Raw genomic sequence first — 71,508 nt, 5'->3', positions numbered from 1 at the left:
CCAATTACTTGAAAACCTACACACATATCTATGCCTCAGGCGTAGGGTTTCAAGTGCCTATGGCCTTACTACTAAAATGGCTATCTAAAAATTTTGATTGGGTGACTTTGAGAAAAAAATGAGCGTGGGAGGGGGCCTAGTTGCCCTCCATTTTTTGTTCACTTAAAAAGAGCACTAGAACTTTTAATTTCCGTTCCAATGAGCCCTCTTACGATATTCTAGGACCACTGGGTCAATACGATTACCCCTGGGGAAAAAAACCAAACAAACATATAAACACGCACCCGTGATCTTTCTCCTGGCAAAAAATGCAAAATTCCTCATTTTTGTAGATAGGAGTGTAAAACCTCTACAGTAGGGTTCTCTGATCCGCTGAATATGATGGTGTGAATTTCATTAAGGTTCTATAGCTTTTAGGGGGTCTTTCCCCCTTTTTTCGAAAATCAGCAAAATTTTCTCAGGCGCGTAACTTTTGATGGGTAAAATTAAACTTGATGAAACTTATATATTTGAAATCAAAATTAAAATCTGATTCTGTTGATGTATCTATTGGTACAAAAATTCTGTTTTTTAGAGTTTCGGTTACCATTGAGCCGGGTCGCTCCTTACCTACAGTTCGTTACCACGAACTGTTTGATATTTGAAAAATATTATTAATAACTGGGAATATCTACACTTAATTGGCGAATAACAATTTAATCCCTTGTAAACAAATCTTGACAGGTGAAATAAATCTCCGAAAATTGAAATTACAAAGGTTAAGGCGAGGCAAAAAAGTAAACTCAACAAACACTTTAATATTCTACTGATGGATTAGCTGGACTAAAATTTAATGAGGGTCCATACCCTTGGACACAAACCCAAAATTAACACTACGAAATAATTTTATAATCTTTGACACGAATGATTATCTCCAAGTCCACTAAACCCACTCAAACAATAATCCAAACTTTCACTTTCTCTTATCTGTTCCTATACCCGTAACCTCAATTTACACCTAAATTCATTTCTCCCATTAGTTCAATTTTTTTTTTTTCGATATCCAGTCATGCAATTTGTCAGATTTTGTGAATTTTCAACGCTTCACTTAATCGTATGTATTTCGCAAGCTCTGTAGTGTATCGTGAAATTTTAACAACCAATTCTTAAACAAGGCACAGACCATCAAATTTTTCATAATGTATTATTGAAGTATATTGTGGCGCAGCCACACCCAACAACAAAAGTTAATTTTAATTTGTGGGTTATATAGGTTATTTCATATAGGCTAAAACTAGCCCAAGTCTTCGGAAAACGTGGGTTCGACTCACTATCGGTGTTCGGATAATGCCGTAAGTGTATCGCTGCCCCCAGTATGTGTAGGGGTGCCACGAGTGTACGTGGTGCAGCACCGCCAGCACCAGCACTAATGCCGCTAATATAAACATCGTATCCCGCGGTCTTTCGTGGACTATTTGGCCAAAAGTGTCACAGGTCTATGCCATCAATAAACCATTTGATATCCATTTTTCAAAGCCATACCTAACAACTCTCACCTATCTAGCTTCTAGTATCTTAAGATTCTTAGTCCTAAGTCTTATTTTCCTCTTCTTCAGTTTTTTTTTTTACAATTAAAGGAATGCTTGGCATAAGCAAGAAATAGACATGTCCTATCAATTACCTGACAGTGTCACTAAGTTTCAATAGAATCTGCTGCACCGCATATTCTAGAAGGCGTTTCGTGTCCATCACACTGTCAGCCGTGTCTAATAAAACTTGCTCCACATTGGTTAATCCTCTTATCTCTGCTGAAATATTTTGATAGCCATGCTCCACTTTTTCTGATAAAGACTCAGCCATATCTTCTGCCTCAGTGACCTGCAATTGATGCTGTATTAAATATCTGAAACCATTCAAGAAAATTTTATATCAGTCTTAATTTTGGTAAGTATTCGACATTCAATTACATCGTGGAACTTGAATATCTACACTGGCTGTAGAAGATTCAGATAAAAAAAAAGACCCTAAAGCATTACAGGATATGAAAACATAGGCGGAAGCACGAATATACAGGGGGTGCAAATATTTTTTAATGAAGAAACAAAAGAGGGATTTTTCTAAATCTTGGGGGTAATTTTGTTTCTTTCGATTTTTCGTCCAATCGACATACCACAAAAAGTACGTTTCAAAATCTAGAGGGGATGACTCTGTTTGCCTACCCCTCTTACTTGGAACCCCCTGATTATTAAGTGCATTTTTGGGAGCATTAAAATAAGTTCTAGTTGTCTATTTAATCAATTTTTTCTAATTAAAGTCTTTAGAAGCAGCAAAACCAAAATTAAGAAAAAAATCCTTAAAAAATACTAAAATGTTTTTATCATATAAAATATTTCACCAAGTGAATTAAAAATTTACAAGGCCCCAAAGCTTCAGTATCGATATTGGAAACGATGTTAGTATCTCATTCTCTTCTAATACTAAAGACCAAATCATGTGCGTTTTACAAAAGGGACAAGTGAAATGAATCGGGATTCCAATAATGCGTAGATTTCTTCTTTTTCTTATTGAAACAAAAAAGCAATTTTGGAACCAATTGTCAATTTTTATGCAAGATAGCTTAATCGACAGTTACTAGACATAAGATAAGATAAAAAAAATACTGGTAAGCAACTGTCACAAACTAAACTAAAAACAGCCAATTCACGTTTAAAGTCAAAAGATATTGGAATAAAGACAAGAATCATAAGCGTAACGGCAGTCAAAAATCAGTAAGAATAAGAAAAACGATGACAAACTATCAACGGCCAGAAAAAAAGGCCGAGGTCAAAAACAAAAATAAAAAATGGAACTCAAAACTTGAACAAAACAAAAACAAAAAGTAAAACTGCGTAATAAAAAACATAGAAAAATGACAATTTAATAGCAGACAATAGCTGATGTGTCAACCCGTGACACCATTAAACATCTGTTCATATTCGTAACAAACGGTTTGTTTATTAACAAAGATTTCATGCCAATGAAATCTTATCAAAAAAGTGCGGCAGCCAGACATATCAGTTATTTGTTGTTTTTGTTTTTTCAGAAAGTTTACGGCTCCAGGCCATTGGTTCATCTCCCAATCAACAGTATTAAAAGTTTTAACCAGCACTTCTGTTTGGAACAAGTTAGGTACAACAAACACTAAAACCAGATTGCATCTCCCACTGTAATTATTCTTTTTTTTTAACTTTAAGGCTAAACAAAATTGAGGTTCCAGGTTCCATATATGTCCCCAGGGCATAACTTACAACGTCTTCTCCCGGGCCCTGGGGGGTTTTGTTGACCGTGGAGTTTTTGTCATATGATCTTCGAACTATTTATTACAAAAATATTATCTCAAAATTTTTATCGGATGTATTTGGGTAAAAAACAGTGTGGGGGGCTATTTTCCCACTGATCTCTTTTGACTCTTAAAAAGTGAACTAGAACTTTCAATTTCCAATCAAATGAGCCCTCTCTGAAGTTTATGCTATAAGAACCATATATGCCATCGGGGCATAACTTACAACACTTGCCCCTGGGTCCTGGGGGTTTTGTCGACCCCGGAGTTTTTATTATCTGATTTTTGAATTATTTTTAACAAATTGGCTATATCAAATTTTTTATGGGATGGTTTTGGGGAAAAAGGGCGGGGGCGGGGCTAGCTGCCCTCTGATCTCTTTTTACTCTTAAAAAGTGAACTAGAACTTTCAATTTCCAATCAAATGGCCCATAAGTTAGCATATAGGCTATATTAACATACGTGCAAATATAGTCTATATTGTAAATTGCATTCAATAGTTACTACTCAGTATTAAAAATTGATACAAATTGTTCATTTATCCAGGATACAGAGTGTATTTACCATTTGGCAGCTTTAAGGGGCCTCCCCGAGGCCACTCAGCGTATCTCCAGGTGGCGATAGGGGAACGCCCTGCAGATATGTAGGGTATCTCTATAGGAGGCACGGACCAAAGGCTGCCTTGTCCCTGGGTGTCCACAATAGAAACTGGGGCACCCTCGCCTGGGGGCATAAATACAGGCGGAGGAGGAAGAAGGCCCCTCAAATGTGCACTCAATAGGACACAACGGTGTGTCCACACGTCCCATGAGTTACAAACCTTCTCCCAGTAATAGATTAAGTGGCACGGTGATACAGAACACCATCGCGCGGGAGGATCCTCTATAGGAGGACAACTGCGGCAGGGCGTAAGATCCAGATCTATTGACAACGGCCTCTGCAAAGGGCTGTTTCGGCCCTTTCGGGGTACATGCAAGACTGGGGACCTTCCGGTCAACTCTATTCCCGCTTGAGGAGTGGCACCCCTCGAGGAAATTATAGCCTAGTAAAGGACACAGCATTCGCACAGGATTCTGATTTATGGACAATTCTTATTGGCTTGGTCTCTTTTGACGGGCGTTTTCGGGCTGAAAAACCTCTTCTTAGCTAATTTATCTACTATGAGCTGCCTTCCCATAGTACAATAATATTTGTAGGCATGAATATGTAATGAGTTGGAGGTAATGGGCTTGAGATTGTCTCTGCAGGATTTCAGCTCTTGTTGATAGAAGAGCATCGCCAAGTGCTGGAAACCATTTTGTGACCAAGATGAGCCCAGGATTGCACAAAGCCTCTGTTCGTACTGGAGGTCCCGGGGACCTCCTGCAGTCTGGTTCTAAGCCAACTTAAGCACTTCGTTTAGATTTGAGAAGATATCTGATCCCCGTCCTGCACTGGTATCCGGGGTCAGTGCTTTTCCTGAGGCCAAAATAATTTCAAAGATTAAAGAACAGGAAAATTGGAACTTGGAATGTTACGACGTTAAAAAATGACTATCATATCGGTATTTTGACTGACGGATTCAGAGGATTTGAACTGGACTTATTAGGAGCTTCAGAAATTCATATCCCAGGGGTAGGAATTATGAAATTAGGTGATATAGAATTTGTTTACTCAGGCAGGAAGGATGGGGTACATAGACAGGGAGTAGGACTCATGATTAATAAGAAACCTTCTAAGTCTTGTTTAGGCTGGAAAGGTATTAATAATAGAATACTAACTGCTCACTTTATGACTAAAAACTTCAGGGTATCAGTTAAGTATATGCCCCTGTAGAACCGACTGATGGAGATACTAGTGACTCAGATGAATTTTACTTACAGTTACAGGAGAAAATAGACAGGGTCCCAGATAGAAATATTTTTTTTTTACTAGGAGATTTTATGAAATATGGATAGATGGTATCCTAGCCTAGGTAAATTTGGTGTAGGAAAAGAAAACAGTAATGGATACAGACTTTTGCAATTTTTTGTGTATAACAATCTAGTTATAACCAATACGGTGTTTGGTCATAAAATGGCTCATAAGTTAACATGGTATTCACGTGATGGTAAGACAGAAAACCTTATTGATTATGTTACAGTAGACTGAAGACTGGCAGGATCAATACAAGATACTAGGGTATATAGGAGTGTTGTTATTACTTAGTGCTCTTACTCTAGTTAAAGAAGTATTTTATTCAAAACTTTAAATTCAAATTTTAGCTTTACCAACTTGCAGCTTCCTTGGATCCACTTGCCTAAGAATGACTTTGGTGTAGATAGTGAGGGCCAGTCACAAGATTACTTAGCAGCTCATGTGTAGTCGCTCCCTTAGGTAAGAATAAAAATATGAAAAAACCAGAGTCGGAGTAAAGTTGATGACTACTTTTCTTGATTTTTAAACAAAAGATGACAAATACCCTCTGTCCAAAGATCAAATACTACAGTAGGTCGGAATACGGAAAACATAGTAAAAGCCTATGAAGAGAGACTTCTCGCCTATGTTGCTCAGTGCAGACGAAATGGCCAGTCGATAATTAACTTTTTTTTGTATTTAGCTAGATCTTGTAACTAATGCTTTGTCAGCTAAGAAATAGCTCCAGTTTAGCTCCTAGACATCCTTCGGAGATTGAGAGCCTGGAGCTCAATATTCACTTTAGAGGAGGTCTGAAACAGAGCAAGAAGCTTGCAGTATCGTTAACTTGGATATTGGAACAAAATAAGTAAGGTCGGGGAGTTTGCAAAGATGTGGAAAGAGGCTCATAATACAAGTCAGTAGAAAAGGTGGCTCTAGTGACTTATCAGTGCCCACATTCAATGAATTTTAGACGCCATGGATGCAGCAGTAGCTGCAACCTAGTAAAGTGCGAATCTCGGCCCATAGTAACCGAAAATAAAAAAAATATATTTTTAGGAAAACTATACTATGCAAAAAAATATTTGATGCTGATTCAGGAATGCTAACTATTACCCACGTTAAACTTCAATGTATATATGTTGAATACGAAAACAAATTTCCCTTATTTTCGAGAGAAAGCCCGGAACCTCTCTAAATTGGCGTTGGACCGAAATAAAAAGTACACCATTGATATCGCAAAAGTGAAAAACACGTAATCGGAGGAATACCGTCGCCCACCTTATAAACTAAAAGAAGATAGTATTTTTAGCATGAACAGCACGATGTTCTCCTTTATCTTTATTTTCTGCTTCTTGTTTTTTCCCCCACAAACTCCTGCAGGTCACTGAATGGTCGTGGAGAGACGTTCGAGTGCTCTTACGAAAAATTGAGTTTACAGTTAGTGCTCTTTTTGTAGATTGAGAGTTTTTCATTCAATAGCACCAGTTAGCACCAAGTGTTTTTTCGTCCTTCCGGTGTGCCACTTACCAGACTCATTAGGGCTCATTAGAAGAAATACCAAGTGCCTTAACGGGTTTCGAGGCTTTACTTTCTTTACCCGGCAAAGTGGAGCCTCTACCATAAGATCTATATGGTATCCCTATGTCAGGTAAAACTTGTGAAATACATGCATACTAGTAAAGCTATTAAAAATTACATACAAAAAGTGTTTCATTGTTTCCTTAATAAAATACCAGAGGTCACTGAACAAAGACTATTCCGGAACAAATGAAGACTGGTCCAGATGTGTCTTTTATTGGTATCCGGAACCAATTACAGATTTAAAGATCCTCAAGCTTGTTTGAAAACAGTCTTCAAATTCAAAATTCCAAAAAACAAAAGCGATAGAGAAATTAGATTAAAATATCATTCAGTATTTCTTTATAATTTTTTGTATATTTACCTAAAAATTCATGATGCATAACACCAAATTTTTTAAATTGCCAACTAATTTTTTTGGCAGATAAACATCTTAAGATCAGTTTTTTGCTCAGCTTTTTACATCTATTTTTAAAATCTGTGTAATTACTGCAAATTTTTGTACACCTAAATAATTGGGAATAATAAGCTGAATAAGTAGTATTTGAATGTATATTACTTTCAAAAAATGGAAAATTAATTAATTCAAAATTAAAATCGTCCGTTTTATTATATATTTAAAATCTGATTTATTATTATCTGATATATTAATATTTAAATCTAACAAATGGTCAGAGTGTCCTATCCCACAGCTAGGCTCCAGAAATTAACTCTTGTGGATAAATATTTTTTGAAATCTCAATAAACTCTGCACAATTTATTACTAAGAGATCGTCCAGATATCTTTTATTATTTGAAAGGTTATATTTTACATTACTTGGGCTATTTTTATTTATCATAAATTCGTATTCTAATTGACTTAAAAACAGGTCCGCTATGAATGGACTCGCATTCCCACCCATAGGAATTCCAACAGTTTATTTATATAAATTCCCATTAAATATTATAAAAGTATTAAATAGAACAAATTCCAATAAATCACATACCATATCCAAGCTATAACAACTTGAATTAATTGTACTTCAAAAAAAATTCGTCTATCGGGCTTTTTTATTAAAAGTATCAATTTTCCAAAATCCGATATTAGAAAAAAGAAAAGATTTATTTATGACAATTTTCAATTTTTCTTACACTGAATTAAGTGACAAATTTGTTTACAGGGTAGTAAAATCAAATGAATCGACTCTTTTAGCTGAAACATTCGCCAAAGAATCTATCACTTGTAACGAGTTATTAACACTCCAATATGGGTTAAAGTTAGAAAAGTTTTTAATTCCGGAGCAATATGCTTTAAATATAAACGAGCAATAATTGTGTATGTATGTATGTGTGTATGTGCGTATTTTTTTTCTGAATCGCCTCTATATTTTGTTGGTAGAATTTAAATCCTGGGAAATTTTAGCCTAAGAAATTATCTAGATAGGTCAGAAATTTGAGAAAATTCGTTAAGAGCCTAAATTTTAGCAAAAAATATCATGTAAGTGACGTCATTTTTATATACATCAGTTTGACAATGACGTTGTCACAGTTGTCAGACTTACGTGGAAAAATTAAAGATTTTCATATATTGAGAAGTTTATATTAAATTGCTTGAAGAGCAAAAACTGGTAATTTCAAAAAAATTGGCATATATTTTGACAAGGGATTACAATAATCCAAAAACCATATTAAAGAAAACAAAAAGTCTGAAGCTTAGTAGAAATCGTTGTTAGAAATCGGACTTGCTGTAATAATCAAATATCTTTGAATAGACCTTGTATGAAAAGATATTAAATTGCGTAAAGAGCACAAAACTAGTAATTGCAAAAATATTTGCACATAGCCTATTTTAAAAAGCGATTTAAACAATTCAAAAACCTTAAAAATGAAAACCAAAAGTTTGAAGCTCAGTAGAAATCGTATTTAGAAAAACATCACTACCGAATTTCTTTTCTTATAAGCATAAGCAATGTATTTTTAATACATGAAAAAAAGTTGAAAAAATATTTAAACTCAGTTCGAAATCTAAATTTTTAAGTTTTAGTTTAGAATCTCATTGTATATATATATATATATATATATATATATATATATATATATATATATATATATATATATATATATATATATATATATATATATATATATATATATATATATATATATATATATATATATATATATATATATATATATATATATATATATATATATATAGATATATATATATATATATATATATATAGATATATATATATATATATATATATATATATATATATATATATATATATATATATATAAAAGAGAGAGAATATATATATATATATATATATAAGAGAGAGAGATATATATATATATATATATATATATATATATATATATATATATATATATATATATATATATATATATATATATATATATATATATATATATATATATATATATATATATATATATATATATATATATATATATATAAACGGGAGCACGGCGGCTTCGCTGCCGGGCACTGGCACTCGGCTCTTGGCAGGTTCCTGTGTATGGATTCTCATTGTCACTAGTCTTCCATTCGCATACAATTTGTTGTCTAGCTGAGGACGGCCCTTGGACATAGGGCCGAAATGTTCATTCAAATTATCTTCACTATCTTACGAAAAGAATTCCCTACTGTTCTTCTTGTTTTGTTGTTTGTCTACAGCATCTCTCAGTCTAAGAAGTAGCATATTACTAAGTAATTTGCTACCTACAGAGACCAAACTACTGCCTTGATAATTACCACACTCATTCTAATCAGCTTTCTTATACAGTGGTTCGATATAGGTTTTTTTAAATCGCTAGGTACTTCCCCTTTTTCAAAAATCGTATTAGTAATCTTCAGTAACTTATTTCTAACCTCAGAGCGACAGTATTTGAGAAATCTATTTACCACATTTTCAGCCTTATTATCTTTTAATCTTTCCAATACTGTGGCTAATTTTTTGCAAAAAAAAAAATATTCCTTCACGTCTAAGGTATACATATGTGGGTAGTTATTTGGAATTTACAGGGAATGCCGAGGGATAGTTGAGTGTTAAACTAAATCTAAACATACCACATGCTTTCTTTGTTGCCAAAAAGACATATTCACGCTTTTCACAAGCTCACACAATTAGTTAATTCTGCTGTACTGCCTAAAGCTATATCTTAATGAATTAGGGGGGTGAAGCTGAGGCAAAAATAACCTCAACCACCACTAAGGAAGTTGCTATTGCGTTTGGAAAGAGTATAAATTGAGGAATCCAGTTGTTAATTTCTGTTTTTGTGTTTAATTTTTGTTGTTTGGGCCAAAATATCCAGGATATTTTACCATGTACCCTGTAATTTAATAACTTACAGATATTTTGAATAAGATGATTTTTTGAGACAAAAATAACATTTCTTGAGTAATTCAGTCAATTCAGTAAAATTGTTTCTTATATATAATTCGTCTTTTACTAGTTTTCGTACATGGCTTGCTTATTAGTACTCGTGAGCTTTATAGAATACAAATGACTAAAACTATGGCCAAAGTTGATATGTCTGTTAGATTTATGAATTGAATTATATCGGAAACGTTTGCAAACTATGAAGAAGTTGAAGATAAAATTAAGAAAAATATGTATCTTACCTTACATGTAATTTTGACTATTTTTCCTGGGCTTATTAGAATACAAATTACTAGAAATGAAGTCAAAGTCAAATTTGTAGCCCAGTTTCTAAATTTGGCTAACTTTTGGTCTGATATAGGATCATTATATGCTGCACATGTGGACAAACCAAACAATTGGACGGACGAAAATTAGTGTTTTTCACAGTAATCAATCAAAAATTAGAATTAAAGTTTAACTCTCTCTAGAAGATGATCATTTTTGTATAGAAAGAGGAATATTAAAGATATAGGGATGAGAGAAAATTAGCTTTGAAATGTATAAAAGATAAGGCAATTCGAATGCAATATAATGCGAATGTGACGTCTTTATTACATGGGTGCAAGGGCCAAATGGCCGGACTCTTTACCCTAGTTCACTAGCTAAACCAGGTTTATTTGAGTTGAAGGATATATTTAAGTGAGCTGAAAAGTAAAAATAAAAGAATTGCCAACCCCAAGGTCCGTGAAGCAGGTGCCTTGGATAGCATTGTTTATTTATATGACCTTTTTCTTTTCCAGTTGAACAATTAGTTTTATAAACAATAAGAGTTTTTTTCTTTATAAGATTTTTTAATGACATACACTTTATCTAGCCAAAGAACATATTTTTTTCTGTAAAAGGACATGTAAAATTGGTGACTTTGGACTTGCAAAAGAGATGATCAAAGGAGATGATACGGCGCAAGTTGGTACTCTGACGTATATGAGCCCAGGACAGGTAATTATTGTTAATTATTAATTATAGAACCAGCATACAACTGAAAGCCAATATCAAATAAACAACCCTTTGCAAGAATTTACACTGGATAGACATGTGAAACCCAAATACTATTAAAAATTTCTTATTAAATGTGGTTTTAGACACCAATATAGTAATACTGCTGCTTCTTTTTTATATTCTGTAAAAATCTAAGGTTAAGAAGTTTGAGAGTAGTCACGTACATTCTAAGCAAGTTTGCATTATTAAAAGTCGAATTGCAATATTAATAATTATTAGTGTTAAATAATTTGAAGCAAAAACCTCAAAATAATTCCTTGCCAATCTTATCTAAAATTTTGTTCCTTCAGCCATCTAAGTGACGCATTTGAAACAAAATCCAATCTTCAATATTGTGTAAAAGTCTGTTATTGGAGCAGTGTGTGTAAATTATTTTGTAGAAAACCTATTTTTTCATATCATTTTCAAATTTATAGTCATGAAGGTTAAGAGAGAAGAACAAACTTTAATGTCACTCCATCGGAGACCAAACCAGGACATCCTTGATTGGTGGTTGTGCTGTTCAAAAATAATTCAGGAAATTTCCCACAATGATTTGCCTGGTTTCAACCAGACTGGTTTGTAAGTAAGGATAAGTGTTCCAGCAACGTTTGTGGGTAGTATACGTCACGTTTAACCTTTAAAAGAAGATGAATTCAATTTTTTGTAAAAGCATGGTTTGAAAAAATTCCAAAATTTTAGAAATAAAATCTACCCAGGAGTGTGTTTTCAAGACATGGATAGGCAAAGTAATAATTACGTATATTTGAGCTGTATAATCAAACTAAAATGATTTTCTATTGCAAGTAAAAAACAAGCTTGTAAATTAAGATCTTACGAAGAGAACCTTTCGTAACATGACGGCTTTCTTGAACATCCCTATTATTTCCGTTTGTGTCCTATTGGGGCTTCTCAAAAGGTCTTTTTGATTTCAGTATTTAAACGCATTTTGAGTTCCATTAATTTATTATTACTTTTTTTTGTTTTTGAAGAATTTATGCTCTTGATGTTATCTTTGAAAGATTTTCCTGCATAAAATCTAAAGCCGACATCAATTGTTCAACCTTATGTGAGAAATCATAATGAATTGAGATGTGAAAACCCAAAGACTATTGAAAATAGCTTATAAAATGTTGGTTTTAAACTTGAATATTGTAATACTGCTGGATCTTTTTATATTATTTAAGAATCCCTAAGTCATAAGTTTAAAGAGTAGTCACGTACTTCTTATGAAAAAAATATCAGTAAGTTTGGATTAATACACATTTTCTATAATTCACATTTTTGGGCTTTAGCAACTGGCTTAAAGTTTTTTCTAAACTGTTGGAAAGCTCATCATTTTAATTAAGCAGTCCCTGTTTTTCAGGAGTCGTTCCTAAGAATGGACATAAAGTCGAATTCAATCGTAAAGAGCGAGGTATTGAGGAGGGGAAACCCCCCGCATATATGTAATAGTTTCTGTTTATTTTAAATTTTGAAATTGCTCCTACTTTCAGTTGGAATAACTTTCTCTGTATGTACTTTCTCGTAATTTTGGATCGTTTTAAATAATGCCAGGACATCCGGCTTTCCTTCAATAGGAAATTCCTTCTCTCCATTGAAACTCCCTTAATGTAAAGTTCTTCCAAAGTTAAATATCCCCCATCCCTCCCAAAAAGAAAATTTATCCCGCAGAAAGATCCATTCTAGCTGAAAATTCCCCAGGGAAAACTTCATGCGGACGGTTCCGGGTGAATAACTTTTCTTAGCGCACATTCGTTTGAAAAGACTTCAATTATTGTTGGTTTTTAAAATCATACCGTACATCCCTCCTCTGTGGAAATCTTCCTCTTTTTGTGAGTAATTCTCGTTAATATCTTCACATGTAAAATTGAGTCGGCAAAGAGAATGTAAGGCAACAAAAAAGAATTTCGTATAAGAATTATAGCAAATTCCCCCAGCGTAAAATTTCCCCTGGAAAATTCATCCCCCAGAAACGTCCCTCTCCAAAGAAAATTCTCTCCGTAGCAAATCCCCCTAGTTGAATATACCCCCCCCCCCTCCAAAAAAAAAATCTAGTATACTGCCCAATGACAAAAGCAATAATACGTAGACAATTCCAAATTTTTATGACTCACGGACCTCCCCCAAGGGCTTTGGGGGGTCATGTTAACCCTAAAGGTATAGCAAATGGCCTCTTCACCTACTTTGAACAAAATGGCTATCTCAATTTTGATCGGGCTACTTTGAGCAGAAAAAAAAACACACACCTTGGATCTTTCTTCTAGCAAAAAAATAGTAGAAAACTACGTATTTCTGAAGATGGGAGATTGAAACATCTACAGAAGAGGTTTCGGATACTCTGAATCTGATGGTGTGATTTTCGTTAATTATACCTGACTTTTTAGGGGCGTTTTTCCCATTTTTATAAAATCAGGCAAATTCTCTAAGGCTTGCAGATTTTTATGGGTATCACTAAACTTAGTGAATCTTATATTTGGAATCAGCATTATGAGATAATTTTTTAAATACGTCTATTGATATCAAAATTCTTTGTATTAGATTTCGGTTACTATCTTGTCACGTCACTCACTACTTCTAATCCTATTCTTGATATAGATTTAAATTTTATATCTTCTGGTAGTTATACTACCTCCTCTACACCCAATCATTCAAGAATGTATTATTTTTCTTGTTTATTTTTTCACCATCCCTTCGTTCAAATTATACAAGTCTTAAGTAAATTATATTTACGATTTTTTACACTCTTACACTATATCACTCCTACTATACACTCTTACCATATTTGCACTCTTACACATACGACTTTTATGTTACATATATAAAATCATTTTGAAAAATATATAAGAAATCTTATTTGGCATAATTCACGCATATTAAAATGTTGTCGGACAAGTGAAGATTTCTCGTGCAAGAATTACGTCATTTATAGAGAAATATAGAATATTTTAAAAAGCGTTGGAAAATATTATATGACAAAATATTAAAGCTAATAAAAAATATGCTCTGTTTAAAAACAAAATATTTCTTGTATATTTCGTCGATTTAATTCTATTCATTGCTACTCGAAGTATGTAGGAGAAAAACTGTACTGAATATAACTTAAGTAAATAGCCATGGATCCCTTTTACTATTTATTTTCTCCTACGACTTCTATTTTCCTTTCAACACTAATTTAAAATAATAATTACAGCATATCCTAGAAAAGAACCCTAACAGAAATGAGAAAATTTCATCTTCAGATTCTAATTTTTTCCTTATTTTAAAATTAGTTATATCTAGTCCTCTCATAATCCCTAATATACCCAACCAACCCCATTTTCTTTAACTACCTCATATGACAAATTCCATCTCTTTTTGCTATTAATTTTAACCATTTGAAATATCTTTCCTCTTATAAATTTAACACAACTAACCAGATCTCACCCCCAAATCCCTTATCAACTCTTTTGCTTTAAATTTTGTTTTATATATTAAGGACAAAAATATTATACCATAAACCCTGACATACACACTAATAACCACTCCTGCTACACCCTCATCATCTTTTATAATTTGAACATTTTTGAATGTAAATTCTTAATGCTAACCACCCACCATCATTTCGAGAACGTTAATACATCAAATCCCAGTTTAATACATCACATCCGTTCACAAACTATCTTTCACCTCGTATAATATTTATCTTTTTCTTTAAGTCTAGTTTACATATTAATGATAATCTGCCTTTTCACTAAGCTTAGCATACATAGAAAAAGTTTTAAGAGACGAACAGTGCAGTTTTAGAAAAGGTAGAGGATTTGTTGACCTAATTCTCACTCTTTGGTTAATAATTGGGAGGTGCCTGAGTTTTCAAACACCTTTTCAAACACCACGTCCTTGTATGGTATACCAGACAAATACATTAAAGTGATTAGTGCTATGTACGAGAATAACACTGTTGCGGTTCAGGTAGGAAATGAGCTGAGCAGCTGGTTTTGTCTTGAATCAGGAGTTAAGCAGGGTTTTGTTCTATCCCCCTTTAAATGGTTTATTTTGAGGGACTTTGTCTTAAGGAGCACAGGAAAGGCAATAGGAGACGTCGGAATCAAACGGGGAGGAAAAAGTCTCCTGGACTTAGATTATGCTGATGATTTAAGCATCCTAAATGAAAGTGTTGCAAACTGAGATTAGAATATTAGAAGCTACAATGATGACAGTGGTCAAATATTGCTCTGAAGCATGGGCGCTCCGAAAAGGGGATAAAGATTTGCTAGATATTTTCCAGATAAGTTGCTTAAGGAATGTTTTGGGTACCCGGATGACTGACCGTATTTCAAACAACAGGCTATACGAAAAATGTGGTTCAATACCGCTCTCTAGGGCTATAATGAAAGAAAGGTTGAGGTGGATAGGACAAGTTGTGCAGATAAAGGATGACAGATTGCCGAAGATTGTTCGTTTCGGCCAACCTCCTAGGGCTAAACGGAAAGCAGATCATCCTCGTCTGGGGTGGGATGACGTCATAAAGAAAGATTTAAAGAAAATGGGAACTTCATGGCGTAATAAGGAAGGCTTTGAATAGATTGGGATGAAGGAGGAGCGTGCGTAGGTGTCTTGGCCTCAGGCAGCTTGGTCTTGTGGTGAGTTGTTATTAGTAGTATTAATACTCTAAACTAAAACTCTAAAGTCCAAACTAAAGCTTTTAACTAAAACTAAACTACAATTCTAAACTAAAACTCTTAAATAGAACTAAATTAATTTATAACTCTAAGCAAAGACACTAAACAAAAACTCTAAACTCTAAAATAAAACTCTTAAATAAAACTAAACTAAAACTCTTAAGTAAAACTAAACTAAACTATAATTCTAACTAAAACTCTAAGCTAAGACTCTAAACTAAAACTAAACTAAAATATAACTCTAACTAAAACTCTAAGCTAAGATTCTAAACTAAAACTCTAAATTAAAACTCTTAATCAAAACTAAACTACAATTCTAAAGTAAAACTCTTATCTAAAACAAAACTAAACTATAACTCTAACTAAAACTCTAAGCTAAGACTCTAAACAAAAACTCAAAACTCTAAACTAAACCTAAACTACAACTATAACTCTAACTAAAACTCTAAGCTAAGACTCTAAACTATAACTCTAAACTCTAAACTAAAGCTCTCAACTAAAACTAAACTACAATTGTATACTAGAGCTCTTAACTAAAACTAAACTAAACTATAACAGTAACTAAAACTCTAAGCTAAGACTCCAAACTATAACTCCAAACTAAAACTCTCACTTAAAACTAAACTATAACTCTTACTAAAATTCTAACTAAGACTCTAAACTAAAACTTTTAACTAAAACTAAACTACAATTCTAAACTAAAACTCTAAACTAAAACTTTAAACTCTAAACTAAGACTCTTAATTAAAACTAAACTACAACTCTAAACTAAAACTCTTAATTAAAACTAAACTAAACTATAACTCTAACTAAAACTCTAAGCAAAGACTCTAAACTATAACCCTAAATTCTAAACTAAAACTCTTAACTAAAACTAAACTAAACTAGAAAAAGTATTACGTGACAGTGTTGCACATTAATTACGTAAGGTGTGTGCTGTCGTTACGTTACCAGTGGGGATTCAAGAGGTTTGTCAAGTGACGTCTGATGGTTCCGCTAGAAACAGTTGACCTTATTCTACATGTGTGAGGAGCTCCCCCTATTAAGTGAACTTGTGTATTATCCCGACCACATTCCAGGTAATTGAAACTGAGAATTTCACACAGAAAATTCGGCATGCGCTTGGAACCTTGTCAACTAGAAACAGGGATTTGCCCGGTAGAGGGGTGTTTACCGTGACGTCAGAGGGCTCAGGTAGAAATACTATGAACTTATGGCTGTCGTGAAGTCAGAGAGAATGGGCTAGGAATCTCGCCATCTAGAAACAGGGGTGAGGGGTTAGGAGCTCCCCATATTACTAAAACTTGTGTTTTATCCCGACCACACTCCAAGTATTTAAAAGATCTCTGGACTCTTGCGAAAGATGGGCATCCTGCCAGCCAGGAACAGGTGTGAGGAGCTAGAAACTTAACTTGTTAATTTCCCTGTGTTAATTTCCCTACCTTTCTGCTTGAAGCTGGAACCCCCTCACTACTGGGTAAGCCATCATATTTCAAAATTATCAATATTTAATTATTCCAAGGCTCTTAATTTTTGAAATTTTACAAGTTGAAGTCTTCAACTTTCAAGAATTTGAAGTTTCTTCAATATTCCTCAGTTCTTACATCTTATGGTTTTAAATTAAACAAAAATGGAACATTTTCAGAATGCTATCTTTTTAAAAATTCGACATTTCTTATGAATAGCTTTTTACAGTTCAAACATAGTTTTGGCATTAAAAGAATCTCAGCTTTTTTCACAATTTCAAAATTTTTACGGATTACATTCTTACAACTAGAAAAGTCTAGTTGTTCTCTAGAATGTGCAAATTTATCCTTCTGTTTGAATCGTTAAGACTAATAAATGTCACTATTTTCCTTACTCTCTTTCGAGTTTTGACTCCTTTTTGAATACTTTCCTAGGGGAATATTTGACAAGGACACATTTTTCAAGCCTTAAGGTGAGGGTCTGGGATTATTTATATTAACTTGTAACAATGTTGCAACCTGACCCTAATTTTAAATCTGCCAATATCGTCTAATAGGCTTCAAAAACATAACAAATTTAATTGAATTTTACGTCTTTTTGTCATTTTCATATATCGTTGCTTTTTTCTCTGCTTTGTCAAATCTCTATGCTTTTGCAGTTAGCTGGATCCGAATACTTCTTTGAGGATGATATTTATTCTTTGGGAATTATTCTCTTTGAGCTTCTTATTCCATTTTCTACGGCCATGGAACGCGATTCAACAATTGGAAAATTGAAGCAGATGGAGTTTCCCAGTAATTTCTCAGAAAACTATCCTAGAGAGGTAGGACTTTTATCCTTCAATACTTGAGAAAAAAACTGTTTCGTTACCTAACTGTCTAATATTATAATATAACAAACGCAAATTTAATAAAACTTAACAGTTTACTTATGTAAATACAAGCCATCTTGTAACGTTATGTTGTGTAAATTTGTGACTTTATTTCAGGCCGACGCTTTAAATTTGTCTGTAGAAGAAGAAAATATTTGTCTGTGTTTGCTTCTCAAAGCAACATCATATGGAATAGAAGAGCGCAAAAAGTCTGGGGTGGGTTTATTCTCTCAGAAGTTGATTTTTTTTAACACTATTTAAGGTTCAAAAGAGAGTGGAGGGAAACAAGCTTCTTTCTTTTTTTTTTGCTACCAGGGGCCCCCCAAATCCTCTAAGAAAATCGATCAACATGTTAGATAATCATTTTACAGAAAATATTCGAAAGATATAACATATATGACTTTGGGGATGATATGACCCCCCACTGGCCCTGGAAAAGGGCTCTAAGCAACACAAATTGACAATTGTAAAAGCCTTTGCTGCATATTGGAAAAGATGGGCTTTTGAGGTGTGTCAGGAATGGCTAAGAATATCACCTATGGTTAATCTTTCATTGAATAATAAGTAAGATGTTTAACCAAATAAAATGATACTTCATGCATCCAATTTGTCAAAAGAACATATTTTTGTAGTAACGATGACGACCAAGGGCATTAAGTTGAAGTTAGGTCTGAGGGAGGTTTTAAGTTCAAATTGAAGATACATTGGGTATACTGGTTTCCAAATTGACGATAATATAAAAAATTATTCATAATATTAACCAATCACATAAATTTAGAAAAAAATAATGCAAAGTTTTTTTGAAAAAGAAGTTTTTCAGAGAAAGATAAATAGTCCTATGGACAAGTGGTAGTTAAGGCATTAACAATTATTACCAGTCAATAAATACATTTAAAAACAAAATAAATTTAAATAAATAATAAGATCAAACAAAATATGACAGATACCAACATAGATGGATAAACAAATCCTAAAACGAACCAAAATTAAAATGAATAAATCACATCTACGATAAACAGAACTATAGCACAATATAACAGATGTAAGGCTGTTTCCAACCCCTTTAGACCTTCTAAACAGTACTGTGTCATTTGTGGTTTACTGAAAATTAAGTTTGTTTTACAGTTTATTTTGTTATGATTGTAACTTTGAAAAATGGAAAACTATATAATCTTTTAGTTCATATGTCCTCTAATATTCTGTGAAATTTAATCTTCCCCTGCTTAGCCTTGGTACTTGTAGTAGTTACAATGGTAGTAGACGAAGTATTAGTAATAATAGGAGCTGTATTACCAGTAGTAGTAACAGTAGTAGCACTTCAGGATACCATAGCGCCTTTGGTTTAGTTAAAAATCCCTCTTTATCATGCCTTGCAAGTTTGAACTCAATATTCTAGGCCGTTCCTAAGATAATATATTGCTAATAATCCCTTTTGACAACATGTATGTACCTAGTTTGTCTTCATTTGAGTCAACTCCGCCCTAAATATTTCCTTTAATTGTCGCATTAATACCTTTAGCCTCCGTAGGAGTCATAATAGAAGTAGAAGTAGTAGAGGTAGTAGTAGGCTAGTAATAGTGTGCAAATATTGCCTCTCGTCAATTTATACCCACCCAATCATTTTCTGAGACTCAAAGTTTCCTAAGGCATTCCTGAGATATGACCTTTTGACCACCTGCATGCAAAGAATTTTGTTTAGTTAAATTTCCCCTCAAAATTTCTTTCCCCTCACCTGTATATCCTTAGCCTTAGTAGTAGGAGTAGTCATTATAGTTTAATGTAGCAGTAATAGTTGTATTGATAGTTGTAGCAACAGTAGTAGCAACAGTGGTATGTAAATATTGCCTTTTGATCAGTTAAAAATCCGCTTCACCCTGCCCTGGAAGTTTCAACTTAATAAGCCAAGCCGTTCCAAGAATTTGCAGATGTCCCCTTTTATACAACCAGTATGCAAACATTTTTTTTTATTTAGTTCAATTTCTCCCTTAACATTTCTATACTGCTACCGTCTCCCTTATCATTCATGAACAGTTCCAAATTAATATACTCATACATTCCTGAGTTACACCGTTTTAGCAGCCTGAATGACCATAATGTGTTTTTATTTTGTTTAACACTTTTCTCAACATCCCCTGAAGGCTTAACGGGTTTTTAGACGCAATGGTCCAACATGATCCTTTTTGTCAATAACAGTTACAAAAAGTAATTAATTTGCGAAGTGTATATCTTACAGCCCTTACCCCAAGAGCTTAGGAGGGGGATAGGCTCGTCAAACCCAGGGACATAGTTATTAGATCCTTCAATTATTCTGAACAAGAAATATTATTCAGGATTTTGATAGTATATCTTTTGGAGAAAGAGGTGTGGGAAGGCGACTATTGTCCTCCAATAATTTTTGACTCTTAAAAGGCGCAATGAAACTTTTCAATTTCAATCGAATGATTACTTTCTGAAGTTTTTACGACAAGTCCTTTCATGGAGAGTACCTTAGTGGAAAAGATAAATAAATAAATATATAAACACATTTAAAATATGAAAAGAACATGATAGTTTCATAATAGCCTATAGTTTAACATCATTAGAGTCGTAAAAACCAGTTCGCTATCAGTAAAACTAGACTTTAGTAAAGACGTTGATTGTCTTAAAATGTCGACAAAATGTTTCCACGACTTTTTTGACAGTTTTTACTGCGGTGAAATGAAGGGCACACAAAGCGTCTTCTTATCATTAATTAATAAAGCTTTTCCAACAAAATAAGTTTTCCAAAGAAAAGTAAAGAACTCCATTAAACCAAAAACTAACAAAAATAAAATAATCTACCAAGCGTGAAGCTACCACAAAACAGCATCGATAAATAAATTAAACCCAAAACGAACAGAAATTACAACAACTACCCGAGTGAAACTCAAAACGAGCAGAAATTAACATGAGTTGGGCTCAAAACCCCTATGCCTTCCTGAAGCTAGAACAAAATTGGCGCTTTACTCGAAAAATATAAATGTTTTTACTTTTATAACTTTAACAAATCAAATAATATTAACATTTTGATTATTAAATATCAGTGTATGTATATTGAACTTACAATGCACATTCATTTGTATATTTTTCCGTAAAGTGCAAATTGAAATTAAAATGGACAGAAATCATTCTGTATATGAGGAGGGACTGCCCCCTCGTCACTCCTTTTCTCTTCACTCTAAAGTTCTTTAGAACTTTAAAAAAAAGTTCTTCTTCTATTTCAAAAACAAGTTTTCCATTCCAGTTTGGCTTTGGTGCTAATAAGGTGGGTATTTCATATTTCATGCTCCAATTCTTGTTAAGCTTATTAAGAGTCTGAATAAAAAAAATCAGACTAATATCATAATGAATTTTCACTAAATTAAGCTAAGACGACGTACAAAACTAAAATTGTAAAAGAATAAAATCCCAATCAATTTTTAGCGCCATCTATTTTAAGTCTAAGGCGAGAAAAGCCTATCACCGACAAAAATAGATGCAAATCTTTGCAAGCTAGCTATCTCAACTTTGCTTTCACTGATATTCAAAACAAGCAGTAAGCAATAGCAAACAAGTTATGTATTATAATTTATTCAAAAAAGTACGTCTTACTACGAGGTATATAAAATGAAGTTTAAAAATAACTGACGTTTTTTAAGCGTAACGTTGACCGTATTTGGTGTACTGTGTACTTAACACTATGTAGGTCATCTGATAAAATGGAGTTACATTAAAAAGACTAACGTTAAATTTTATACGTTATGAGTGTGATATACAATGCGCACCTATATACGTTTAGGACAAATAAATAGAAGAAGAGGTGGTATAATTATTGTTTAATCCGTAAAGTCTTTTCAGAGAAAAAGTAAATAGTAACTTAAATCTTTTCGTTTTTTAAGAATTTATAGTTTGGGATGCTATTTGTATGCTGGAGGAAATTTTGAGCAATTTTTAACAAAATACACCCTTTTAAAAATATGGACACAAATAGTAGTGTTTAATTTAGTTTCATACCTCCTCTGGTTGACCTGAAATGGAAATCTTGATACCATTCGCAAGAAAACTGTTTACTTTCTTTGATAGCTTGGATACACTTATGCCATTTTCATTTGGTTAAATTTTAAGAGCAGAATTGCCCCAAAAGTTTGAACATAATACCCTCAGTCCTTCTTGGAGTACTAGTGAGATGCCTTATTGGGAATTAGCATTAACACAGTGTATTTTGATTTAATCTTAAGGCAACATTTAGTTTTTAAACATAATGGGCAAATGGGAGAGTGGGCATCGGAGGGGGATTAGTTGCCCTCCAATCACTTTCGACTACTAAAAAGGGCATCAGCCCGTTCTATTTTCAATCGAATGAGCCCTTTTCGAAGTTCGTATGACAACTTCTTCGATACGAAGTGCCCTCGTTAAAAAAAATAATACATTGTACCCACATCGATCCTTACTATAAAAATGTCAAGCCTTCCAATCACTTTTGACTATTAAAAAGGGCACTAGCCCTTTCAATTTCCAATCAAATGAGCCCTTTTTTTGTTTCTACGACAACGCTTTCTATAAACACCTTATATACCCCCAGGGCATAAACTACAACCCTTACCCTCCCTAAGGGCTGTAAGGGGGGGGGTTGTCATCCTAGAAGACCTAATTTCCAAAACTTTCAAATACGTTAAACAAAATGGCTATCTCAAAATCTTGATTGGATGTGTTTGGAGAAATGGTGGGCGTGAGAGGTGCACTAGTTGCTCTCCAATCACTTTCAACTATTAAAAAGGCTCTAGCCATTACCACTTCCAATCAAAAGAGGCCTTTTGAAGTTTCTACGACAACGCTTTCAATAAAACATTAAGTGTCCCCAGGGCATAACTTACATCCGATGCCCTGAGGGCTGGGGGTTTCATCCTCAAAGACCTATGCTCCAGAGCTTTCAACTACGTTGAACAAAATGGCATTCTGAAAATTTTGATTGGATGTGTTTGGGGGAAGGATGGGCGTGAGCGGGGGGCTATTTACCCTCCAATTACCTTTGAATACAAAAAGGAAACTGGCCCTCTCAATTTCCAATTGAACGAACCAATTGAACAAGGAAGGTTGGTGATCCTAAAACATATAATTTCCAGAACTTTCAACTACGTTGAACAAAATGGCTATCTAATAACTTTGATTGAATGTGTTTGGGGAAATGGTGGGCGTGAGAGGGGGGTTAATTACTCTCCAAGCACATTCGACTATTAAAAAGGGCACTAGCCCTTTCAATTTCCGATCAAATGAGCCCTTTTTAGAATTTCTAAAACAACTTATTATATAAACCTTTTATGCCCCCAGGACATAACTTACAACCCTTGCACTGAGGGCTCTGAGGGGACTATAATGTCAAAAAAACCTAAATACCAGAACTTTCAACTAAGTTGAACAAAATAGATACCTAAAAATTTTGATTGGATGTGTTTGGGGAAATGATGAGCGTGAGAGGAAGGTTAGTTGCCCTTCAATAACTTTCGACTATTAAAAAGGGCACTAGCCCTTTCAATTTCCAATTGAAAAGCCTTTTTTTAAGTTTCTACAATATCAGTTTCTATAAAACATTATATGCCAACTGGGCTTGACCTACAACACTTGCTTTGAGGGCTGTGGGGGGGGGGGAGACGGGTTGTCATACTTAAAAACCTAATTTTCAAAACTTTCAACTACGTTGAATAAAGTGGCTATCTAAAAATTTTGATTGAATGTGTTTGGGGAAAAGGTGGGCGTGAGAGGGAGGTTAGATGCCCTCAAATCACTTTCGACTTTTAAAAAGGGCACCAGCCCTTTGAATTTCCAGTTGAATGAGCCTTTTTTCAAGTTTATAAGACAAAGATCTCAATAAAAACCTTATATACCTCGAGGGCATAACTTATAACCTTTGCCCTGAAGACTGTGGGGGGAGTATCCTGCTCAAAGGTATAATTTCCAGAACTTTCGACTGAGTGGAATAAAATGGCTATCTCAGAATTTTGATTGGATGTGTTTGGGGAAATGGTGGGCATGGAAGGGATGTTAGTTGCCTTCCAATCACTTTTGACTATTAAAAAGAACAAGAGCCATTTCAATTTTAAATTGAATGAGCCCTTTTGAAGTTTTTTACAACAACGCTTTCTGTAAAAACCTAATAGGCTCCCAGTACATAACTTACAACCCTTGCCCTGAGGGCTGTGGGAGGGGGGGTTGTCATCCTCAAAGACCTAATTTCCAGAAGTTTCAACTACGTTGAACAAAACAGCTATTTCAAAATTTTGATTTGATGAGTGTGGAGAAAAGGTGGGCGTGGCAAGGGATTTAGTTGCCCTCAAATCACTTTCGACTATTAAAAAGGGCACTAACCCTTTCAATTTCCAATTGAATGAGCCTTTTTTGAAGTTTCTACAACAGCACTTTCTGTAAAATCCTTATATGCCCACAGGGCATAACTTAAAACCCTTTCCTTGAGGGCTGTGGAGGAGTGTCCTCCTCAAAACATAATTTATATCTGGAAATCAACTACGCTGAACAAAATGGCTATCTCAATATTTTGATTGGATGTGTTTCGGGAAATGGTTGGCGTGGAAGGGGTGTTAGTTGCTTTCTAATTACTTTCGACTATTGAAAAGGGCACAAGCCACTCCAATTTTTATTGAATGAGCCCTTTTTTAAGTTTCTACGACAAATTCTTCGATACGAAGTACCCTGGTCTAAAGGAAAAAATAATAAATAATACATTGTGCCAATATTGTTCTTATATGCCCCCAAGGCATAACTTAAAACCCTTGCCCCAAGGGCTTTAGGGGGAGTGTACTCCACAAAAACATAATTTCTATCTGGGAATCAGCTACGCTGAACAAAATGGCCATCTCAAAATTTTGATTGGATGTGTTTGGGGAAATGGTGGGCGCGAGAGGGGCGTTAGTTGCTCTGCAATAACTTCCAACTATTTAAAAAGGCACTAGCCCTTTCCATTTCCAATCAAAAGATCCCTTTTCGAAGTTTCTTCGACAGCTCCTTCGATACAAAGTGCCCTGGTATGGAAGAAAAAAATAATACATTTTGCCAACATCGTTCTTTACTTAGGAAGCGCGATCGCGCTGCCTATGATATGTCAATTCATGGATGAGCTCATTTTCTTTGATATCTCAAGAGAAACCATGAGTTATATCTTAGGGCAGTGGGTCTCAAGCTTATTTAGACACTGTACCCCTTTTTACCCACAATACATTTTAGGTAGCCCTTCTCAGTTATCGGTACTAAGTAAACTATAGCTAAAATACAAATAAAATTGCCAATTTTAGAGTTGAAGATTTTTTTTTTATTGGCCGGACAAGTACCCCTTAAAAATTGTTGCATACCTTAGTTTAAGAACCACTATCTTAGAGTATGAGGACTGGTATGGCCACATTCTATATTACTCTTACAGCCTTTTACCCCCAGAGAGAGTCTCGTCACCCATGTAGTGTGGCAGCTTAAGTCTTAAGGATCTGGAGAAATTCAATGTATCCTATAAGAGTTGGTTGCATCCTGATTAAATAAGAGTGTTAAAATATGAAAATAATTGTTCGACTTTTTTTTTTTTTGCTTATACAAATAAAATTTTTGCTCTGTGTAAATTATTTTTTATTAAAAAAATAAGGAAAACCAAGGCTTGTGCATTTCTAATTTCTTAGAAGCTGCTATTGGAACAAATGCTCGATCATGATTATGTTAAGCGACCAATGGCATCAACTATAGCCGATCGGATCAGACAAAGCATCGAACAAATTAAGGTACATTCTAATTTTATACTTGATTCCAATAAACACATGAGGTAAGGCGTATGAATTCTAGGATATTCGGTAATTATGTATCTTCCTGACCCCCTTCAAGAAGTGAAGTTAGGTTAATCACATTGAAATATACCAAAATATGATGAAAATGCAAATTTTGGAAACAAAATTATAGATACTACCACAAAGAATTAAGGAAAGCAGGCCTCCCAGAATACATTATATTAAATACCTAACCTAACATAACCCAACCTAGCCAAAATCTTTATATATAAATATTCAAATAAAATAAACATACAACGTGGTATTACCACTGGCCCCCTAATTGTCTCCAAATAGAGACAGCTAAACCAGTTTTTTCTCAGATCTATCAGAGTAAAGATCCAACAACTTCTTTAGTGGGGTCGGGAAGACACACCTAACATAACCTAACCAAAATATTTATATATTAATATTTAATTAAAATAAACCTACAACGTGGTTTTTTCACTGAACCCCTATTTGTCTCCGAATAGAGACAGACGAATAGAGACGGTTTTTCTCAGATCTATCAGAGCTAAGATCTAACAGCTTCTTTAGTAGGGTCGGGAAGACAAACAAGTACCTAATATTCGATTAGCTATATTCATAAGTTAAACTTTTGATTTTTTTTTCTCCCTTAAGCCCTAAGGTTAAAATATGTCATAAATGAATTATTCTTTAGCTTAGATAATTTCAGAATTAATTTCTATATTATCTTCTAACAATATTGTTTATACAAACATAATTATTTGCATCAGATTATGCAGGCATTATTTGCAAGTATAAAATTATTTAGAAGTTCTATTTGGGCGTATAAATCATTTTCTAGGTAGAATATATTCTTCTTAACTGAATGTTAATTTACTCAAATTGATTTTTAATTTGGTCAGGGATAATGAAAAAGAGAGTAGTCCTTATTGATAAGAAAATAAGACTTTGTGTAAGCTAGTTCTGAAAGGAACTGGGGTCCGGATTTGCCCAGACTTGCCGCCCAAATTAAACTCTGTTAGGAACGAGTTTCTGTCTAAGGGTAAGGAGCTGCGAGAGAATTGATCTGCACAACTCACACGAGTAAAACAAAACAGGGCCAAACTCTGGATAGAGTATAAATAGGATTCTGAGTCGCAGTGGGCAAAAGCATAAGAAATATTAAAGGCGACTAGTGTATAGATATTAGATCAATCCCACTCTAGATTGATAATTGTTTCGTTTTTGTGTTTGAGAAATGTTGATTTTTTATTTTTATGTTTTATTTAGGCTAGCTCAAGTTTTTTTTTTATAATTTCTACCTCAGTTTTTTCTGGTCTACTTATACCTTCTCAAGTTAGGTCTTCTCGAAGGATGATACGTATAATAGGTTTTCATGACTCGGCAGTGGTACGGGTTCCTTGTCACGCGGGCTTACTGGCATGGGATGGGATCTTTTAATATAATTTAGTTGACCTTAAAGTTTGCGGGGGGGACCGATAGATTGGTGGCTTTGGAGGGAGAACCCCTTAACCTATCTTTACTTTCTGAAACTTTTCCTGTATTCGGTCCAAGAGAAAATAACACTTTGTCTAAAATAAGACCGTCATCGTACGTTTCTCCTGATGAAATAAACAGAATGGAAGATAATTCATTGCGAATGGGGTTTGTAAAAGTAAAAGGACTGATGAGTTCTATTGATGAACTAACAAATTTCTTGCCACCAAATCAAATTGAAATTTTGGGGATTTGTGAAAGATTTATTAATGATGAGACAAAATATAATGTGAAAATTCTGGAATATAAATTCGTTGATAAGAATCGACTAGTCCATGAAAAAGGTGGCCTTGGGTTATTTTTGAAAAATAGAGCGCAGTTTGAGTGACTGCCAGAACTGGAAAAAAATAATGTTGAAAAAGTTTGTGAAATACTGGCTGTTGAATGTCGGCTTGGGACTAAAAAAATTCAAGTTTGTGTTGTGTATAAGCCTCCGTCGGCCCCTACACCGCTTTTTTTGCAATCTCTGGAGTCTGTACTAGAATCTTTGGACAATAAGCATGTTGTGGTTATGGGGGATTTTAATATAAACCTACTAGAATTTAAAGAAAATACCCATAAAACAGAATTTATTACATTAATGACATCGAATTTCTTAATTCCTTCGTGTACAATTCCAACGAGTGTTGCATCGACTTGTGCAACTCTCATTGACAACATATTTTTAACAGCACCAGCTGTAGCGTTATCTATTATATTTGCTTGTGCTTGCTTATGTATTACTTGTGTATGCTTTTGCTTATATTGCTTGCTTGTGCTTATTATGTGCTTATTGTGCTTATTTTATTATAGTTGCTTGGGTCTAAATTAAACTATTGAATCAAAGAATTCAACATGGTGTCAGAAGTCATGGATATAATTCAACCATCAATCAACTGGAACACCGATGATCGTGCTTCTGAGTGCACCAAGTTCGAGAGTCATGCAACACTGATGTGCGAAGGTCCCCTTGCTGAAAAATCAGAGAAAGTGCTATGTGCCTACCTTCTCATATGGGTTGGTAATCAAGGGCGAGAGATATTCAGCACATTTGAGCTCACAGAAGCAGATAAAGACAAATTCAAGGTGTATTTGAAAACATTCAGAGAGTATGCAGCCCCGAAGAAAAACCAAGAGATAGATGGAGCAGTTATTTTCAGCAAGTTAGACGCTTGCTCAGGCTATTGTATGCTACCACTCTCTACCCGATCTTCATACCTAACAACCATCAGCACAATATTTGGACGTTACAGGTGGAAGAGATATCCTTTTGGCCTTGTGTCGGCGCAAGATGAATTCCAGAGGAAAATGGAAGAAGCATTTGAAGGTCTTAAAGGCATCAGAATACTTGTGGATGACATCTTAGTATACGGAAAATCCCGTAAAGAGCATGATGAAAGGCTTACTGCAGCTCTCAACAGAGCTAAGAAAACAGGAATTCGATTCAACAAATACAAATGCGAATTTGCAAAAGATCAGGTCAAATACTTTGGACATACCATCAGCAAAGAAGGAATAAAGCCTGATCTTAAAAAAATAAAAGCGATAAGGGATATGCCGAATCCCAAGTCAAAAGAGGAGCTTCAGACGTTACTCGGAATGTTGAATTTTCAATCGAAATACATACCTGACCTATCTTCAAAGAACAAGCCATTGAGAGACCTTACAAAAGCCAGGGAATTCAAGTGGGAAGCTGTCCACAAATCATCGATGGAAGAAATAAAAAGGTCCATATCAGACAGCTTATCTTTTTTTGAACATGATTGCAAAACACTGGACCTTAAGGTAGATGCATCAAAACATGGTCTGGGAGGTGAACTATCCTTGAAAGGTAAAATCTTTGGTTTTGCCTCCCGGGCGCTAAGCAAGACAGAGCAGAACTATTCACAGATGGAGAAAGAGCTGTATGCCATCGTTTTTGGATGCAAACACTTCCAGCACTACATCTTTGGTCACAATGTCTTTGTTACAACTGACCATCACCCACTAGAGACTATCCTGTCACGCCCACTCCATGATGCACCCGCACGGCTCCAGCGAATGATGATACAGATTCAGCCCTACGATTTAGAAGTCCGATACAGCCTTGGAGCAAAATAACTCAATTACAGAACGACATCGAAGTTCATTTCCATACAGTGATGAAATCCTTACCAGTGAGCGACTCTAAACTTGAGGAAATCCAGCATGAGACACGCCATGATGCCCAACTAGCAACACTCGCATCCCTTGTACGTGATGGTTGGCCGTCAAAACGTCAGTCTTGCCTAATGGAAGTTTTGACCTTCTGGAATATCCAGCACGAACTGAGCATCCACGATGGTCTGCTATTGAAAGGCCAGCGGATCATCATACCTCACACGCTAAGAACTAACATTCTACACCAACTCCACCATGCTCACCTGGGACTAGACAAAACTAAAATGCACGCAAGAATGATTGTATACTGGCCAAAGATGAATGCTGATATAGAGAGGTTTGTCCAGAATTGTGAAATATGTTCGAAGTTTGCTGCCAACAACCAGAAGGAAACGCTAAGAAGCAGCCAGATACCATCAATCCCATGGCAACACTTCGGTATTGACCTATCTGAGTGGAACAGAGCATGCTACCTCATAATCAGTGATTATTATAGCAGGTTTTTTGAAGTTGAAAAATTGCCAAGCCAAACTTTGTCCACCGTTATAGAAAAAATGAAAACCATTCTTTCACGTTGTTGGATTTCCCAGCTCATATCTCCTGACAACGGTCCACAACTCTTCTCTCAGGAATTCAAAGAGTGTGCTCAGTCATGGGGACTCAGCTTGAAAACATCTAGCCCCATATACCCAAAATCCAATGGGCTTGTAGAAAAGTCTGTCTAAATCTGCAAGAAAATACTCACTAAAGCAAAAGAAGCTGGAGCCGACCCTCATATTGCTCTTTTGGAATATAGGAATAGCCCAGTTGACAATTATGCTTCTCCAGCCCAGCTTCTAATGAGTCACCAGCTCCGGTCAATCCTACCATCAACATACCAACAGGTAAAACCCAGAATTGTTCCAGCAAAAGATTTCATGCAGCACAGGTCGGTTGAACAGAATAGGCAGAAATCTTACTATGAAAAATCAGCAAAGCAACTACTGGAACTTCAGACGGGTGACAAAGTATTTATCCAGAAAATGGCAAATAGCTCTTGGACAAAAGCCAAAATCATTTCGTGACATGAAAATCCTAGATCCTACGTTGTTGAAACCGCTGATGGATCTAGGCTGCGAAGAAACAGAACCCATATCTCTCGACGCCATTTTCCTACCCCCACATCACCGGGCACCCCAACAACTAAAAAAAAAACACTGACACAGCCTATCTGGACACCTCCCTTGCAGCAAATCCGCACATTGATTCTTATCCAATAGAAGAAGCCCGCGAAATTGATCAGGAGTCACACAAATAAGAGGCGCCACTGTCGCCAAACTCATCACCAAACATCAGACCTGCCGCCCCGCGCCATGTGGAAGTTACACCACTCCCTTCTGCATCAGTGAACTTGCCCCGGACTCGCAGTGGCAGAGTGATTAGGCCAATAACACGGCTTGATATATAGACCTTGTTAAGTGTGAAGAAGGGAGATGTAGCATTATCTATTATATTTGCTTGTGCTTGCTTATGTATTGCTTGTGTATGCTTTTGCTTATATTTCTTGCTTGTGCTTATTATGTGCTTATTGTGCTTATTTTATTGTAGGTGCTTGGGTCTAAATTAAACTATTGAATCAAAGAATTCAACACCAGCCACGTCTTCACAGGTTGTTTTGACGGATTTCTCTGATCATTTTTTGTTAATTTCTGATGTGAGATACAAGATTCATAAAATAAAATCACCAGAAACAGCAACCCGGATTCTTAATAAAAAAAAAAATCTAGTATGCTTAAAGGATAAACTGAATTTGACTGATTGGTCTCCTGTATTTGATGCTGATGAAATAAACTTTGCGACGGATTATTTTTTAGAAGCATTTAATGCTGCACTTGATGTGTCGTGCCCAAGAGTAAGAAAAGATAGCGGAAACATAATCAACCCTTCCAACCATGGATATCGCCCGCCCTTTTGACGTCAATAAAACATAAAAACTCTATAAAACTTTAATATTTTTCCCAAGTGAAGAAAATAGAAGAACTTTCAAAAATTATACGTAATGCTAAAATGAAATTTTATTTCGATTCTTTTAATGAAGTAAGTAAGTCCCCCCAAAAAACTTGGGAACTAATCAACAAAAAAAAACTAATCAGTCATGGAATAACTCTTATTTATTTTTTGTTGTCAAATAGGTTTATTCCGATTAATGTACCGGGTTTTTTTCATTCGACCTTGTGTCTCCAGCGTTTACCCTCTATTTATTTTTATTTTGTACAGATATTTTAAAATTAAACCTTGAACCTAGATCTCGACAATGATTGATAATCAATCAGGATTGAAAAAAACTCCTGAGACTAAATGAACCTAAACGAGAAAACATAGTCATATTGTGGAGAATATAGATACTTTTAATAGTCAATGCAATGAGGTTATCCTGCAAAGATCAAAGCTTACCCTCTTCATTATTAGCAAGGTTCAGCGTTTTAATCATTTTATTCTCATTTTATTCACTAGATTCTTGTAAAAAGCACCGAGGTGGGTCTCTCAAATATAATTTATAATATTTATTTCCCCTATTAAGTGAAAACATTTTTTTAAAGAACTCAGGCTAAGGTACAGTGTCAGATCAAGGGTGTATGAATTGCTGGTAAGATAGGGCTGGAGACGGTGTGTGTCAACTCTAACCCCTTGTTATGCAATGAATTATCGAAAAAGTGGGTGCCGCAAAATGTACTCTGCATTCCAGACGGCTTTAGTTAAGTAGCACTTGTACTATTTTCCAAAGCATTTCAGACCTGAAAGCCTTTCTCTGTTCAGAAAAAGAGGATAACCACAGGGCCTACGTATTGTTTTCAAAGACAATCAGATTTAGTGATAAATTGTTTATCTGAATTATTTTTTGATCCTGACCCTTGGTACTGTACTTATCGTCTATTTTTGAAAACCTCTCTAAGAAATATTGGCTCTTGATATTTTTCCATGTTTTTGGAACTAGGAAAAAACATTGCTTTACCAAAGACACAAATGACACTTTAAAACAAGATCAGCAGTAGAAAAATCGTCAGATAGCCGGAAGAAAATAAATTACAGACGTGTAACACAGAAAATAGTATTAAAACCTATTTTTCAATAAAGTGCTAAGTTTTGTAACTTTACAAACGTGGGAAAATATCATGATCCAGTTTTGTTTCAAATACACTTCAAGACTACAACAGCTGTGAAACAGTAATTTCTGTTCATTTCAAGTTTCAACTTCGCTCTTTATTTTCATCGAAATATCTGTTAAAAAAATTTTTTAATTTTGTATAAGTTTAAAAAAAACTTATACATTAACAGAAAAATATACAAATATGTGGGCCAGATGAAAGAGGATTGAAACATTTGGGCCTAATCAGGCCCTAAGTTTGAAAGGATCCGTGCTGCCTGCAAAATTATCATTTTTTTCAAAACTGTGGAATATTCTTAGCAATTCCAATAAGAGTAGCTTCTGGAGAAAGGTCACTTCCCTGGTTACAAAGAATAAAAAACTATGATATCAACAAAGAAGTCAGGAAAGATTAAACGATCTAGTAATTATGTACATACAAAGTGAAGGCGCAAGGAAATTAGGTTTTCAAACAGTTTTAGAAGAATTAATAGAGCTAAACTTAGAAACATGTAAATTCATTTATTCATATTCAGTGATGTAAATTTCAAAAGGAATTTTCCGCAGTTCCGTAATATCTAAAGGACAAAAACGTAAGTTAACGGAAGCTCAAAATGTGGATAAAAGAGGAAAAAACGTAAGCTTAAAATGAGAAAGCTGGACCCTCAAATGAAACAAGAGAAAGAGAACAACCTGAGAGATATATATGAACGGCTGAAAATGAACAACCTATACCATCAAAAGTAACAAGACCAATCCGAGCAGCGATGGCAAGAGGCATTGAAAAATGCCTGAAGCAATGATGAACAAAAAGGGATAAAAAATAAATATGTAATTAAAATCCTTTCAAAAACGACAATTAAAATGAGTAAAAAAAAAAATTAAAGAAAAAGGAAATATACTGTTAAAAGAAAAGCGGAAGTGAGAATTGCAAAAAATCAAAAATGAAAATGAAAAACAAAGATATATTTAATGAGAAGATATACGACAGCAAGAACAAAGAAATATGTAGAAGATATAAGTGACAGTGAGAATTAAAAGTAGCAGCAGAAATCAGAACGTGTTAAAAATGAAAGCGAAGAACAAACAATTGTTGGGTTAGCAGGCACGCAAAAGTGCGTATCAAAACGTGTAAAAAATGACAGTGAGGAACAAAGAATTGTGCTGTTAGAAGAAAAATGGCAGCAGGAAATAAAATGAGTCAAAAATGAAAGTGAAGAACAAAGAAATATTACGTCAGAACATCAACAAGATCACAATCTTCGATATCAACAAACTGCTGTGCAAAACCCAATACAAACCAACAATGATGCCGCAAACTACGCCAGTGTTTATTACTAGTCAGTGTTAATCATAAGCCAAAAAATGATTTATTTGATGGTTGCTACCTTTTTAGTAGAATTGCAGTACTACCTCCATAATTTCCAAATGAATTGGGTTGGCCTGTCATAGGACATTACTTGCTCTCTAAAGAGTTCCACAAACGAATACCAAACTTGAACTCATGTTTTGCCTTAGCTTCATTCAACGAGAGCGTTGATCAAACCATCGATAGTCGTAATAGCTTCCGGTTCAAAGTAGCTGGCCAAACCTATCACAAAATCAATTTAGTGGCACATCCATCATAGACTCCTGAAGGTGGTTTTGAACCACAATCATATGACCAAATATAATTTTTAGACACAAGTGAAGCTGCTAAACAGCACCTAGCAAATCCTTTTAGATGATGGGTTCTCTCGTAACCCAACAGATTTTTTGGTAGAAATATTGCAAAACACAAACCACAAAGCTAAGGGTTACATGAAAATGCGATAAGTGGAGGATAATTTAAATCAACCTGTGAATTCAAAGAGGCAACCGTCTCGGATAGAAGACAAGCGACAACGAAAATCAACTAGAATCAATAAAAGTGGTAACGAATTGCAAGTAAGGAGTGGAGCGACTCAACAGTAACCAAAAGTCGTTTAAAACGGAGTTTTGATGTCAATAGATATATCAAAAGAGTCAGCTATGTTAATTCCAAATATATACAAATCTTGAAGTTTATTGCTACAAATCAAAAGTTACGAGCCTGAGAAAATCTGCCAGATTTCCAAATAAGCGGAGGAACACCCCTGAAAGTTAAGGATTCTTAAATAAAATTCTAAAATCAGATTCCGCATATCCGGGAAGTTTCAAGCACCCATCAGCCAAAATCAGGAATTTTGTAAATTTCGCAAGAAGAAAGTTCACAGATGCGTAATTTTTTATTAGATAACACCAACTCGCCACGTGATTAAACTTATAGGTTTGAACGCAACCAGTTATTATATGTCAGTAGGAAGGGCCAAAAAACGAAAATTTTCAATTATTATAAATGATGATTCTGTATTTTGACAACAGATTACAACAATTCGAAAACCTTAATAAAGAAAACCAAAAGTTTGAAGCTTACTAGACCATCGGTGTTAGAAATCGGGCTGTTTCAATAATCAAATATCTTTGACGAGACTGCAGTAAGAAAAGACACATCAGTATGAAAAACTTATCTAGACGTAGACCCAAATAATGAAAACTTACAAGTGTTATAAATGATAATTCGTTGGAAGAAAAAGAACTTTTTGTCCCGCCACATGAAAAATTAACAAATATACAACATCGACCATCGTATAAGAGTAGAACAATAAGGACAGCTAAAGCAATGGGCATTGGCAAATTGTCCGAAGCAATGACAATCCAAAATGAAGATGAAAGAAAGATGGGTTTAGAAGATAAGCGACAGCAAGAATCAAAAAATGTTAAAATTGAAAATGATAGTGACATTTGTTGGAAGAAAAAGAAGCTTTTGTCCCACCCTCTAAACAGTTAACAAATCTATAGCCTGAACCATCGTGTAAGACTAGACCAATAAGGGCAGCTAAAGCAAAGTGCATTGACAATTTCTCTGAAGTAGTGAAAATACAGAATGAAGTAGAAACAAAAATGGAGTTAGAAGATTAGCGACAGCGAGAATCAAAACATGTCAAAATTGAAAATGATAATGATGTGAACTAAAATAATGATTCTTTGGAACGACCTGAACTATGAAACGTGATAAGACCTAGAGAACACCCCGAAACAACTAAATTAACAACAGGTGAAACTTAACAACCTGGACTATCAAATGATACAAGGCCCAAAATACGAAAAATTTACAAGTGTTATAAATGATAATTTCTCAGAAAAATAAGTTCTTGTTGAACCATTAACAAATCTACAACCTGGACCGTCCTGTAAAACTAGATCAATAAGGGCAGCTAAAGAAAAGGGAATTGGCAAATTGTCTGAAGAAATACAAAACCAAAATGAAGAAGAGAGAAAAATAGGCCTCCACATTGGAGACTATCTCTGCGAAATTCACTTGCGTTGAGGTAGGCAAAATTTAGGTCCCTTAGACCAAACATGGGTTTCTTTCGGAGTAAGAACTTTAGAAGATAGGTTCACAATGGCCGGACCAGGACAAAATCTAGGAAGAAAACAGCATTTTTCGTATTCCAATTTTTTTAACTTTTCTGATAAACGAGCCTTAGCCAGCCCTCTGCTCTCGCTGTGGATCATGCGATCACACCTCAAACAGTGCCTCTCCGTGTTCGGAAAAAATGTTCTGTCTAGAATGTAAAGTTACCGGCCATATTTGTTACAGTGTAAAGTGTCCTAATAACAACAGTCAACTAGCAAAGCCAAGGGTATGACATGGATGTGTCTGCTACTACGCAAGCTGTACTTTTGTGGAATATTAATGGTGGACTATTAGTCAAAATTCCTGTGATCAAAGGTTTGCTTTCGAATTGTGACGTATTGTGCTTGCAAGAGCATTTCTTGACGAGTCATAGTTTAGGTCTTCTGAAAATTGACAATAATTTTGCTAGCTATTCGGTGCCTGCCAAGCAATCTGCTTCCAGCGACCGCCCTTTGAGTGGTATTGCGATGCTTGTTGGAACTTTGTGCCGCTCGAATATGTTTTGTTCATGTGAATTTTTTCTTGCTGTCCGTATAAAAGAGTATCTTATTGTAAACGTCTATTTCCCAACAGATTATCGCAATGACCGATCGGAATTTTTGTTTACTTCTGGGTGTAAGAAACTAGGGTCTTGCCTCTCAAAGATTCACCTGTTAGGTAAGTGTTGAATTATTATAGGAGATTTTAACTGTAATTTAACTGACGCCTCATTATTACGTACTTCTATCTTATCTGGTATTTTTGACGATTGGCTTAGGATATTGCCAAAAGATTTCGATTACACTTACAGACACTATTCAAGTCACGTATCGAACCTTGACCATGCAGTTTCTTCTATAAATCTCCAAGTGTTGCCTATTAACGTCGTTACTGATTTCCAACTCTCAGACCACCCTCCAATATCTGCATCTATTTATTTGTCCTCTGTTCAGCTTACTCCCACTACACAACCACTTCAGCCCCACGCCCAATTTTACAGGGACTGGAAAAATATCCAAGATGACCTTTTTGCAGCAGTAACTAATTATGTCCTTCATAGAATTCATGTTCTGTTCCAGCTGCTCATGGAAAATCCCCAAGTTGCTGCAAATGAAATACGGGTGTTGCTAGATATCTATCTTGCACAAATTTACCATGCTCTGCGATGCGCAGAAAAAGCCAGTATACCTCTTAAACGTATACGTCGGGGTGTCACAAAGCACTGGTCCAGTAATCCGAGCCTAGTTGAAGCTTGGAGAAAATCCAAATTTTGGTACCATTTGTGGCTCCAGTGCGAGCGTCCTCGCTCTGCCTGGTTTTCTAACATTCGTCTTTTTACCAAAAAAAAGTTTGCAAGAGAACTATGTATCCAAATGAACAAGATAGTTGAAGAGACATCCCAGCATGCCTTTCTGTCCCAGCCTTTCTTCTGGAGAAATGCATCAAGAGATCCTCCTAGCGCCCGCCTCTCTGCTCAAGTTATTCCTGATTCTGAATTGAATTCATATTTTTCTGCTGAATTCTCCACACCAGATGCCACCCTACAGTCCGAATATGAAGATAAGCTTGATAAATTTCTGTCTAGTTGTCCAACAGACAATTTTGTTGTTTCGGTTGATTCTGTTCTGCGACCAATCCAATGCCTAAAGCGTAAGAAATCTTCTGACATCGATAAAATGAGCGCTCTTCATATTCTGCATGGAAGCGAGCTCCTGGTAAACCATATTGCTCTTTGGATGCATATGATTGTCACCCAAGGAGTTGTACCTTCTCCTTCCTTAATTGGAGATCTCACTCCGATTCCAAAGAAAGGTAAACTCGCAATCCAGTGCTCGTCCTTCCACCCTATAACAGTGGCCACTACCTTCTGTAAGCTTTTTGAACTTCTGTTCATTGACCAACTGAACGCAAAATTCTATGTTCCACCTAACCAATTTGGATTCCAGCCACTTCTCGGTTGTGCCTACACTTTGTCGGTTGTCGCGAACGCATTTATCGATGCTGATGCATCAGGCGAAACTCTCGTGTTGGCTGGGCATGATGTTCGTAAAGCGTTCGACTCTCTCATTCACGCCGCTATGCTACTCCATGCAGAAAAACGTGGAGTGAGCCCCTCATATATCAGAGCCCTTCGAGACATGTATTATCGTCTTAATGTTCGCCTAATACTTTCATTCATTAGCTAAAGTTGACGGCTCTCAAGTCTATGCACCAACCCCTAATATTTTTGTCAATGTTGAAAAAGGTACCCGTCAAGTTGCTGTTTCTTCCCCTTCACTCTTCAATAATGTAGTTCTTGATGCACAGTCAGCTGTTCCCACATCATTCATCTTTGCCGGTCTTGATTTATCTCTCGTATGTTATGCAGACGACATTCTGAATGTGAGCCGCACTATCCAGCGCATGAGCGAGACTTTCGCAACGCTACAATCTGAGTATGCGAAACTAGGTCTTCAGTTCAATGCTGAAAAATCCGAAGTTGTATTCTTCAATTGGAAGCAAGCGTCACCTAGGGATATTCCTCTCGGAAATAGTAGGATTAAGCCAGTAGATCATATCACCTACCTTAGTCCTCCCATTGGTTTGTCAGTAATACACACGCGACAACTATTAATTACTCACATTGAGCGTAGAGTTGGGTTATCATATGCTTCTTTTGTAACTAATAAGTTACAGTTCAACCGCCATCTTCTCTCGAAACTTTTTAACTCTGTCGCTCTACCACACTATCTGTACATATCAACGTTTTGAAAAATGCTCACAAATTCTGACAAGTCAAAAATTTGTTCAGTTTTCTTCCGGTTCGCAAAATATCTTTTACATTTTCCCCCTTGGACGCGCAATTCTTATCTGATTAGAAAATTCAGCATTGCTGACCCCATTATAGCTGTGGAAAAGCAATTTCGTGCTTATAATTCCCGTTTAATGAAGTTGAATCATCCCTGGTCGTCAGTATTAACCCATTAGTTAAGATGTATTTGTTGTGTTTTTTTTTATTTTATTTTTTTTTTTTTTTTTTAAGTGTTTGTTTTCGCACTTAGTGTAATTAGTGTTTGGTTGTTTTTTTTTTACCAATTAAGGCTTGATGCAATGATGTTCATATTATTTATGTTTTTTCAGTATTTAGGAGCCTAAAAAAAGAAAAGAAACATGTTGCGTACCTACAGAGCAGTGTATAATTGTGTTTTTCTTTCTCGTTTTGTGTAATTTGTTCTAAGTGCTGATTTAGATCTTAGCTCCAGCGTTCGTCACTACAAACCACATGTATAACTCCTAAGTTTATGTGTATTGCTTTTTTTTTTTGCTTATTGCTCCGTCTTTTCCTTTTTTGTATGACGGGTTTTCCATAATAATAATAATAATAATAATACAAAAGTTGTGGCGGAAAGTATTGAGCTATTCTAGAAACCTGCTGAAAACTGAGCTATTCTAGAAATCTGCTGAAAATCTGTCGGTGAAAGGTTATGCTGTAGAAAATGTCTAGTTTTTGAAATTGTATTACTATGAAAAAACGTCGTTTTTTTGTTCTTTTAAAGTGTGAATCAATGACTGAAAACCAATCTTATCCCTAAATTGCATTTCGGAGTGTGTACTTAGGTTTAGGCGGAAACGAAGAGAAATCGGAAGAATTCCCTTTGCACTACAATGCTGTCAAAATTCTTGTTGATTAATAAGGTTGGCGTGTTTTTAGACAAATCGAAATAATTAAGAACAGACGTGGTCAAAAGCTCCCTGTAAGCTAGTCGTAAATAATTTCTGAGACCACACTGGCTAATCATTATAAAACATAAAATCGCGAAGAAAGGAAAAAAACGAGGACAATTAACATCCAGTGAAAAAAATGAAAAATTATGCAAATATTTCGGTCAAGACCTCCGCTTGACCGTCCTCAGTACAGAATAAAACTGATAAAAATATAAAAACCAAACCATAAAATAAAAACACAAAACTAAAATCGGACGACCCTTTCTTAGTAACGGTGAAAGGGTAACTGAATAAAAAACACAAGTCTAAATGGCATTTCACAATTTCATTTTACGTAAAGCACTCTTAAAGACTAATCGCTTTCCAGTTCGATCATTATCGGCGATTCTGTTTGATTGCACAATATAATTTTATGGATGTATGTAAAAATGATCAGAATTAATAATTTTGTCATAAATGGGACTTAGAAAAGTTTCTCCAGTGTCTCTATTAAGAACTACCTTTTGGTGAATGTGCTTTTTTATTTCACCTGCCTCCCTGAAAACTTTCATGAGACCTTTAACGGGGGAAAAAATGGATATTTCGTCAAACAAAATGAAACGGTGTGGACTCTCATACACATGTTGCGCAAAGGCGGAATAAAAAACCTCAGGCCTTTGACGTAAATTCATGGCCTTGTCGATTGAGGTTTTATGTTCTGATAACCTCTCCCCCAATTGCTGTTGGGTTCTACCAACATAAAAACAGCCACAATAACAAGGAATTCTATAAACACCACTACCCACAATGGGGCTGGTTTTATCTTTACCGTTGTTAAAAAAAGTTCTGTGTAATATTTGAATTCTTAAAGGCAACATTAAGTTTATGTTTTTTAAGGATTCTTTTCAATTTGTCACTCAATTTCGGAATGTAGGGTAGAACAGTGAAAAGTTTCTTATCATCCACTAATTGGACGGTCTCTGTTGGGGTTTATGGATTTGATGCATTCCTTTCTGCCTTTTTTCGACTTTAGTCTATAATGCTCTCAAGTATTTTTATAGGGTAGGCATTGCAAAATAAAATGTCCTTAATATAATTCAATTCTGAGTCTATTTGAGGCTCTGAGAATATCCTTATTACTCGGTCAACCAAATAAATAACAACTCCGCTTTTTATGCAGGGAGAGTGGTTGGAGGAAAAATGCAAATACCTATGGTTATGCGTAGGTTTTCTATAAATAGAAAATTCAAGGCCAGGAGACTTATTAAAAATTAAAACATCTAGAAAAGGAAGTTTGTGGTTATGTTCTAGTTCAAAAGTGAACTATAGGTTAGAGTCCAAAATGTTGAGATGAGTTAAGAAGGAGTTAAGTGACTCCCCTCCATGCTCCCACACAGAAATAGCATCATCCACAAACCGACCCCAGAATCGGTGTTTCATATGAAAATTATTTAGAGCAGAGATTTCAATGAATTCCATATAAAAAGTTGCCAAAAAGGGTGAAAGACTTGTACCCATGGGTAAACGTCTGATTTAGGTGAAAAATTGATTATTATTATCGGAAATATGAGGAGGAACTATTGCAAAGACAGACAAGACGCATAATAGTTTCTATATCCAGTGTTTTGTAGTCTTTTTCATCAATATTATCTTCCTGTTTCCTTTGAAGAGCTAGTTCACATTTTTTAATATCGCAAGACGTATCGAAATTGCTCAAAATTGTATCTTTTTTTTTATTTCAATATCTTTTAATTTTTCAACAAGGTGAACTGAATTTCTTATGTATGAAGTTTGTGTTTGCATAAGGGGGCAAAAAAGTGTTGACAACCATTTCCGCAATCTGGCAGTCGGGGAGCTATAAGTATATATATATATTTGCGAGGCTCTGAGCATATCCTTATTACTCGGTCAAGCAAAGAAATAACAACTCCTCTTTTTATGCAGGGAGAGTGGTTGGAGGAAAAATGCAAATACCTATCGTTAGGCGTAGGTTTTCTATAAATAGAAAATTCAAGGCCAGGATACTTATTAAAAATTAAAACACCTAGAAAAGGAGGTTTGTGGTTATGTTCTAGTTCTAAAATGAACTGAAGGTTAGAGTCCAAAGTGTTTAGATGAGTTAAGAAAGAGTTAAGTGACTCCCCTCCATGCTCCCACACAGAAATAGCATCATCCACAAACCGACCCCAGAATCGGTGTTTGATATGAAAATTATTTAGAGCAGAGGTTTCAATGAATTCCATATAAAAAGTTACCAAAAATGGTGAAAGACTTGTACCCATGGGTAGACCACTGATTTGGGTGAAAAATTGATTATTATATCGGAAATATGAGGAGTAACTATTGCAAAGACGGACAAGACGCATAATAGTTTCTATATCCAGTGTTTTGTAGTCTATTTCATCAATGTTTCAGAGAGCTATAAGAAGCCACAATTGGGCGTAGAGGAACTCCATCTTTGTGGATTTTTGGGAGCCCGTAAAATTTAGGAGCTGAACAACCTTTATAAAAAAATAATGTATACATTTGTGGAGTAATAAGTCTTTCAGTTTGCAAAATTCTTAGCTCCTTACGTGCTAAACGGGTGAACTTATCGGTGGGGTCTGAATCTATAGGCTTGTAAGTATGGGTGTCGGATATTTTCTTTCTTTTGACCTCGTTTATGTTCTCGTTTTCTTCCTTGTCATTCAATGTGTATTTTCCATTCATTTATTTAAGTAAACTAAAGATTTCCTAAGTATGACAAAGGCTACTTCTCAATGAAAAATGACTCTTGAAAGATGTTTAATTTTGTTGAATAGTGCTTTGAGAAAGAGCTCATTTAGCTTAGTTCATCAAAATAAAATCAACTTAACAATAAGGTTCACAAATTTGCCAGGAAGGGACTTACACAAAGTAATAAAAATTCAGGTTTTCTTATTTAGGGATCTCTAAACCTACCCGAAGGTGGCAGGATTATAAAACGTTGAACCTAACTATCTTCTCTAAAAATTATGTTAGTATGCTACATCTATCTCTTCTGTGTTGATCAAGGCAAAATAGATACAAATTCTTTTCTTAAGCAAGTGTTCTATGTTTGTGTAAGGGTTTCAGCTACCCTTTCAGCCTCTATAATCCTTATGATTGATCCCATTCTTACACCACAGCTTGGCTAGCAAAGGGTGACAAGCCATTGTTAGAAAAATTGATGATTTTCCCCCTTAGTTTATCAATCAATCAATCAATCAATCATTTTATTAATACTAAACTGTATTACAAACGTAAAGAAAAATTATTTGGCCCAAGAAGCTTGGCTTGTTGTGGGCCTTACAACACAATAATAAAGTACTAAAAAAACCATGAATATTAATATAAATAAAACAATATTTATGAAATATAGATTAAATATAATAAAAAATAACATACAGAAAAAAAATAATAATAATAACTATACATGCATGAAAAACACAAAAGGATGAAAACGAGGAAAAGAGACAACAGGCAAAATAAGCGAAGGAGAGAAATTACTAAACTGGAAATACACGACGAATAACTGCCTTTGCAGACAGAAATAACGGGACATCCGGTGAGATTGAATTCCATAATTGAATTGATTTATAAACAGGAGACCTCTGGGCTGCTGTAGATGAACGTTTGGGCAAAATAAATCTACGAGAAGAACTACGTAAAAAAGTAGAGTACCTACCTGAGCCTGTCCGTGAAAAAAATTGCTGTAGAGGCGGAGGAAGTGTACCTAGAAAAGCAGAATGCCCTATATAAAGATTACTTTTACTCACAATGCGATCCAGCGGAGCTATTCCAGTATCATTATAAAGATCAGAGGAAGGGTAAAGCCGAGGGAGAAGAAAAGTAGCCTTCACTGCCCTATAACATACCCATTGCAAATAAGTTTATCTACATCTCACATACAGCCCGACCTACATATCAAGTAAAAGACAAAACTTAAAACACTGCCTATGCATATTGCCCCGTATCTTACATGCCGTCAACCCATATTTACCACATAGCATGATAATTCTTAAAAGTAAATATATATACCAAAACCTAAGATATACAGAAAAACGGAAAAGTCTCAATAAAAGTTAAACTAAAACAAAAAATTAATTGATAAAAAACAAATAATAAAGTTTATATCAGGAAATACTTCAGACACTACCTTCTCAAACCTGTAAATGACAAGGTTGACTTTTATAGATAAGCCATAAAAGTGGAGTGTTTTGATTATTCCCTGTAAATTTACAAAAAATCGTTTCATTTTCATTCGTGCTAATCATTTTATATCTATCCTGTCTTTCTTTTAGGTACTTAACAGAAATTCAAGTGCAGAAGAGACCACAGAGACCAGTGTTCCACAAAGCAGACTTGGAGACTCTCAGCAAATGTTTCAAGAAGACAATCTTAATAGTTCGTTCATTATTGACTGCCCTCCTGATAAGAACAGTATATCTTACAGATTACTTCACCGTTTAGAATTAAACTATTGTGAGTTTTCTGATGAAGAACAACCTGATTCACTAGAATCTGAAGATTTCTGGGACGAACAAATAGACACAACGAAAGAGAAAAAAAGTGATATTTCCATTTTGCTAAATACTTATTCACCCCGGGATAATATAAATGTTCTAGAATTTCTTCTTGAATCACGATTTTGCATTCCAATATATTCAAAGGACACTTTAGAGTTACTTCGGATCGCAAAAAGAATTGAAGAAAACATATTTCTTGGAGTTGATCTAACACTTCCACGAGTTGCCATTATAAGCCAAGTAAAAAGCTTTGAAACTTCTACAAAACATGTTATGGAAGAGCTTTTCAACTTGAAAACTTCACTGGGAAGTACGGAGATAAAAGGTCTAGAGGTGGGTCAGGGTTTAGTTATTCTTGCAAACAGGGATAAGAAACCTTGCATTGTCATCCATATTCAGGGTGATTTTAAACCATATTGGGAATTCCTGAAGGGTTTTGTTGACTACCTTGTGGTTGAGGATGAATATCAATCTGGTTCGAATAAGGAATCTCCCTTTATAAGCAAATATTCTTCCCAAAGTTCTCTACCCAAATTCATTACAGTATGGATCCATAGCCAGAGAAAATGTATTAATTCTGATTATCGTCCCTTTTACCTTATTGAATGTCCGTTGAAGTATCTCATTGAAACTCAGCAGAAACAGCAAATAGGTAAAGTTTTTCGTTCTGCTGAAATGCATAAAAAACCTCTATGTTCTATTTCGTCATTAATCGAAGAGTATTCAACACCAATGTTACCCTTTCCTACAGTAGACACCTTAAAAGAAATGCATCAAAATATTTTAGAAATGAATTGCTTGGAAAACTATAGGTCTGATATTCTAGTATTGCAAAAAAGTTATGCTATAGAAGGTGGATTACAAGATGATTTAAACGAATTTAAGATAAAAAATGACGAAAAAAGTCGTTCAGAAACAGAGTTGAAAATTGTCAAACAAAAGGAGTATCGCAAGAGTCAGTGTGAGAATTTTTTTATGCAATATCCAGAGAACGACTGCCTTATCAGGTATTTCCTTAACGGCTTCCAGAAAGGCAATATTGACAATATTTTGCTTCATTTTCGTGTTTTAGATGATGCTATTAGACAAAATCTAGCTAATTCTAAGATTGCAGCTCAACTCGATATTGAACTAACTGAGAGATCAGAACAGTTTCTGGAAGTTTTGAAAGTACAAGACAACGACAACGATATAGAATCCTTTAGAAAGGAGTATCTGAACGCAAAGGAGAAAAGAAATAATGCTTACTTTTCACAACGCCACATATGGAGGGAAGTTTCATTACTTTATTCATCTGGTGTTTCTAGAAATTTTAACCATATACCACAAATGGCAGCCGCTTGTTTGGTAGCAGGTGAAACCCTAGAGCTTTATGATGGAGACGCTAACATGCTAAATGACGACTGGGTAGCTGCTGTTTTGAAAAATGTATCACATATGCTTTCAAACAAAAGGATTTTTGTATTATCTGTACTGGGCGAGCAGAGTAGTGGTAAATCAACTTTATTGAACACCATGTTTGGTATTCGACTTGCAACTAGCATAGGTCAATGCACTAGAGGCCTTTCAATGACCCTAGTAAAAACGGTTAACAGAAAAGAATATGATTATGTCCTAATCTTTGATACTGAAGGTCTCCGCGCACCGGAGCATAGAGGCATAATTGGAAGTCCAGTGCGAGATAATAAAATTGCAACCCTTTCGATCTTACCATCAGATGCGGTTATTTTAGTTATTAAAGGAGAAAACGACAATGCTTTAAAAGAAATTCTACCCATTGTTGCACTTGCTTACAAAGGATCTAAGCTGGCAGAAGAGAATGGGGGCATTGTTAGTTGCAAAATATTTGCAGCCTATAATCAAGTAAGGTGTGATGAAGAGAATGTGAATAAACTTCAGAATATTTTTACTCAACTATCAGCAACACTTGTTGAATCATTTAGGAAAGCAAATTCGGTAGAAGATTTGCAAGTTCATACTTCTGTTAGTTTCCCAAGGATGTTCACTAATAAGCAGGACATACAGGTTTTTGGATGTAATTCTAAAGGCGATCCACCAAATGATGTACCCAACGAGGTATTTAGTCGACAAATCATAGATTTCCGAGAGCATATTCACAATGAAGTCGTTGCTCAGCCAGGTTGGAAAGCCAAAAAATTAGATAGTCTAGACAATTATTTGTTTTCAGTTTGGGAGTGCTTAAGAAATGCTAACTTTGACCTATCTTTTCAAACAGTTGTTGAAAGACACACATACACTAAGCTTCAAAGCGAATATCAGGAATTGAGAAAATCATATCTCGAATTATACGAGGACAAATATGATTCCTTGATAAGCAAATACAAAGAAGATTTCTCTTCAAAAAAACAAAATTTGAGGGAACTGGACGAAATATTGAGTCTTGCTAACCATCTTGCAGAGATAATGAAACCTAAGACTGACAAATTTAAAAAAGAAGTCAAAGCAATTGTTGAAAAAAAGAGAACGAAAAGTGGAAAGACAACTATATGAAAACGGTTGAAGACGTCATTGAATTCACAACCAAGCAATGGCGTAACAAGTTGGAAATTTTTTTGAGAAACCTGCTTTTCTTTGACAAAAATTTCAAAGAATACGAAAAAGACATTAGAAACAAAATAACAGAAGAATCAAGAAAAGTGAGTATAAAGTGTAAAACGGACGAAGAACTAACATCTATATTTGAGAATTTTTTTGATAAAATTTTACAAGATGCTAAGGAAAAAAATCCTCCACTGGATGTCAGAAATGCTGTTCTGAAGGCGTACAAAGCCAATCGCACGATTCAGAACTTGGGAGTTGACCTCTTGTTGACCTCCGAAAAAAGCGTTGGAAAATCAAGCAAGCCCTCCCTTTCGCAGAGATTGGAGGGCTTTCTTGGTTTTAAGATTAGTAATAAGGATCCTTATCAGGAGTTAAAGAAATGGAAATCTCAGGAAAAAAAAGATGGAACTGAATTAGAAAGGAACGTTGTATCTATTGTAATCAAGTCTATGCCAGGACGAACAGACTACTCTGATATAGTCGTTCTTGATGTTATAAGTGGGATTGAAAGCTATCTTGAAACCCACAAAAGTATTAATAAAAGTGAAAGAAAAGATATTCACAGAATGGCATATGATCTACTAGTAAAAATTTTCGAGGAGATCCAAAAAAAGTGGGAGCAAGAAAATTCTGTTTATGTACGTTTGTGTTCAATGAAGGATATTATGCGGGGTTTTTATTTTGACCTTGTAAGGGGCTTAAAAGAAGTGGAGTTAATGGAATCTAGACTTAGTGACTTTTTTAAAAGACATACTTTTAAAGCTTTTGAAAATGAAATTGAAGATTACACTATTTCTAATTTAAAACACAAATCCTGGCCTCAATCAGCAAAAAATATACAAGGTCATATGGATTTATACTTAATTGAAGAGGTAGAAAGGAATGGTATTAGAAAAATATTGGATCACATTAAGGAACCTGGTAATTTAAAAAAGCAGACGACTAGCAGACTGATCGGTTTTGAAATTAATGAAACCCTTAAAATGCATAACTGGATTGCGTTTCAAGGTCAAATAGAAACTTGTTTACAGAATACGTATGACACAGCCCCAGTAGACACGGAAACAGGATTAAAATGTTTTCACTTTAGTCGGCTATTTAATTTTTTCGAAAATTTTAAAAGCAGATATATTGCTGACACATTGAAAAAAGAAATGAATTCTATTGGCTGGGCAGATTTAGTACAAAAGTACATCAAATTTGAACAAAGACACATTGATGCAATAAAAAATTCTTTAAGATCTGCCAAAATTATTGGTGCCATTCATTATTGTGGAATATTGGTGGAATTCAGACTTCTTGTGAAGATTACACGACGACTTGAAAACAGGGGTGACTTTCAAGCCGGTTTTGCACAGCGTGTGAAGAGCCATGTCCACTTTGCAACAGCCCCTGTTTTTATGAATCGGGTCACATCATCCCTCATGATACTTTTCATCAGCCAGGAGGTTTGGTCGGAAGACGTTACATAGTAACCGAAAAACTGCAAGCTACTGCCTGTAACACTTGTCCTAGTGACCACAAATTCATACTTGAAAATAAAGAAGAATGGTTTTATTATGATTTTTCTAAGAAATTTAACGATTGGCTTCAACCTGAAAGAAGTAAGCCTGTGTCAGAATACCGAGAATATCTTATCCGAAGATATAACAAAGAAATTGCCCAAATCTTTAAAGTAAAGCCATCTGAGCCATTAAGTACTGCTGAAGATCTTGATGTTGTCACTAACAAACTAAAAAGGCAAATCGATTTCGAAAAAGACTTTCCCTACTAAATCCTAAATAAATAAGAGACTTTACAAGAATGATATGATAATATGATTATAAATAAAGAATAAAGGCCCTTTTGATTGACTGATCTGTTTAAATTAATGAAGATTAACTGGCTACCATGTATGCAAAGGTTTAAACTAAAGTTAATCAATTCTATCAACTCAGGGAGATAGAGGATTGGAGTGAGGATTTTTCAAAATTCAGAATTTTTTTTCAAATCTTAGGCGAAAATTTATCGGCGAAAATCGATAAATTTCCATTTTGAATATCTTTGAAGAAAATAAATAAGAAAGTGTTCTGAAATCTATGTACATGATAATTGCATTTTTTAAATTTTGATGTTTAGAGATTTAAGATTTAAAGTCATAGATATTTAGACTGCCCCCAAAACAGCCTTTGTGTGTCGTTATTGTAGTTGAATATTCTTATTTCAGTGATGTGACCCATCCTATCTAAATAGATTGCAGATAAGAAATGTTCACACATTCAAAATTTAATGAAAGAAATGAGTTTTGTATTAAAATGTTTGTTTAGCTGATTTGGTTGTATTACTTACTGTGCACAACACTTTTCTCTAGCTTATATTTTCGTGGCTAATCTGGTAGCCGTCTATTCTGTCTTTCTGTCTAATCTGTCTATTCTGTCTATTCTGTCTATTCTGTCTATAATCTAGCTGTCTATTCTGTCTTTTGTTTTCGTGTCCCAGTCTGTGTTTGTTTTTTCTTCATTTTTCTTTGAGCCTGTCCTTCTAACCATTGTAGCTTTCTAAAAATAAACTACATGGGCATAGGACAATGTAGTTGTTTTACTGTTTAAAATTACAGCTAAGCTAGTTTTTAGAAAATCAATACTTTAATCAGATTATTTGTTTGTCTTATACCATGAGTATGAGAAACAATATTATGGCCAATCATTAATATCATTCTAGTTTTCTACAAAATTCATAAAGAAGAATGGTTTTTATATGATTTTTCTAAGAAATTTAACGATTGGCTTTAACCTGATAGAACTAAGCCTGTATCAGAAAACCGAGAATATTTTATCCGAAGATGTAACAAGGAAATTGCCCAAATCTTTAAAGTAAATCCCTCTGAACCATTAAGTACTACTGAAAAGCCTGATGTTGTCACTAACAAAATAAAAAGTAAAATTAATATCGAAAAAGATTTTCCTAAATCGTAAATAAATAACTGATTTTACATGAATAATATGAGAACATGATTATAAATAAAGAGTAAATGCCCTTTTGATTGACAGATCTGTTTAAATTGATGAAGATTACTTGGCTACCATGTTTGCAAAGGTTTAAACAAGGCTTTAGTCAATTCCGCCTATTCAGGGAGATGGAGGATTGGTTTGGGGAATTTCCAAAAGATTTATTTTGATTTCAGATCTTTGGCGAAAATAGAGAAAATTTCCTTTTTTGAATATATTCAAAAAAAGAAAGTGTTATGAAATCTATATAAATGGTAATTTCATTCCGATTCAACACCCCTATTTTGTTTGTGTAAGTATTTCTTTCAAGTTTTGATATTTAGAGTGCCACCAGAACAGCCTTTGTATATTATCATTGCAGTTGAACATTTTCATTTTAGTGATGTGATGTGATAAAATAATATTCACACATTCAAAATATATTGAAGGAAACGAGTTTTGTATTAATATATTTGTTTAGTTGCTTCGGTTGCATTACTTACTGTGAATAACACTACTCCAGATTATATTTTGGTAGTTAATCTTGCAGCTGTTTATTCTGTTTTTTTTTTTTAATGTCCCAGTCTGTGTTTGTTTTTCTTTGTTTTTCTTTGAACCTGTATTTATAACCATAGTAGTAATCTAAAAACTAAAAAACGTGAGCATATAATGATGTAGTTGTTTTACTGTTTAATTTACTGCTAAGCTAGTAAATCAATACATACATCAAGCTATTTATTTGTCTTACACCATAAATTTGAGTAAATCAATACATACATCAAGCTATTTGTTTGTCTTACACCATAAATATGAGAAACAGTATTGTGGCCTCTCATTGATATCGTTTTAATTTTCTACAAAATTCATGATCAATCCCAAATTCAAATTGGATAAAAAATGGAAAAAATAGATAAAAAATAATACTATTGACTAGTCTTTGTGTACCATTGAAGAATTTTTGTAGTAATAGCAAGGGTTTTGCTCGTGGCGATAGAGATTTCTCCTATAGCGCCACTTGGAGGTCAGATTCCTTTGGGATCATTTACCGTTGAGACTGGCGAACTAGTTACCCATTACAGGAATAGAATCGGACATACAAGAGACACGAACACTTATGAAAAGACAATGGATTTATTAAACGTACATGATTAGCTGTACAGCAATGGGTCACTTCAAAGACCCTAAATGGTGACCGAGATTATTTGCGGTACGAACTCTTTTAGATCCAACTTAACATTAAAAATTAAAAAACACATTTACCCCACTCCCAAACGCAGTTCTTTCGTCCTGCGCTCTAGGGACTGCCTGCCATTGGCTCACGGGCCCCAAGCACGCGAACCCTCGTCCAATAATACGTCTTAAATATTTGTGATGATTTAGGCGTTCACACGGTTCTTATCGTTTAAACGTCCTTAAAAATATTGTGCGTAGCACTTTTCTTATTGCTCACTGTCTTAGCGAAATCCAAAGATTGCAATTTCTTGTCTTTGCTGATTAAAGACTTTTTCATTTTTGAAACTAGATTTAGCTTAATTATAGAGTCCGAACTAAAGAATGTACTTTATTTTGGTATTTCAAATATATCGTGTTTTACTCCCGGTACATATCACCCTTCCCAAGAAATAATGACGCCCCGTCATTAGTTACTGCCCATCAGGAGTTTTAAAATTTTTCAATTATTTTTCTTGTTTTATTCTATATCCCTATCTAAAATTCATCGACCGGACTAATTTTTTTTTTGGTTATTGGTCATCTAATATAATAAAGATTTTTTTTTTGTTCTTTTTATATATAAAAACATTATTACTTTTAATTTTAAAATAATTTTTGGAATTTTATAATTTTAGGTTAGTTCTCTTTTTTTTTTTTTTTTTGCTTTATAAATTAAGTAAAAAATAATATATAAAAAAATTTAAATTACAAAAAAAAAAAAAATACAAAAAATTATAATTTTGGTAAAAAAATAAATTATTTATAAAATAAAAAATTTGGTTCAACATATTCACAGATGACATTAAAACACTTTCACTATTTAGATTTTTTGCATTGTCAAAGCTGTTAGGAAGTAACACATGTAGCTTCACATCTATTCATCACCTTTCGTGTCCTTAGTGTACTACACCCTTCTGTTGTAAATTACTGTCCTTCACTCCTTTTGTCCTGGCAAAAATTTCGAAGCACTTACGTTATGGTTTCTTCATGGAACAGTTCGAGTCTAGTTGTCTTTACACGGTAAGTTTTCCCTAATGGTCAACTGGGAAATGACCGTTAAATATCGTTCTAATAGTCAACTGGGAAATGATTCTTCCCACTACAGGTGTTGGTGTTTTTCTTCTCAGCATATCATTTTTAGGATTTTTGAGGCACATAGAGAATGTATTCTCACGTAAAATTGTTCATTTGTGCCTTTTGAAACGGGTTGTTGTCATATTATAGTGACTCTCTTAATATATTGTCTTTAAATTCAACTTCGAACCTCTTCAACTATCATCTAACTTCCAATATCGTTAAATATCGTTTTGTTCTGCTCGATGGTGGTCTCAGATTTAAAGTTCAAATTGTATTTAATTTCTGCTTCAATTATCTTCAAATACCATTATATGTCCTTTAACTTCGAATATAGTTTATAGTGTTCTGATTGATGGAGTTCTAATAATTAAACTTCAATGTTTATTTAATTTGTTTTCAAATATCTTCAAATTTCCTTAAGTATAATTTAAATTCGAATATCGATTATAATGCGCTGATCGATGGAGTTCTCAGAATTAAACTTCAAATTGTCTTTAATTTCATCTTCAAATATCTTCAAATGTCTTTAAGTGTCATTTAAATTCAAATATCGTTAAATATCGTGTATCTTCAAATATCATCACTATACTGTCAAATTATTATGGGGTCCGTAGTGAGTATCAACAGCGATATCTACGTATTTATATCTTGTACTGGCCGATGGGTTTCTCAGCGTTTATGCTATTATATAGTTCGTTAAAGCACTTGATACTGAGGTTCAAATATAGTGTTACCTGATACCTAATATGGTTCATGGTCGAAGAAACGACGGTCGAAGGTGACTGTTGTCTTCGTTGACGAAGTTGGGAAGAAACTTGCCTGGAGTTATGGTGAGTACTCTTTGTTGGTTGAGATATGATGAAAATAGATGCTACTGGGTCGTATCTGTACTTGGCAGCTCATTGTAATTCTCAACAGCCAATGTGTCCATTTACTTTCCTGTAATAAAAACAACGCGGCAGAATCACATGTTCTTTGAAGTAAATACACATACAATAATTCACGCATTAATTGGGTTATAATTTCTTAGCTATGAGACAGAGTTAAATAAATACACTAATATTGGTACTCACGATGAAAATCTAAAACAGAAATGTCTTCAAGTTTGTTTGGATAACGAAAATATCGATATTAAATAAACATAATTTACCCTACTTTATTAAGTTTGAGGTCTAACTTTTACAATATATTTTTCATGCCTGCATTGTTCACGCAAGTCCGTACTGTATAAGAAACGCATGTGCAGCGTCATAACCACACGGTTTTACGCAAACGATACTACAATGAGGGAACAAGACATAACAAGGACTAGTGGAGACCTCTCTACCCACTCGTTTTCTGATGTCTTCCCTATTTCTTGGCTTAGACGTTCTCATGGGGCTCCGGGTTTAACGGCTGAAATGCCGAGGTTCTTAGTCTCAGGAATTTTCCGTAATTACAAGTCAACATTGGTGCCTCTTATTCGCTTTTCGATGAGGTAATTAGATGCAGGATTCCAAGCTTGCCTCCGTAGATTCCAGTTAATGCTTGGCAAAGAATTTAAGCATAATGAAGAATTGGCATCGATATCTTTTTTTTTAGAAAGCTATTGTTTGAGCAAATCCTTCGGGACTAAATAAATAAATATTATCTTAAATTCTTATTAGAATCCGTTAAGCGAGAAACACCTTCACATTAATAGGGAATTCCTTGTGGGTTTTTACTTAGTCGCCATTGGACATACACTGGGTTTCAATCCATATATCTTAACTGATTAAATGGTCTTATAATTTTAGATATTGTTTTTGAGATATAATTTCACATCCGCCGTGAAATTCTACATATAAACGTACCATAGGTTGTTTGATTATAGTTACCAATAGTTGGCTATTAGTACATATATTACTCGGGTGAGAAACATTATATTTCTCGAGTAAGAAACAAATTAATAAGCAAACTTGCGGTGAATAATTACACTGGTATGCATAAAATAATTATAATCTGCACTAAGATAAAATATTTAATATAATTAGACGCTTCTGTACTGTAAATTTCTTTTTTTTTTGATAATATCCATCTTGGTTAGGACATGGGTCGATTTTTCATGTTAAATATTAGGGGAACCGGAGTTAGCAGAGGTAAGATATAAAGTGACTGAATTGCGAAAATATTCCACAATAATTAGAGCAAAATATATTTAATGGATAAACCAATTAAATTAAAGAAAATTTTTGTCACATAACTATAGAACAGTGATCTCTCTGCTATTGTATACGTCATAGGTGTAACCCAATAAAATTAAATTTTTTTTTTTTGCCAAGGAGCTAAAGACGTAAATGCCTTTTTTTATATATGAAATTAATGTTTAACACAGCTGTAGGACAGCATACTTCATAGATATAATATAATGAAATTAAAACGCTTTTTTTTTCTCGGAGCTATAAGAAAGTAAACTCTCTGTTTCTCTTACAAAGCATTCTGATTCAAAAACGAAAACTTAACTAGCTCACAGAAGTTTCTATTCAACCTTTAAGTATTGTTTTGACTGGCACTAGTTGTCATAAAAATACTAATTTTTTAAACTTGAAGGACTGAGAAAAATCCCGTCCTACGATCGTTTAAAAAAAAAATTAAAGCAAAAAAAAATTGGGCTTGTTTTCCGCTCCCGGCGTCCCACCAGTACTGGGGCAAACCGAGGTGTCGTTTTATGTAGACCCCAAGCTTACTAACTTTTGCTATTTTCTGTTCCAACCTTTCTAGTATCCTTCGAAAGGGTATAGAAATTACACTAACAGAAATAAAACATTAAAAACTTAATCAACTCCTTACTTGGTTAACTCTAAATGCAAACTGTTGAATTTATTACGGTGTTAAATTTATCATCTTTGAAATTTGTCTTTACATTAATTAGGTATATTTCCATCTGTCAGGTTTTTTAACAGTTCTACCTGACTGTGTCGTGATTTTCTCCTCTGTTTGTTGTGGTTTTTTCTTTTTAGGTTTGTCTAGCGAGATAATGTCAAATTTTTTGTATTGTTTTTTAAAAAATTCTTGCCCTTTTAATTTCGTTTGTTTCCCGTGTGCGGCTGCTGAGGTCGGCCTTGATTTACCTATTTCTTTAACTTCTATTTGGTCTGATTCACCATCAGACTCTTCTGAACTGGTTTCCGACGAATCCGGATTAGAGCTTTTAGAGGTGGCACTTTTTGAGGTGTCACCTGCCCTTCCTTCGTAAATTTCTACTCCTCTGGAAGTACAAGGTTTATTCTCTAAGTCCTCACCTTGAGTTCTCAACTCGGGGGATTTGAAAGATTCTTGAGAGCCTTGGGAGGAATCAATAGTTTTTGCGGGGTTCCTCCAGTGTTTGAAGGCCATGTCTTCAGGGGGTTGGGGCAGTCTTTGCAAGAGGGATTCCCTCCGTGAAGTCCACGTCCAGTCGTGTTTAGGTTTGACCTTGGACACAGTTATATCATGATATTGACCTTGCTGGTCATCCTTTGGAGTTTTATTCCCGGGCAATGTACTTTGACTCGTTTTTATGGGAAAATTTATTAAATCCATAGCTTCTCGCAGGTTTGTTTTAGTTAAATCTTTGTGAGGAGTTTTCTTTACAGTAAGACCGGGGGTTTCTACAGCTCTGTTTAATTCGTTATGTAAGGACAGGGGCCTTTCTATTGGTGTTGTAGGGGAAACCATATCGTCTGTAAATCTTTGGGGGGGACATGGGGTCGAGATTCTATCGGGGAAAAATTGGGTTTTTGGAGATATTGTATAATCTAAATCTCCCGCGCACGCCGATGAATAACTTTTTGGACTTTTTGGCGTTTTAATTTCATGAAAAAATCCTGGTATTAGGGATTTTTTCTTAGGAATAACTAGATTTTTCATTGCTAAAAATTGTTCAAAGTTTTGTTCATCACTTTCATTTTAAAAATAATTTTGTTTGAAATTAAAGGGTTTTAGCTCTGCCAGTCTTGACCTAGGGGTCTCATTTTTCGAATCTGACGAATCAGTAGAAGAGGGATGTGACATCCATCTGTCTGGAAATTTTGCTCTTTTTATTCGGCTTACATGAGCCTTGTAAGTTTTTCCACTATCGGGGTTCTCCATTTTAACGGTATATTCATTATCGTACTTTTTGACTATTCTGTACGGTCCAGAGTATTTGTTGGAAAGTTTTTTTCCTTCCATTTTTGCCTCGTTCTTTAGGTAAACGAAGTCTCCTACTTTGAAATCTATATTTCCCTTAACTTTGGGTTGGTTTCTTAGTTCTTGGTTTATTTTACGTTTTTCCAGCTCTTGCCTAACTATGTTATAAGTTTTCCTCATCCTATTTATGAATTCTTGTTTATAATCTTCTGAGTCGTTATAATATAGCCGAGATTAAATAATTTAATCATAAGGGATTATAAAATATCGACCAAAAAGTAAATAAAATGGATTTTCTTTGGTTTTTTAGGAATAATCAGTGTTGATTAAGTTGGTTAAATAATGTAAGAATTTATCCCAGTCGCTCCTATTGTCTTTAGTATAAATACTTATAAAGTTAGAAAATATTTTATGTCTGTTTTCTATTTTTCCCTTGGCTGGTGGATGGTACGGCGCTGTCACCAATTTCTCTATATTAAGGGAAATCATTAAATCTTTTGTTATTTTTGCAACAAAATTGCTCCCGTTGTCGCTCAAAATTTTGTTAGGAATGCCAAATTTTAAAAATAATTTTGCTAATTCCTTACTTGTGGCATAAGCACCTTGAATTTTCAATGCTTTTGCAAAAGTAAATCCGGAAAAATGATCTACAACCGAAAGAATACACGTATGGCCTCTGCTGGACACAGGTAAGCCTCCATTTGTCCCGGACAGGTCAAATGAGATAGTATCGAAGGGGTACTTTGCTGCTGGGACCCTTCCCATTGGAGGATTTGGATAAGCTGGGGGGATTTTTCTCAAATTACATGCTTCGCATGTACTTACAAATTCTTTAAGTTTTGTCAGTGCCGATTGTACGTAAAAGTATTGTTTTAACTTATGGAATGTTTTCATAACTCCTAAATGTCCACCTGTGTCCGAATGAAAATATTCAAATGCGGGCCCTATCAAGCCTTGTGGTAACACAGGTATTATCGAGGTTTGGTTTCTATTTGTCTCAGCAGTCACAATCCTACACAGTCTTTCTTCATCAAGGTAGTAGTAGAAATTATCTATCTCTTTTATAATAGTTTTGAGTTTATCCGGTAACGCCTCATCATTCGCAAAATAGTCAATTAGTGCTACGCACATTTCGTCCTTTTTTTGCTTTCTTTTTATATTTTCCAAAGACAAGGGACAATAGTTAATCTTATTTGCTTTTACTGCGTCTTTGACTTTGTTTTTCTTATATCCATGTTTGCTTTTAGCATTGATAGCATTAACTTCATTTTTTTCAGTTTCCGACGGGTCATTTTCTGGATATCTACTCAAAAAGTCGCAAGCTGCGTTTTGTTTTCCCTTTAAGTGTTCAAATTCATAATCTAGGTCTTGGATTTTCATGATCCCTCTAGCTAAGATGCCCAGGAGATTTTTAAATGTGCGCAGGTACTGCAAGCTTTTCTGGTCTGATCGTGGTATAAATTTTCGACCAATTAAATAATGTCTAAATTTGTCCAGGTAGTATATAATAGATAATAATTCTGAGTTAGTGGCGGAATAACTGCTTTCGCCTTTTGTTAAAGTTTTACTCGAATAGCATATAACTTTTTCTATTTGTTTAGGTGTTCCCTGTAGAGGGTTAGGGTTTTCTACTGGTATTGTTTGCGAAAGGATAGCGCCTCTGCCCTTCGAGCTAGCATCAGTGGTAACGATGAATTTTCCGTGTTCGAAATCAGGGAGTGTTAAAATTGGTTCAGAAGTGAGCGCCTTTTTGAGTTGGTCTAGGGAAGTTTGAGCTTCCTGGGACCAGGTAACACTATGGGAGTTTCCTTTCGTTAATTCCGTGAGGGGTTTCGCAATTTGGGCATAATTGCGTACGAATTTTCTAAAGTAGCCAGTAAGTCCTAAAACTCCCCTTAATTCTTTCATAGTTCTGGGGGGCTTGAGGTTTTCAACACATTTTATTTTATCAGGGGCTGGGGATATCTCTCCCTGGGTTACTACTACTCCTAAAAATTTAATTTTTGATTGAAATAAATTTACTTTCTCAGGCTGGCATTTTAAATTGCCTTGCCTGAACTTCTCGAACACCTTAGCTAAAGTTGCTAAGTGTTGCTCAGTGTTTTCCCCCACGCATATAATATCATCAACAAAATGAATTATATTCTTTAATCCTCTTAACAGGTGCAATATGTGTCTACATAACGCGCTTGAACTTGTTTTAAGCCCACATGGTACTCTTAAGTATTCATAAGAACCATATTCGGATGCTGAAAATGCAGTTTTATGGACATTCTTTTCGGATATTTTCACTTGGTGGTAGCCTTGGGTTAGTTCTAAAGAGGTCAAAATTTTGTTTTTTCTTTAAATTGATTCAATAATATCGTCTATTTTCTTGGTAGAGGAAATTTATAGCTAAATAGTTGTTTGTTGAGAGCCCTATAATCTAAAACGAGTCTAAAATCTCCATTCTTTTTTGGTACTAAGATCACTGGTGCGCTATACGGACTTATACTTGGGCGTATGATCTCGTTCCTTTCTAATTCATGGATTTTATTTTTTAACCACTCTTTGTGCTTATATGGCACGCGATATGGCTGTTTTGCTACGGGATTACCAGTCGTTAAAATTTAAATCTGGTAAAATTGGATCATACCCATGTCAATTTAAGATTCAGAAAATAAATACATAAAATTACCTAAAAAATAGCATAATTTTTTCTTAAGGTACATATCCGTAATATGATCCAATTTAAATTTGTTTAAAAATTGCGATTTAGTCAAAGGATATTCGTTATTTGAAGTTTTAATACCGTTAACTAGGTTTCTTTTTGAATTTTCCCATGTATTTAAATCATTTTCCGTTAAAACCTGGATTTGGACTAAACACGTCCCCTTTTTAATTGTAATTGTATCGTTTTCATGGTTATTGTCTACCCAAATAAAACCGTCCCCTTTGTTATAGGATATAATCTGTTCCTCACATGACAGATTTTCATGTATTTCAGACGGTGTCTCAAACCACATTTCTGATTTGCTAGTTATTGGCTCGATCATGTGTGGCATTTGAATTTTTTGCATCGTTTTGGGAGAGATTTTTGTTTTCCTTATCGCAAATCTGTCATATTTCTCTTCATTATCATTGTTTATTAGATTCATACTGTCGCTATGCTGCGCCATTGCGGCATCTTGTGGCGTCACGTTGGGTTTTACTATGTTTTTCCACAATTCCACTATTTTCTTAATTTCATTTGACCTGTACTGTCGCATATCTCCTATTTTTATTTTCGCAGATTCAGTGTTGTTATTATTTAAATTTACTTCATTTCTGCAATATCTTTCAGGATAATTCGATAAATTTTCAATTATGCCATGCCTTTGCGAGACTTGGGGTTCCACGGACTTCGACCTTGTACCATGAGACTATTTGTTTACTTTTATGTTGTCGTAGCAAACTATGTTTATATTTCTTCAGGTATAACATTCTTCATACACATTAGATTTGTCTACAAAATTCTATATGGCGAATAATAATTGTAGTCCATTATACATCATAGAATTAGAACCTATGCTAGCTTCAGATGGGAGATTATCGCATATAATAAAATTTGTCATGAATGTTCTGTTGTCTCTTTTTACGTTTAGGCAAATTGACCCTTTTGCGTTTAATTTATGGCCTGTAATACTTGTTAAATTGGGATTATTAGGGTTCTTTTGTCGCCTAATGTGCAGAGGCAACGTATTAAATACGCAAGAGTTTATGATATTTACAGTAGCTCCACTGTCAATTAAGGCCGTAAAGTAAACGTTTTCTACAAAAAATCATTAAATATAGGTAACTTGTTAATAATATCACTACAAGAAGGCACTAGTATTGTTTTGGACCTATTAAATATCCCTGGCACCCTCGGGGTCCAACTTATGTTTCTGAGGGGCCTGAAGCGTTTCCCTGATAATTTATTTCATTTGTCGGTGCCTGTAATAGATATTCAGACGTATTAGGTTCCGTAGGCATATTTAAATGATTTACGTCTGCCTGTCTTTGCCATGTATTATTATGGTAACGTGGATGTCTCGTGTCAGTGCCGTTTGCTGGCAATGTTTGCCAGTGCTGTTGGCTTGTAAAATTTTCATTTCTCATCGGCAAATTTTCATTATTTTTATATTGCATTCTCGCATTATATTGGCCTTGGCGAATATTTGGGTTTTCAAACCGGTAATTAATTTGCCTGTTGGGGAAAGGGCTATACAAATTTGGTTGGTACGCATTATAAGGTACTGATTGGCGCGATTCCCCCTGGCTATAGTCTATTGCACGACCAGTGCTAAAATTTGTTCTTCCGAACAAATGGTTGTCGTACTTGTTCGTAGGACTGACATCAGTTTTCGGTATTGTCGTGTGGACAGAGTGGCACTTTCTTTCTCTAAGGCCCACACGATTGCAGTTATGACAACGTCTGAGTGTATGGCTAATGGACTGAGAACGTATTTATTTCTGACTCGAGGGTTTTGGCGTTTTTTTTCTTTGTGCTACTGTGGAGTTATCCCTTGGAAATATATTGGGGGATGTCTGATCGCCCTTGAAGATTATGGTTGCGTTTGGTTCAAATAGGTTGTATATTTTCGCATTACTATGATTGTCAACCATTTTATCAACTTCAATTAATCGTTCTAAATCTTGGACTGCACGGTCCAACGTCTGAATATTCTTTGATATTACTACTCTATATAGTTTTGGGGGTAGCCCTTGCAGAAAGGTATTTAGTATTACTTTTTCATACAGTTGCCCAGAACCACTTCCGTATTTTGCTTCTACAGAAATGCGTATATTATCCAGATATTCCCTTATATTTTGTGAAAAATCAAAGTTCACTACTCCATGTTTTAATTTATTTATTGAACTAGTTTCTATAAATATCTATTTGAATGCTTTTAACAAGTCATCGACCGTCTTTATTGGCAAGTTGGGGTTATTTCCTACGGTATGCTCGACCTATTTTAGAAAGATTAAGACCTGGCCTCTTAATCGTAGAAGCAGCATGTCTTTTAACGCTCCAATGTCTGTTTTTGTTAATTGTACCAACTGGGTAAATTTTATATTAAATTCGTAAATATATTTTTTACCAGTTTTGTCAGGTATAGTTTTCAAAATTTATATATTTTTTGCGACTAACTTTTGCACTATCATTAATTAATTTATATCGTTCATGATTTTTTTTTTTTTTCTTTTTTTTTTCCGTTTATATCAACTTAAAATTTTACTTAACATATTTTTGGGTAGGCTATTATATCCTATTATATAAAATGGGTTTAATATCGTATCCTAGCGGTTATTGGCCTAATAAATTTTCTTATATGTCTGTATCTTTCCAAAAATTAAATTTGAATTACGGAGTTTAAACGGCCTAACTAGTTTGCAGTTTTCCTCCAATTTTCGACTCGCGCCATTTGTAGCGATGGAAGATTTTTTATTGGCACATGATATGGCAAACTATTTAGCTATATAGGATAAATACAGACATATAAGAGAAACAAACACATATAAAAAGACACTAGATTTATTTAACTTACATGCTTAGTTGTACAGCAACGGGTCACATCAAGGACAATAAATGGTGACCGAGATTATTTGCGGTACGAACTCCTTTAGATCCAACTTAACATTAAAAATTAAAAAACACATTTACCCCACTCCCAAACGCAGTTCTTTCGTCCTGCGCTCTAGGGACTGCCTGCCATTGGCTCACGGGCCCCAAGGACGCGAACCCTCGTCCAATAATACGTCTTAAATATTTTTGATGATTTAGGCGTTCACACGGTTCTTATCGTTTAAACTTCCTTAAAAATATTGTGCGTAGCACTTTTCTTAGTGCTCACTGTCTTAGCGAAATCCAAAGATTGCAATTTCTTTTCTTTGCTGATTAAAGACTTTTTCATTTTTGAAACTAGATTTAGCTTAATTATAGGAGTCCGAATTAAAGAAGGAACTTTATTTTGGTATTTCAAATATATCGTGTTTTACTCCCGGTACATTTGTACATATGTGACTTGTCACAAGTCATAAATATTTTGCTATTTTGTCAAAAAGGAACATAGCGACCAGCAAAGCCAACATTAACCAGAAAAAATTCGTGAACATTAAAATAGCGAACATTAACCAGTAAAAATTCTTAGAATCTTGCAAAATTGAAAATCTTATTCCCAAGTCTCTAAGATTCAGATTAAACTTAACACCCGGAAAAAAGAGCAATTTGCTCGCACACTACAATTTAAAACATTAACACACATCATTAAAGACAAAAAACAAAAAGATATACTATTTCCTCTAAAAGCAAATCCTTAGAAAATTTTTTATTTGAAAATTTGTCCTCTGTTGATTTTAGCCAGGTTGCTAGGTTGGAAAGAAATTTGTTTTGTCACGATTTCCGCTTATCAAGGGAATGACTTATTAAGAAATTTGAAAACCTCAGATATGAATTTTCGAGGAATAGCCCTACTTACACTCCAAGATTCACTCCTGGACCGACTGTTGTTAATCTATCCTCTAGAACGCTTGAACCAAAGGAAATTCAAATTCTCGAAAAAGGTCCAAAATTCTCTTTTCTTCCAAGACATGTCCCTGTGGCAGATTTAATTTCCTCTCTAGAATCCTCTGTGCACAAATTTTATACATCTATATCCAACCCAGCTGAAGTTAGGGCTAGTCTTATAGATACCCTTTACAACAATCAAAAAAAAAAGGTTAATTCTCCCGCCAATAAAAACCAGATAATTTGTATGACCTAAAAATACTATCTAATCTCCGTAAAAATCCATCCATTATTATAGCTAAAGCAGATAAAAGCGATTCTCTGGTTGTCATGGATACGACAGATTACGATACAAAAATTTATTCTCATCTAAATGACGAGAGAACATATACAACTATAACCCACGATCATACTTATCAATTTGCTAACAAAATTATAAATGAATTAAAAAGTTTAAAACAAAATAGTAAAATTAATCCATCGCTATATAATAAATTTTTCCCTCACAGTAGGTGTTGCCCAAAGTTTTATGGTCCACCAAAATTACATAGGCAAGGTATTCCTTTAAGCCCCATAGTAGCTTGTACGAAAGCCCCTACATCCATTATTGAGAAACGGTTATGTACAGCCTTTAAACCTTTGCTTTACTCTCAAAAATCATATATATGTAATTCGGTAGATTTATTTGAAAAACTCAAAAATGTAAATATCTCAGAAAATACAATTATAAGTAGCTTTGACATTGTTTCAATGTATACAAATATTGATGTCACAGCATCTGAACAGTTATTGGAAAATAAAATCAAAGAAAATTATCACTTAATAGAAGCTTCAGCAGCAGGAATAGATTGGGATGTCTTAATGACCTTGGTTAAACTTTGTAACAAATACTCAATGTATTTCCAATTCCGCAATTCTTTTTACCAGCAAATTAATGGCTTAGCGATGGGTGTGCCCCTCTCCGGGTTACTGGCGAACATTTATGTTGAACATATTGAAAATTGGGCATTAGATTCGTATTTTTTGAAACATATCTTTTGGGGACACTACATGGATGACGTAATTTCACTCTGGAACTATGGGGAAAATGAGCGTAAGGGTTTTTTATATCACCTTATTACATATGATAGAAATTTACAGTTTACTTTAGATATCGAAATCGCAAATAAAATCCCATTCCTAGATGTGTTAGTTTTTCTTAGCTTCGATAAACTCAATTTTACAATTTATAGAAAACCAACACAAAATAATAGATATTTGCATTTTAAATCAAACCACCCCCCACAAGTTAAAAGAGCAGTCGTAACATCCTCGTCGATCGTGCCCTAAATATTTGTTCTGATTCCCACATCACAGCAGAAATAAACTTTATCAAGGACATACTTTTTGGAAATAGGTATCCTATTTTATTTATTAATAGTGTGATTAACTGTAGACTGAAATGGTATTCGTGTAAAATTAATTGTAGTTTATCGTGTAATGTTTTTGACAAGCCCTTAAGCATAATTTATCTCCCCTATATCCCAAAAATCACTTAATATCTCAAAAACTTTTGCACAAAAAATCATCTGTATGCAGAATTCACAAATGAGTTTAAAATAATAAATTTTCTAAGTTCTGGTAAAGATTATACCCCAGTTACTCGCCAAAGAGGGGTCTATCAAATACCATGCGATTGTGGCAAATATTATATAGGTAGAACACACCAGAATTTAGAAAAGCACATACAACAGCATAAAGATGATATTGTCAAAGCTCTAAATTCTAATATTTCCACTGTTTCATCTGATTCTGCATTAGGCAGCCATATTTTTGCAAATCCTAACCACAATAAACTTTTTGATGAATCCGCCCTTATTAGCAATGACCTAGGCATAAAGCAGGTAGTCTGAGAATCAATTGAAATCAGACTTTAGATTAATAATAACATTTCGTCAAATAGGAACTTTGGGGAATATACACTAAATGCTCTATACACAAATTTAATTAAAAATAATCTTACAAAATATTTTAAAAAACCGATAGACATTAACACAGAACCGGTCACAAAAAGACCTTTGAGGTTAGCTGCCAAAAAGGCTGGATTAGCAATAAGAACGTGTTTTTAAATTATTTTTCTTTCGTCTCATTGAATCGCCTTGTTTTAACTTACTTCTTATCAGTCCTGGCTGAACTTCGCTGAATTAAAGATGCTAGGACTGCTATGAAAATTTTTTACTTTTCGACTTTAAAGGTTGCATGTTGTTGTGAGTCTTTTTTCTTTTATATATTTTTGTCTTGCTGAGGACGGCCCTTGGACATAGGGCCGAAATATTCATTCAAATTATCTCCACTGTCTTACAAAAAGATTTCCCTTTTGTTCTTCGTACTTTTGTTGTTTGTTATGGAAAGGCAGTGTGGTCTTCGTCGCTATTTTCGTCTTGCTTATGGGGAGCAATTGACCAATTATATCTTTTACTTTATTAATTTAGGCAAAAAACATGCTAATATCATTAACCAGCAAAAATTCTTGGAATCTTGCAAAATTGAAAATCTTATTCCTAAATCTTTAAGATTCAGAATACACTTAAATACCCGGAAAGAAGAGCAATTTGCTCGCACACTGCAATTTAAAACATTAACACACATTATTAAAGACAAAAACAAAAAAGATATACTATTTCCTCTGAAAGAAAATCCTTAGAAAATTTTTTATTTGAAAATTTGTCCTCTGTTGATTTTAGCCAGGTTGCTAGATTGGAAAGAAATTTGTTTAGTCATGATTTCCGCTTATCAAGGGAACGACTTAATAAGAAATTGGAAAACCTCAGATATGAATTTTCGAGGAATAGCCCTACTTACACTCCAAGATTCACTCCTGGACTGGCTAATGTTAATCTATCCTCTAGAACGCTTGAACCAAAGGAAATTTAAATTCTCGGAAAAGGTCCAAAATTCTCTTTTCTTCCAAGACATGTCCCTGTGGCAGATTTAATTTTCTCTCTAGAATCCTCTGTGCACAAATTTTACAAATCTATACCCAACCCAGACGAAGTTAGGGCTAGTCTTATAGATACCCTTTACAACAATAAAAAAAAGGTAAATTCTCCCGCCAATAAAAAACCAGATAATTTTTATGCCCTAAAAATACTATCTAATCTCCATAAAGATCCATCCATTATTATAACTAAAGCAGATAAAAACAATTCTCTGGTTGTCAGGGATACGACAGAATACGATACAAAAATTTATTCTCATCTAAATGACGAGACAACATATAGAACTACAACCCACGATCATACTGATCAATTTGCAAACAAAATTATAAATGAATTAAAAAGTTTAAAACAAAATGGACATTATTAAAAACATAATTAAAAACAAACAGATTTCTTGGTAGAAATATTGCAAAACACAAACCACAAAGTTAAGGGTTACATGAAAATGCGATAAGTGGAGGATAATTTAAATCAACCTGTGGCTTCAAGGGGGCAACAGTCTAGGATAGAAGACAAGCGACAACTAAAATCAACTAGAATTAATAAAAGTGGTAACGAATTGCAAGTAAGGAGCGGAGCGACTCAACAGTTACCAAAACTCATTTAAAACGGAGTTTTGATGTCGATAGATATATCAAAAGAGTCAGCTATGTTAATTCCAAATATATACAAATCTTGAAATTTATTCCTACCCATCAAAAGTTACGAGCCTGAGAAAATCTGCCAGATTTCCAAATAAGCAGCGGAACACCCCTGAAAGTTAAGGAATCTTAAATAAAATTATACCATCAGATTCAGCGTATCCGGGAAGTTTCAACCACCCATCAGCCAAAATCTGAAATTTTGTATATTTTGCCATATATTTTGCCAGAAGAAAGTTCACAGATGCATATTTTTTGTTAGATAACACCAACTCGCCAGGTGATTTAACTTATAGGTTTGAACGCAACCAGTCGTTTTATGTCAGTAGGAAGGGCCAAAAAACGAAAATTTGCAATTATTAAAAATGATGATTCTGTATTTTGACAACAGCATACAACAATTCGAAAACCTTAAGAAAGAAAACCAAAAGTTTAAAACTTACTGGACCATCGGTTTTAGAAATCGGGCTGCTTCAATAATCAAATTTCTTTGACAAGACTGCAGTAAGAAAAGGCACATCAGTATGAAAAACTTATCTAGACGTAGACCCAAATAATGAAAATTTACAAGTGTGATAAATGATAATTCATTGGAAGAAAAAGAATTTTTTGTCCCGCCACCTGAAAAATTAACAGATATACAACATCGACCAACGCATAAGAGTAGAACAATAAGGGCAGCTAAAGCAATGGGCATTGGCAAATTGTCTGAAGCAATGACAATCCAAAATGAAGATGAAAAAAAATGGGTTTAGAAGATAAGCGACAGCAAGAATCAAAACGTGTTAAAATTGAAAATGATAGCGACATTTGTTGGAAGAAAAAGAAGCTTTTGTCCCACCCCCTAAACAGTTAACAAATCTATAGCCTGAACCATCGTGTAAGACTAGACCAATAAGGGCAGCTAAAGCAAAGTGCATTGACAATTTCTCTGAAGTAGTGAAAATACAGAATGAAGTAGAAACAAAAATGGGGTTAGAAGATAAGCGACAGCGAGAATCAAAACGTGTCAAAATTGAAAATGATAGCAATTAGAATTAAAATGATAATTCTCTGGAACCACATGAACTGTCAAACGTGATAAGACCAAGAGAAAAACCCGAAACAACTAAATTAACAACAGGTGAAACTTAACAACCTGGACTATCAAATGATACAATGCCCAAAAAATGAAAAACTTACAAGTGTTATAAGTGATAATTTCTCAGAAAAAAAGTTCGTGTTGAACCATTAACAAATCTGCAACCTGGACCGTCCTGTAAAACTAGATCAATAAGGGCAGCTAAAGAAAAGGGAATTGGTAAATTGTCTGAAGTAATACAAAACCAAAATGAAGAAGAGAGAAAAACGGGGCTAGAATATAAGTGACAGTAGAGTCAAAACGTGCCGAAATTGAGAATTATAGCTAGGATAAGTGGGTTTGGGATTTTTAAATGGATAAGAATATCAATGATTACCATTCCTTTGTTAATAAAATTAAAATTCGGGGAAATGTATTTCATAATGATAAAAGACTAGGCGGAGCAAAAGTCGACGTTCAGCATTTTATAAAAGCTCCAAGCAATGAAATAGCTATAAAAAGAGACATTAGAGCTTATAAGAATATTAGCAAAAAGCCTAATACTGAATTAGCCTCTGTTACAGAACAAAGGTTCGACATCATGTTTTTCATAATGACGAAAAATAATAACAAAAAAAAAAAATAAAAAAACAAAGGCAATAACAAAAGTCCAATAACAAAAATGTCTAAAGTAACAATAAATAAAAATGAAGAACAACGAAAGCAACACTCAGAATGATTGCGTCGGCAAATGTTACAACTAGTCAAAAATAAAATTGGGAAGAAAGAAACATCCGGTTAAAAGATAATCGGCAGCAAGTATTAAAACAAGTCAAAACAAAAGAGAAGACCAAAGAATTATGCGGTTACAATACATGCGACAACAAGGAGTAGATCGAATTAGAAATGAAAGTGAAGAACGAAGAAATATGCGTTTATAAGATATGTCACAGCAAGAACAAAGAAATATACAGTTAGAAAAGAAGTGGCAGCGAGAACTGCAAGGGACATATACTATTATATATATATATATATATATATATATATATATATATATATATATATATATATATATATATATATATATATATATATATATATATATATATATATATATATATATATATATATTTATTTATGCCCGCTTACAATGGAGAAACGGAGAAAAAAAAAGCGGAGTACAAAATGAAACAAAAAAAGAAGAAAAACATGTTCAACACTAAAAATTAAATACAGGTATTTCATTCACTGAAACAGTTGAGTCAGCGGTGAGTCGTAGAGTTTACTGAGGGATCGTCTTGAGGCTCTCCGTTCTAGATCAATCACCTTGGTTGATGGATCAAGGATTCCATATATGGATGAGATCTCCGTGTTAGAAAATCTTAGTGGAAGTCCCAGCAAAAATTTTGCAAATGTGTAATACGTGGTTCGTATTTTTCGATGCTCGGTGAGGGACAAAATTTCCCACAAGGGTGATATGTACCAGATGGCAGGAGAGACGACGGCGTTGAATAGTTTTGATTTAATAAATTGATTAAATGACCACTTGCATTTGACAGCTTTTCCATATGCTGAGCGGATAGATTTACAGATTGATTCGGTCAACAAGCCTCTAATTGACCTAGGCGTCTGGTCATACGTGATATCAAGGTATTTTAGGGACTGGGACTGGTGGATTCTGATACCATCAAGGACAAGATTGGAATTGGTCGAGTTGGTGCCGCTAAAGACGATAAATTCGGTTTTCTCTATGTTGACTCGTAGTCCTATTCTTCTGTATAGGGTCACTAAAAGACGAAGATTCTCTTGTAGACCCCTCAGCGTGCTGCTTAGGAGCAACAAGTCATCTGCATAAGAAATGAAACTTAGATCCAAGCCCTCCAAAAAGAAGGTCCCACGAACGAATCTAGTTACAGAGTAAATCGCAGAATTAAAGATGATAGGGCTTAGAGCAGATCCTTGCCGAATTCCTTTGAAGAGCCGAATGGGTTCAGAAAGCTTTTGCTTGCGGTGACCGGCGATTGTTTCCCATCCCAAAGCTAGACGAATATGCGTGTGGGACTACCAGTCATGGAGAACAAGGACAATGCGGGGGTCGACTCCTGAATCTAAGAGGCACCACAGTGCCTGCGATTGGACGACAGAATCGAACGCAGCGGAAATGTCGACACTGCAGGCAAAGAGTGGCTTTTTAACTAAAGATGTAGACCTCATTATTCTTCTTAGTAGCCGATGGGCGTGTAAACAGCCCAACCCATTTCTGAATCCAAGTTGTTTGTCTCCCATTAGAGCGTGCGACGTAATATGGGGCAGCAGTACCTTCTCAAATACTTTGCTGATAACCGATGAAACTGAGATTGGTCTGTAGCTTTTACAAAGCAAGGGATCTCGATTCTTTTTCAGAATATTGGATGTGCGGCAACCATGAAAGTTGGCAGGTGTGAGTCCCTGCTCGATGCTCATTTGGAATAGTAAGGCTAAGTACTCATGTAGACGTTCTGTGCCGTGGTGTAAGTGCCTCGGAGTGATCCCATCGAGCCCTGGAGACTTGTTCTTTTTCAATTTTCTCACAATTATCTCAATATGCCATTTAGAAACAATGACATCAGTGCGGCGGAGTTTTGCGCTGATTAATTGCCTATCTAACTTAGATTTATATACGGAGTCCAGCTCGTTGGGTGGTGGCGCAAACACATCCTTGTAATGGTTTACCCAACTTTCATCAGGAATGGGACTTTGCACATCAGCGTCGGCCCTGTTAGATTGGAATCGCTTCCATAAGATGTTTGGGTCACTCCTGCAATCACAAGACAACTTCTCCACTTGCTCGACTTGCATATTCTCGATAGTACGTTTGAATTCTTTTTTGGCATGTCGAAAGCACTGAAAAACTACTCCAGAGCGGGGTTTGTCGCAGTCCTTCCACAATTCGTACCAGAACTTGGATCTCTTCTTGGCAAACTTGACATTTGGGTTATCCCATCCCTTTTACGAGTGTTGGGGTACACTTTTGCCACTGGAACAGCGGCAGATTCCGCAAGCTTCATCGAATGAACAATTTCGGAGCAAAAGATGTTCAGGGCTAGTCTGTCTTCATTTTGGCCATGAGTTAGCATGTGGAACGGTACTTTGATTTTAGCAAGAGTCGAGTCAAGAATATCTTTGTACAAGTACTGATCTATCCTTTGCCATTCACCCTTGATAAACCATGATCACCCGGGGCACCGCTTGTAGGTGGAGAATGGTATCATTAAGCTAATCCCAAGGTGATCGCTACAATTGTGTTCCGAGTCAACAATGGCTTTACTCCCGGTCGGATGTAGGAAATTTACGAAAAAGTGATCGGTATCTGATATATCCAGGGATGCGCTGTGAACAAACGTGAAGGACCGGGAGTTTGGAACTGGGGCCATAGCTTCTGGCAGACACCCCCTTAATATGGTGAAAAAACGATCATCATCCAGAAGCTGACAGTTGAAGTCCCCACATATAATAATTTCTTCTGACTTGTATTGTTAGGCCAACCTCCCGAGTCCCGCACAAGCCTTCGTGTAACGCCTTTCTGAGAGGACATCACGATAATTTGTAGGGAGGTACACTGATACGACTATAAAGCCATTTGGACCAGGAACTCTGATCGCAGAAAAAGAATTGCATGAGTCAATTAGTGTGCATTGCAAATTGGAGTCTGCAGTGATCAAGATTCCACCGCTCGGCCTGCTAACTGAGCTGTTGCGGATAGCAGGCTGTAAAAAATAGTCCTTTCCTGGAATTCGGTCAAGGATTGCTGAATGATCAGATGTTATCAAATGTTCCTGAATGCATATTATGCTATGCTTGGTTACTAGATCACTTAAAAGAGACAGCTTGTGTGGAGCGTGCCCGTATATATTTCTGCTATAAAGCGAGATAGTTGCATTCATTGCTTACGTTTGTTTGAACTAGCCTCTAATTGTCTTTTATAAACCGGGCATTGCGAGCTATAACA

General features: G+C 34.8%; 1 protein-coding gene across 1 annotated transcript; it reads left to right on the top strand.

Moving 5' to 3' along the window:
* The first annotated feature begins 10,998 nt into the window (after positions 1-10,998).
* On the top strand, positions 10,999-49,378 carry LOC148941756 (uncharacterized). Its single transcript, XM_089104623.1, is given in 5 exon segments — positions 10,999-11,124; positions 17,950-18,114; positions 25,836-25,934; positions 44,164-46,861; positions 46,864-49,378. Coding segments are annotated over 5 exon segments (4,581 nt in total). The 5' UTR covers positions 10,999-11,064; the 3' UTR covers positions 48,423-49,378.
* Positions 49,379-71,508: the final 22,130 nt, after the last annotated feature.

The sequence above is a fragment of the Artemia sp. Qi Xiang Cuo genome, chromosome 18 (genome assembly GCF_049724085.1).
Source record: "Artemia sp. Qi Xiang Cuo chromosome 18, ASM4972408v1, whole genome shotgun sequence".
Classification (NCBI taxonomy): domain Eukaryota; kingdom Metazoa; phylum Arthropoda; class Branchiopoda; order Anostraca; family Artemiidae; genus Artemia; species Artemia sp. Qi Xiang Cuo.
Note: the sequence above shows the minus strand (reverse complement) of the source record. Positions and strands in the feature narration are given on the sequence as shown.